The following is a 72,089-nucleotide window of genomic DNA, read 5'->3' on the forward strand; positions in this document are numbered from 1 at the left end:
ACTCAATTCCCTTTGTTCATACCAACTTGTGAGACAAATAACTTCACATGAGTGTCACCATATTGACAAATTCTGTTTCTAGTTGTTCTTTATAATTCTACACGTTCTCTGTGTCTACTCATTTGAACAAATAGATCGATATGCTCATATGCATATGATTAAATATTACCTTACAAGGAAGTAGACAAACATGAGAAAAATGAAAAGTATATACTGATCTCATGTAGCTATTTTGAAGTACTATAAAGAACATCATGAAATCTTAATAGATCATACGTACATATATATATATATCTAGACGTTGCTGCAGTGTGTGTGGAGAGAGAGAGAGAGAGAGAGAGAGAGAGAGAGAACGGTGGGTGACAGATAAAGAGTAAGCACGCTGATTAGCTTCATGTGTGCAGGTCCATGCACGAAAAATAACTTGTGTGCTCACTCTCTTCTAGGTCTGTGCAGAAAACTATGCGATCTAATCCGTCCGTGAGATCCAACCCGACCCGAACCGTAAAAGCAGTTTGAATCAACTTGCGGGTCGAATCCACTGAAACCGACTACTCTCAAACCCTAGCTACCATCCCTCCTCATTTCTCTCTGTCATCAAAACCACTTGCAGTAGATTGAAGAAGAAAAGCAGAGCATGCTTGCATCAACCGTGAGGAGCGGAGCTCTAAATGAGTAATCAATTGATGACAATGAAAGCCCCATTGCCTTGGCCATCTAGTACTACTTCCACCATCATATGATCCCATCCATCTAGAACTCTCCATCTGAACTGAACCAAAGAGTGCAGCAGCTAAACTGGTTGTGGAGGCTGTTGTGGGAGAGACAGTACTAGTCATGGAATCGTGACTAAATCCAAACAGCCCACGAGGGAAACCCTCGGTACCAACCATGATGGCCTCGTACTGGAGTTGTGTTGGCACCACATTCTTCTGGAGAAAGAATGGCTCGCCGATTGGTTGTGTAACGTCGAGAAAACAAGTTCTTCCGGCCATGAAATGTTGGAAATCAAGCAGGCCATGATACTCGGCACCCATTTATAATTTTCTCTAGGTTTGTGTGTGTGTGTGTGTGTGAGAGAGAGAGAGAGAGAGAGAGAGAGAGAGAGATTTCTATGTCTTGTCTAGTCCAGTCCTACGTTGCACAAAGGCTAGCTTCTCTAAATGAGTAATCAACTACGAAAGCCCCATTGCTCGTGCCAAAACGATCCGACACCTGCAGTTCAGCATTCTCTTTCTCCACGGCTAAATCGACACCCACATCTCATTCTCGCTTTCTTGAGAATAAAAGTTGTTATTTCTTTCACTTATCAAACTCGGGTCTGGCCAGGCCTGGCCGGGCTAGGCCAGTTTAATTTTGTATACCGGGTTGGGTCGGGCCTAAACATAAGTCGGTTTGGTCGGGTTGCAGGCCTACTTTCTTCTGTCACCTTCTCATACAAACCCCTACAATAATCTTAACGTACACGCGTACAAGCAACTAGCCTTCTTCCTAGTTTCCACCTTGCCCGGATCCTTGAGCATGCAGTAGCCTAGGATATATCATTATCACATATATAGAAAGAAAGAAACCTTCGTTTAGTTAATTTAGAGAGTGGGGGAGGAAAGGGAAAATGGAGATTAAATTCACGGTGGAATATTTGTAGTTTAAACCAATATCTCAAGTAGGCCTGTGCAAAAAGCCCGATGGCCCACTCAACCTACGCTACCCGACTGGGCCCACCCGACAAAAGTCGGGTTCATCGGATTAAAACTTAAAAACGGGTTTATAAAATCAGATTCGTCGAATCCGTCGAAATCAATTTTGGACAGTCTCTTCTCCCACTGCGAAACCCTAGCCTCCGTCGCGTTCTCCCCTCTGCTGCTACTTTCCTGGCCCAGGTTACTAGTCTCTCTTACTTTCTCTCTTTTGCTCGACTGTTGGAAGGGGTTCTATTCTTCCATGGGCTGGGAACTGGGTGTGTGTGGTCAGGCATGGACTAGGAAGGAGACTTCACTATTCCTCGTCTAGATCTCCTCAGTATCCTACTATCCTCAGTCCCAACCTGCCCGACGTTTAGATTCCGAGCACGAACACCCACCTTCCTCAATCTATTGTTTCGTTATTTATATTTACTCTTTGTTTTGTTTCTCAAAAGCACTGAAATGTTTCTTACCTCTTCCTTCCGCTCTCTGTTTCACTTTCCACGATTCCAGCTGTCTCTTCTTCTAAAACCACTCTTTTTTGGTTCGATTTCTCGTCATCCATTCCTTCTTTTTGTTTTTTCTCATTCTTTTTATTCTTTGAAGAAAAGAATATGTTTTTTTTTCCTACTTTCAGAAAGTTGATTTCCTTTTCTTTTCCGCTCGAGGACCTCTTCAATGTTGATTTCCTGGTTCTGGAAATGGCTTTTTTTGGTGGGTTTATGTTTTTTGGCAAGCGTGGAGTATACATGATGCTAAAATAGCACCAATGGTCGGAGATGGCTGATTATGCAGTAATCCAAGTCTAGTGTCTTCTTTTTTCTTGACTAATTTCATGGATTTGTATTGATAAGAAAGAAAACTTTTTTTCTCTCTCTGGAGAATGGCTTTGGCCTTTTGACTACTGTATTTGCTAAAATGTTGTTGTATATCAATATGTAGGCCCCTCCTTTATTGTTGTCTCTCATATCATAGAGCAATAATGTTGGGTCTACTGGCATGAAATCCTATAAAGCACTCGCACTCCTTGGAGCAGGTCTTTCAGGGCTTTTGAGTTTTGGAATGATAGCATCTACTAATGAGGTTGAACATGGATTATTGCCTCCTCACTATCTCTGGCCTCACAAGGGCATTCTCAGTTCATATGATCATTAGCTCCCAACCTTTTAGAATTTCTTCAATATTTTTTTGTTAAAAACCTTCCTTTTAATGTACTACAATCTATTTGTAATGTAAATGGTGAAGGAGAAAGTAAACAAAATGCTGGAAGCCAAAAAAAAATAGATGCACAACCGGTGTTTGATAAAAGTCCTCAAATGGTATTGTAAAGGTTCTAGTCGAGGTTTTATATTCAGATTAAAAAAAAAAAAAAAAAAGAAGGGGAGAGAGAGAGAGAGACCCGACCCGTACATCACTGGTTGGGTCGGACTGGTTTGGCGCCAAATAGTGTTGGGTCAGGTCAGACCGGGTCCAAACCCGGTTGGATGGTATCGAGTTGCAGCCCTAATCTCAAGCATATATAAGCTTAGTAATGCTAGACACAATCATGGGATGCGCAAGTGTTGCTTAATCGTTTTGAAAAAGAGTAAGGTTCACTATTAAAAAATTAATATTTTTTATATGACCTCTCGTAATTACTTACTTTTTTTAAAGGGATTGCGCGGCATTTACACGTACACTCTACTATTGCAAATATCATTTTTCTTACTAAATGAGAAATATTTTAGTAATAAAAAGATTATACAAAAATAAACTTATAAACTAATATGGTTTCATGCAATATATCAAATTGTAAAGTTATTTTTACTGTAAAGTGGATCTAATGGATCACATAAAGTGACGTCAGTTTCTGAGTTTATTTTTATGTATTCTTTTTGTGTCTGTAATACTTCTCTTTTATTTATTTTTATTTTTTTTAATATTTAAAAAATATACCATAATAAATTTGTGTATTTAAAAAAATGTTTAAATAATGTCTAAAAGTATTTTAAAAAAATAAAAAATAAAAAACTTGGACGCCCAGCGATATGTTATGGGCGGCAGAGTAGCATGCATGGTCCTACAATTTGTTCGTTGATTGATTATTAACATTAATTGGCGCCCTAGCTAGCTGTAGCTTGGACTCTTAGGCCTCTTTTATTCTAATTGCATTACAACCTTTTTAAATTTTATATAAAATAAAATAAATAATTTAATTTTTTCAAATCATAAAATAATAATAATATTAAAAAAATATTCTAATAATATTTAATTTAATTTTTAACTTTCATATTAATTTATCTAATTTCATCTCATTTATAAAAATAAATAAAATACTTATAATAATATACAAATAAATAAGTTGAAGATAATGACCCTTGAAAATAGTTGTAAAAAATCAGACATACATACACGACACTTATAATGTATTTGTTTCTGATTTTTGTGTGCAAGTGATGTCTAACTTTTTCTTTCTATTTTATTCATTTACCTTTTTTTTGGGGGGGTTGGTTCAGTGACCTTTGTCCTATATTGATGGCAAATGAGTAGCAAATCATGACACTGGAGAGAATCATGTAGGAACGATGTTGATCATGAGGACTAATTCAACCAATGGGTGAACTTGACAATGATGGTACTTCGACTATGATGTGGTTTGACCCACAAAATAAATTTTCAGGTTAAATTATACCTTAATTTAAAGTTAAAAAGCACCAACTAGAATTATTGACGATAATATATGATAAGATAGAGGACCGAAAAGATTATCTTGGGAGGCCCTATCGATGTGCCTAAAGAATATATATTTATATATATATAGGCATTCCCAAGGATAAGGCAAATAAAGTTATCTATATATATATATATGCCATATAGAAGTCAAAGATATCTATTTTATTTATACCTTTGAGTTCTAGTAGTGCCATCTCTATATATATTTCTTGATAAATAAAGTTAATAAATTTAGGCAAGATTTCTTTAAGAAGTGTTGGCGTGAGTTGGTATTGTAAATGATCAAGAGATTTTGTAAGGCATTTGAAATCTATAACAATCCCGTAAATATGGGTGGTTAGCGTGAGTCTAGGAAACTGATTTGTATAGAAAAGATTTGTTTAGGTTTTATTGTTTAAAATTATGTATATAACCTACGGGACAACACAAATAGAAATATATGGAATAAAAGAGATTTTTGACATGGTATCAGCAGCCAAACACGATCTGGCTTTCTGTATTGCAACCTAACCCTCCTCTCATGGCAGACTCTGATGATCCGAATACTTCTGGCGACACGTCCAACCTCTCTGACTCTCTCCTTGAATTGACTACAAGGATGACTGAGGTTTTGAATAATGCTCGGACCCCGACCGTCACCACTGAAACCTCCGCTGCTCCGATTGGCATCAAGTTAGACGGCTCTAACTATGCACTTTGGTCCCAGGTTGTCGAGATGTATATCTCTGGCAAGGACAAACTGGGGTACATTAATGGTGACTTTCCTCAACCGTCATCTACTGATCCTTCCTTTCGCAAGTGGCGTACGGATAATGCCATTGTTAAAGGTTGGTTAATTACTTCCATGGATCCATCTTTAATTGGCAATTTTATTCGCTTTCTTACGACACAAGAGGTTTGGGATTCCATTGCAACTACCTTTTTCGATAGTAGTGATACATCACAGGTGTATGATCTTAAACGCCGTGTGACTAGACTTAAACAAGATGCGGGATCGCTGGAAAAATATTACACTGCATTGCAAGGTTTGTGGCGTGAAATTGATTTTCGCCGACCGAATCCTATGGAATGTTCTATTAACATTCAGCACTATAACCGGATTGTCCAGGAAGATCGTGTTTATATTTTTTTGGATGGTCTTGATGATCGGCTAGACAAAATACGTGCTGATGTTTAACAAATAAAACCATTTCCTACGGTTGAACAAGCCTATGCGCATGTGAGACGGGAGGCTATTCGACAACAGGTCATGAATATTCATGACACCGATGGGCTCCAGGGGGCTGTCTTGGCTTCGAAGGCTCTCACGCTAAGCACCTTTGCCCATGGTAAAACTGCCAAGAACCGAAATTCCATTTATGGGAAAAAATGCTCTCATTGTGGAAATCAGAAACACACACGTGAAACCTGCTTTAAGTTGCATGGGTACCCTGATTGGTGGCATGATCTTCAATCCCGTAAACGTCCTGATGGCACCGGCACGAGTGGAAGTTCAGGCACAGCTGTTGTTGCTAGTGCAGAGCCGCATCTCTCCCTTATACCATCGGATGCAATGTCCATGGATAATCCTCATAACTTCAACTCAGGTATCTCTGGCCTTGCTCTTTTTACATCCCATAGAGACACGGATTGTACTGCATGGCTTCTTGACTCGGGGGCAACGGACCATATGACTTTCGCTGCCTCAGACTTCTCTCAAACGTCTCTTCCACGACGTACTAGCATAGCTAATGCAAATGGTGTCCTCTCACCAGTCACTGGAGCTGGCTCTGTGACTTTATCCCCATCCCTTCACTTATCTAATACTTTACTTGTTCCATCTTTATCTCATAAATTGTTATCTGTAAGTCAGCTTACTGCAAACCGTGGATGTGTTGTACTGATTTATCCAAACTTTTGTCTTATCTAGGACATTCTCACCAAGGAGATAATTGGACGTGGTACTAAGAGGGGGGGATTATACTATGTGGATGACATGAGCACCAGCCAAGCCAATAACATGAATAATCTGCATACCAATAAAGCGACACTACTGTGGTTATGGCATCGACGTTTGGGACACCCATCTTTTCCTTATTTGAAGCATGTTTTACTTGATTTGTTTAAGAATTTACAGTCTTCTGATTTGAAATGTGACACTTGTATTTTGGCTAAGAGCCATCGCGCTACTTATCCATTGAACTTGAATAAAAGTGCCACTCCATTTGCCTTAATTCACTCGGATGTATGGGGGCCCTCACCTGTTACTAATATGTCTGGTTTTCGTTGGTTTGTTATTTTTGTGGATGATTGTACCGGTATGACATGGCTCTACTTGCTGAAACACAAAGATGAAGTTCTTGGTGCTTTTGAAACGTTTCATGCTATGGTTGGGACTCAGTACGGTGCCACCATGAAGGTTCTTCGCTCTGATAATGGTGGTGAATATGTCAATAAGCATCTTCAAACTTATTTTTCCCAACACGGTTTAATTCATGAAACTTCATGCTCACAAACACCCCAACAGAATGGTGTCGCCGAGAGAAAGAATAGACACCTTCTAGAGACTGCCCGTGCTCTACTTCTTGGTGCTAATATGCCCAAACGATTTTGGACAGATGCCGTCTCAACCGCTGTCCATCTTCTCAACCAAATGCCATCCAAGGTTTTATCTTTTAAAACACCCCTCCAAACTCTTTCAAGTCATGTGTCCATCCCTACAGCGCTCATGCTTCCTCCTCGTATCTTTGGGTGTGTCACCTATGTCTATCTCCACAAAAACCAGCTCAGTAAACTTGATCCTTGTGCACGTCGGTGTGTTTTTCTGGGCTATGGTATCCATCAAAAAGGGTACCGTTGTTATGATACTACTACACAGAAACTTTATGTCACTATGGACGTTCAGTTCTTGGAGACTGATATGTTTTTTCTATCTTCGGCACCTCGTTCTCCTCTTCAGAGGGAGACACATAATGAAGAGTTCAATTGGTCCAGACATGAGGGACCGTGTGTTCATGAGGAGCAGAATCAGCATGAGAAGCAGCAGGATTATGATGGGCCAAGTGCAGAGCATGTTCCGAATGCAGACCACGTTCCGAATACAAAGATATTTCCGAGTACAGAGCAAGTTCTGAATGCAGAGTATATTCCGAACGCAGAGCATGTTCCGAATGAGCATGCAACATCTGGAACCGAGCCTATACATGAGATATTTCTGAACGAAGAGCATGTTCCGAATGAGCATGCAACATCTGGAACCGAGCCTATACATGAGATATTTCCGAACGAAGAGCATGTTCCGAATGAGCATGCAACATCTGAAACCGAGCCTATACATGTTCCGAATGCAGAGCATGCAACGTCTGAAACTGAGTTTATATCCCCTCCCTCTGAAGTGCCAGCCGAATCATCTCCTGAGAATAATCCTGAGGTAAGTACTGTTAGTACATCCTTACGTATTGATGATATAGATGCTTCTGTGGGATATGTTTTACCTCCCAGGTACAATCGAGGAAAACCACCTAATAGATATTCTCCAGAGATTGAAGACCGAAGGTCGAGGTACCCAATTGCTAATTATGTGTCCACCAAGGAACTATCTGAACCTCTTAAGAAATTTGCACAGGAACTCTCCACTTGTCAGATTCCTACAAGTGTTCATGAGGCATTGGCAAATCCAAGATGGACCCGAGCTATAGAGGAAGAAATGGAGGCACTTCTAAAAAATGATACATGGACTCTTGTTCCATTACCTGAAGGAAAACATACTATGGGATGCAAATGGGTGTTCTCCATTAAACACAAAGCAGATGGATCTATTGAGCGGTACAAAGCAAGACTGGTAGCAAAGGGATATACGCAGACATATGGGGTTGATTATCAAGAGACCTTCTCACCAGTAGCCAAGTTAAATACAGTTAGAGTATTATTATCTCTTGCAGCAAATCTTGATTGGCCTTTGCATCAATTTGATGTGAAAAATGCTTTCCTCAATAGTGACCTCCAAGAAGAGGTGTATATGGATATTCCTCCAAGTTATACAGCATCTATAGATAATGGAGTGGTGTGTAAATTGCAGCGAGCATTGTACGGATTGAAGCAATCACCACGAGCATGGTTTGGAAGGTTTAGTGTGGCAATGAAGAAATATGGCTTTCAACAAAGTAACTCTGATCATACTTTGTTCTTAAAGCGTAAGTTGGGTAAAGTAACTACTTTGATTGTCTATGTAGATGACATGATTATTACAGGAGATGATGAAGAAGAGATCTCTCTACTTCAAAAGCAATTAGCAACTGAATTTGAGATGAAAAATCTGGGAGGACTCAAGTATTTCTTGGGAATCGAAGTTGCTAGGTCTAAGCAAGGTATATTTCTCTCTCAACGGAAATACATATTAGATTTGCTAACTGAAGTAGGGATGTTGGAGTGTAGGCCTGCAGACACCCCCATAGTTCAGAATCACAAACTTGGAGAATACCCAGACCAAGTACCGACAGATAAAGGTAGATACCAAAGGTTAGTTGGTAAACTCATTTATCTCTCCCATACTCGTCCGGATATTGCATATGCTGTAAGTGTTGTAAGTCAGTTTATGCATAATCCAAGTAAAAGCCACATGGAAGCAGTGATTCGAATACTTCGATATTTAAAGTCATCTCCAGGCAAAAGGCTTATGTTCTCAAAACATAACAGTTAGTTGATGGTTTATGGATATACGGCTGCAGATTGGGCAGGTAATATCACTGATAGAAAGTCGACCTCGGGATATTTTACATTTGTGGGGGGGAATCTTGTAACTTGGAGAAGCAAGAAGCAAAAAGTGGAATGGCTAAAGGTCTTTGTGAACTCCTTTGGCTAAGAAGACTACTTACTGAAATCGGTTTTGCCCCTAACTCTGAGATGGATCTCTTGTGTGACAATAAAGCTGCAATTGCAATTTCCCACAATCCCATTCAACATGATCGTACTAAACATGTAGAGGTAGATCGACACTTCATCAAAGAGAATCTCGAAGCAAAAACAATTAGATTTCCATTTGTGAAGTCCGAAGATCAATTGGCGGATGTTCTTACAAAAGCTGTATCGAGTAAGGATCTGTACAACTCACTTGACAAGTTGGGCATGCGAGACCTCTATGCATCAACTTGAGGGGGAGTGTTGGCGTGAGTTGGTATTGTAAATGATCAAGAGATTTTGTAAGGCATTTGAAATCTGTAACAATCCCGTAAATATGGGTGGTTAGCGTGAGTTTAGGAAACTGATTTGTATAGAAAAGATTTGTTTAGGTTTTATTGTTTAAAATGATGTATATAACCTACGGGACAACACAAATAGAAATATATGGAATAAAAGAGATTTTTGACGAGAAGCAGTAGCATGCAGCTTGTTTTTAGACCATTAATCTAATTAATTCACTAGATTGTTGATGTTAGTACCATGTTTTGATTGTTGATTCGTAAGTGTTGATTGTTGATGTTAGTGGTATGTTTTTGTTTTAATTTCAGGTTTATTGCTTGTTTTGGAGAATGTCTTCCTCTACTCCCTCATATTTTAGTCATAGTTGTCCTACTCCTACCGAGCCTACTCCAACCCTTAACCCTACGGACCCTAGTCCTAACCCCACGAAACTTTTTCCTACTCCCAACTCCACACAAAACAATAAATTTGTTTCCATAGTTTGGTCTCAATTTACCAAACTTGTAACGCTCCGGTCTAGCGTGGGGTTAGAGAATTACTTCTTATCACTTAAACTCACATTCTAACAATATATCTATAGACTCCAAATTCTAAATGACATAAAATTATTGATTCAAACCAGCTACCTTAACATAATCAACCTTCCAAAATACCAAATCATCAGAACACGACAAAATTACTTAATAGAATTCACCACTACTCATAGAAACCTTATATACTTAATCCATTATACTTAAATCATCTCACACATGCTCCATAATCTTGATCCTTAGCTGAAATATTCAAATTATCTAAAAAATATTGTGGAGATAATGGATGAGTTATCAATAACTCAGTAAGTAGAGAACATATACTAGTATGAAAACATGAGTATTTACAGAGTTTAGAATGCAAAACAAAGCACTTCTTATTTTCATAATGCAAAGTCAAAACATGTTATCAAAAATATCAGAGCGAAAGTTTAAAAATACTCATATTCAAAAATATCTTTTGACATAACATAATTGAACATTATCATCTTATCATATCATATCATATCAAAACAGAGATCATGTTTAATCTCCATGGTAAAGTTGTGCATTCTGCGGAAAGTTAAGCAGAACATAAATCACCATGATACCAAAGCGATTGCACTCAGAATAAAGACCACTATTATATCCCGTGGTAGAGTCAGAGGTCACTATTATATCTTGTGACAAGGCCAAATGTCACTATTATATTCCGTGACAGGGCCAGATATCAAAGCAAAACATAATCAGAATCAAAAAGTCATGCCAAAAGTTTTTCAGATGCCACATCATATCAAAACAGAGTACTGAAATTCAGATTATTTCACATTTTCCAAAACAAATTCAGACCATCTTCACGTCACATGTGAAAATTATCAAATTTTCATATTTGCTCATTTTTCTCAATTCAATAACAGAATGCCAAAAATAAGCTCATGGCTATACCAGTCATGCCAGAAAATATTTTATTCTTATATAGAATTTCATGAGCAATGCAAAACAAATAACTAAGGTCGTTTCAAATTTATTTTCATAACAAAACGTGCATATTTTCCAAAAATCAACCTGAGCCCATTTTATTTTTAAGCAAAGTCTAACATAGTTACCCTGCTTACTTGGACTTCTTAACTTTTTTTGAAATTTTTCACAATAGTACCGAATGAATATCAATCGCCACCTATACAATAAACATGTAACTTAAATCTCTAAGTAAACACATAATTTGATATTCAAGCCTAAAATACTAAAATAATATATTTTTCTAAAAATATCTAAAAACTCCCGTAACCCTAAAATATCATCACTTCCCAATTTAACCTATTTTCACTTAATTCTCTTACTATTAAACTCTAAATTATTTTGGTGAACTAAAGTGTATGGCTAACGTAAGTACTCAATTACAAGTAAGCTTATGTAAAATACATCTTCAACTTAATATTCTCTTAACGTAATTATAACAAAATATATTATAGTTAACGGCAAAATGTCATTTAAAAAAACCATATACTTAATCAATTTGTTAACGAGTTAAAAACATTAAAATTTGATACTTACTAATTACTTCTAAAATTCGTTAGTAAAAATATTAATACTAAATAATATAATTTATTTTCTTTATAAGTTCTTAAAACAAGCCCTCACCAAGTATAAAATCAATATTAGGCCTAATATTCAACCCGCCTATTGAAAGGGTGTTTTAGTAAAAGAATATAAAATGCATGGGCTAAGTCTGAAATTTATAAACAAAATTATGGAACTACATATTCATGACTACCCCAAACCCAACTAGTGCTACGAAAAACCATACTCACTGAGGGAGATAGAGAGGCTCGACGGGGCAGTGTGCTGGGCGGAGTCCGGCAGTGGTGAGCTCGACGACTGGGCACTAGGAGAGAGAGAGAGAGAGAGAGAGAGAGAGAGAGAGAGAGAGAGACGGTGAAAGAAGCAGTGGGGAGGATAGGGTGGTGGCTTACCGGGAGCAAAGCGGCAGCTTGGGGTGGCATGTAGTGTCCGACGACACTTCCTGCGGAGGTGACAACGGTGTCTTGCTTCCTTTGGTAGTGCTCAAGGTGAAGAGCTGCGATGGGTTGGTGGATGCGGGGGTTGCTCTGCTTTTGTTGCTAAAAACAGGGTTCTTGGATTCTTGATTTTTGTTTGACGTTTGCATGGTGGCTGAGTAGAGGAAAGAGGGTTGCGACTGGTGGCTAAAGAAGGCGACGTGGGCGGCTGGACAACGCGTGGGGTAGCTGCTAGTTGTTACCCTACAGGTTATTCCTAGACGTGGAATTTGGTTGCGGTGTGGGGTTGGGTTGACCTTTGCGTGGGAAAGTGATGGCTGCTAAGGGGTGGGAAAACAGTTGTGGAGGATTTTCATTGAAGGACTCAAGGCTACAGCAACCCTAGGTTGGAAAAGAAAAAGCAAGGTTTGCATGAAGTGCAGAACATGGGTACTCATACATGCTCTGACACCATGAACCCTAGAGATGACAAATGTGCAAGTGGAGGAAGCGGGCACAATGGAGTCGTGCATGCAGTGAAGTCTAGCATTTTTCATGATGATGTGTATATTCTAGGTGGAAGGAAACGTGCATGGGGAACTAGGCATGATCTGTGAAGTGAAAACTTATAAGTATGTAGTGTTTACCGATAACCCTAACGGGACAAACGTGTATGCAGTGTAATCGGACATGCCTGAGGGGCTGTGCATGAAGTGTATATATGTGTATATATAGAGAAAGGAAACCCTAGAAAGGATGAGAGGGAGGAACTGCATGAGAGGCGTCCATGCTATGGCTCTACATGATCTCAGGGCATGGGCTTTTGGCCCATTTGAAAAATTCGGCCCGCGTCTAGTAGTACATAAAAATTAATAAGTGGGTTTTTTTCTGTGTTTTGGGCCTAAGGCCTATAAACAAAATACTCGTTAAAAATATCTCAAGTGGGCTCCTTACACATCTCAACCTTTGGAAAATAAAAAATTATAGAACGCAAATTTGTTTAGGTTTGGTGCTAGACCCGGGTGTTACAAAACTAAAAGGTGATAACCCAATAACCCTCAAGCAAAGTATAACCACTGTGGTAAACTATATGGATGTCAATATAGGAAATATGGTACATCACAATTAAAGTTGCACTTAGAAGAATAATGCAAAAAGAGTCCAATATTGAGATCCTTACAAGAGAATAGTCAATCTAGACTAGAGATTAGACTAAAAAAAATGGCTGATGAGAGTAGTGGGGGTTCTACGTTGAATGGGTATCTTAAGTATGACCCTAATGAGTGTAGAAGAAACTTAGCTCGTATGGTTATCATGGACAAGCTACCTTTTCAATTTGTGGAAGGGAGAGGGTTCCAAAAATATTCCAGTTGGAACCTAGGTTTAATATTTATTCTCACCACACTGTGACAAAGGATATTAAAAAAATTACCAAAAGGAGAATGATTTGTTGAGGGGCTAATTGGCAGGTTAAGTTGTTTGCCTCACTACAGATACTTGGACATATGTCCAAAATTTTAATTACATGTCTTTGTGCATTTCATTGATTGTGATTAGACACTACATAAGAAAATTGTGAAGTTTTGTCAATTTTTTTATCACAAGGATGAGACGATTGAGAAAGTCTTGGAGGTTGTAATAAAGGAATGGAGGTTGGCACGAGTTTTAACGGTTACAGTTGATAATACCTCGTCTAGCGATCTCGCACTGAGATATCTTAAAACCTATCTTAGAGAGGCGAATAAGACAATCTTGAGTGGTGATTGTTTGCATGATAGATGTGCTATACATATTTTGAATTTAATTGTGTCTGATGGCTTGAAAAATGTTGATGACTCGGTTGCATTAGTCAGAATGGCTGTGAGATTTGTGGGCATAATATTCAAGAATGGCCTTTATACTAATATTCCTACAAGATGGAACTCAACCTTCTTGATGTTGAAGGCGGCCTAAGAATATAAGGCAACTTTTGAATTAATGGGTGATGAAAACATCTAATATGTCATATATTTTGATAAGCACGGGGATTAAGAAAGCTTATTGATGAAGATTGGGAGGTAGTTGCTATTTTTGTAGATTTTTTAAGGCTTTTCTATGATGTGACATTAAAAATTTCTGGTTCTTTGTACCATACATCCAATGAGTTCACTTAATAAATATGTAGGGTGAAAGAAGAATTGGATGAGATGTATATGAGTGAATATACTAGGACACGAGAGATGGCATTGATAATGAAGGTCAAATATGATAAGTATTGGGGAATTTAAGTAGGTAAAATCTTTTGTTATATTTAGCTGTTGTTCTTGAACCCCAGCTCAAGATTGATGGCATGATATATAGTTTGAGACTTGTGCACAGGGGTGCATGGGTTGAGCTTATTAGGGGCATGGTTAGAGACACTCTCAAGAAGTCGGAGTGGGGAAAAAACATAGATTGGTATGGGCCCAAAGCCTCTCACAGAACCCTCAACTAGTCCGTCAACCTACAGAAGCGAAGTCGGAGGTAGATCGATATTTAGCAAGGGATCTTCTCCCATATACGAAATGGTTTGATATATTAACTTTGTGGAAGACCAATATCATGAAGTATCTCATTCTTGAAGAGATAGCCCGCAGTATTTGGGTTATCTCTATTAACACCGGATATTAGGCCGACGAGAAGAAGTGTTGTGATCAGCCCTGATATGGTAATCGTTAATTTCATTTTATTATTTTGATTTATTTTATTTATATTCATTTCATCGGTAATAATTTTAAATTTAATTGTTGTATTCATACATGATACGACGTCTACCTCCGCTATAGTATAACTTCACCGTATTGGACCCGACCCACCATTGTCATTTGCCATAGGTTTGTACAATTTTTATTGTCCCTTAATTTTTTTTCGTATTTATATAATTTTTTGTATCTAATTGTTTTTATAATCTTACTGTCATATGTACACCTCAAGCCTAAATCCTAATTCCAAGCTGAAATCCAAATGATATATTCTCAATGCCGCATCTTGATCCTCATCTCATCTTGGTTAGTGAGATTTTAATTTGTAATTTTTTCATTTCTAATGGTTGTTTGTAATTTTAACTTTTGTTTCTTGTTTATAATTCTAATTTATCTTCTTATTTAATTATCAATATTTCAGATTTTATGATCTCACGACTCACAGCAGACAACACTAAATTATATTTCCACCCTTCGCCACCTGTCCCAAATGTCAAAGTCAAAGTTCAAATAACTCACTTTTATCATTTATATTTAATTGTATTTAGATTTTACATATTTAGTTCTTTATAATGTTGATACAATGTCTCTTTTATGTTTGTAATTTTGTAATTATTTTCTCTTAATTTGTATTATTGTAATAGTTTAGTTAGTATAGTTTTATTATAAATTGTATTATTGTAAATTGTAATAGATTAGGAGTTAGGACTTAGGGATATTAGTAGTACTTCATTTTTTCTTAATTTGTATTTTTTTATTATAAATTCAATGCATTTTTTATTGCTATTTAATTATTAAGCATTTTTTTTTTGTTTATTAATGAGCCATTTTGGGCCAGTAACAGCTTTTGGGCTAATGGCCCATTTGAGAATGTGAGGGGGTGAACGAATAGGGTATTAGCTCCCACAACACGGGGGCGGGTGCCGGAGGTGAAAACTCCACCCCTGTCCCATGCGGCGGCTGGGGGGGCAACCCTGCACCATAGGGCGAGGGTAACACTCCTACCATTGGAGGCCCTTTTTGAATAAATATTTTCATATTTTATAAATATATGTTTTACATCATTCATTGAGGATTCTCTTTGAATGAGATCTGTTCTCTAAACTTCATAACAAATTGAAGCTTGCGAAAGATTTTTTATTAAGACGATAACTTGAGTTATAAACTCGGCATAGTTCGCCGTTGTTTAAAGTCAACGTGGCCTTTTTCTGGAAAACGGCACCGTTTACAAGTTCGTATTCTTTTGAAAAAGTCTATTCTGCTGTCTTAAATGTATCCCTCAGTTTGATTGCTCGGCATTTTTTTTTTATTTAACGATGAAAAAAAAGTAATTTTAAGTGTATTAATATATATATATATATTTTTTAAATATTTAAATATATTAAAAAAAATAAAAATCTAAAAAGTGAAGTGCAGTAAACCGAGTGGACTCGTCAGAGTATCCCGATTCTATTTTTTTTTTCCATTCTACGACCTAGGTGGTACAGAGGTCAGAGGGAGTGTACCGGAGCTTAGAAAGAGAAACGTCAAGGGCTCGAGAGTTTCGGAGAGTTGAAACAAAACGAACCAGTACAAGAGCACAATGTGTGGAGACGCGACGAACTGGGACGAAGATGCGTACAGGGAAAGCATATTGAAGGAGAGGGAGATCCGAACCCGAACCGTTTTCCGGACTGTTTGGGCACCCTCCCAAAACCCTAATCCTGACGCCATTGTCGTGGCCTCAAGTGACGGTTCGCTCGCCTCCTACTCCATCTCTTCCTGCATTTCCAAACTCGTGAGTCTTTGTTTTTTTTGCTGTGTTTCACTTCGACCAAATAATATTGAATTAATTCAAGAGATATACTTCTTTATATATATTTTTTATTTTTTTTGGAGGTTGCAGCAATATGGTTTTAACAATACGAGGTCGCAACAGTAAGTATGCATGGGCACACTTACTTAAATGGTTAAAATTTTCAATCTCGGCTTACATGTGATTGGAATTTCTGTAGCTTCTTAGTGGCTGAGCCTCAGTCCTTTCTGCAAGGACATGATGGACCTGCATATGATATCAAATTCTATGGCCGTGGTGAAGATACCTTGTTGCTAAGGTATTTGTGTGATCATTTTATTTGATACTTGCTCTGACCAAAATACAATGGTAATAATGTGGCGTTTCCGCAAGCTGCTTTGCACTATCACGTTATTTAGATAATGGCTGATGTGCATCAAAGTGGCATAGTGAACTCGTTTGATAAGTATCTATACAGGGTCCTAGAGCGCTGCTTTTTGGTAGAATATTAATTATTACTAGAAATCTTTTAGCATTTCTGTTCTTACAGTTGCCTTAAAATTTTGCGACTTTCCTTAATGCTTGTGTATTATATTTCGTTTTTTTTTAAATAATTATGTTTGAGCTTGTATTAAGTTTGAACATCATTCAGGTCTCTTGTTCGTTTTTTATTTGGAAGGCCTTGGTGGCCTTGAGCTCAAACACTATCTCCATTGGGTTTGCTTGATAGCTTAGCTCAACATGCATATAAGACATAATGCATATAAGACATAAGTCTTAAATGTCCAATCCTATTATTGCCCATAGGTTTCTGAAAGTTTATTTATCTTCTCATCGACCTCATTACCCGATTTCCCTTTCTGCTGTTTGTTTCTTTACATGTGTATTGCAAAGAAAATCTATGGTTCAGCAGCAAGACGCCTACACGTGTAACTTGCAAGTAGAGAGCATAATACACAAATACAAACTTACACACAGAGACATGTTAGTTGTTGCATGAAGTTGATCTAAATGAAAACGAAGTATTGAAATGGTGTAAAAATTTCTGACTACGTTCATGGTTCCTTGTAGCTGTGGTGATGATGGTCGGATTCGAGGGTGGAGGTGGAAGGAGTTTACAAACTCAGATGTGCCCATTCCTTTGCAAGGTACTAAACATGAAAGTCTGTTTCTGGTCTTCAAAAGGGCATACCATGTATAGCATCAGATTGGTATTGTACCCGTTTTAACATGTGTAAATACCATTGTCATTTTTATGGTCTTACTTGGTCCACCAGAAAAATGGACTGATGATAGTTTCTTGTCAGCGATTGAGATTCGTTTATTTTATGTGTTGTATTTTGGAAAGACTTTTATACAGTTTGTCTTAGCTGAGGGTACCAATGAACTTGGTCTAAATTGGTAGTAAGTTCAAATTCAGATGTTCAATGACGGAAAAGGTCATAAACTTCAGCCCCTTTAGAAGTATCATAAGCATTTATAGGTTATTCAGAGTATTTGACCCTTGCATTTTTTTCAGACAGGAATGTGATTAGGGGACATACATAGTTGGTGATCTCGGTAGGCTTTAACTTTCATACCAAATGGAACTTAATTATGCTTTCACCATATCTATGTGAAGGGATTGTGAAAAGTATAATCTGTTAGGTTGCTTCAAGTTGGCATCTTCTTCTTAGAAGATACCGTAGAATTGAAAAGAATATGCCAATATTGTAAGCATTTTGCTGACCACTGGATTAGAATATGATTTATGTTAACTACCTTAAACTTTTGTATTGTCTTCCAATATTAGCATTATATTATATGTGATACCTGCTTTTTGCTGAAATTAATTTACTGCTTCCTTTTAAATACCATGCCTGTTGTTTTTTGCTTCAAATTCTATGATTTCATAGTTTTTAAGTGTTGTTTCTTTTGCTTATCAAAATGCATAGAGTTTATGGATATATTTTATTCTCTCTCTCTCTCTCTCAGCAGGGAATCATGTGAAGCCAGTCCTTGACCTGGCAAATCCTCAACATAAGTAAGATATTTATACATGTGTCTATTTCAATTCCCTTCATTCTACCATGCAACTTCTTTCATTTGTTTTTCAACCCCTTAATGTCTCTGGTCTTATTTTTGTCTCCTAGAGGTCCTTGGGGTGCTCTTTCTCCAATCCCTGAAAATAATTCCATTGATGTTAATATGCAGGTCTGTTATCTCCTCGTTCTTTTGTTATATATAACCTTCCCCTTAATGATTTTCTTGGCAATATATTCTATCTATTTAGAAGGAGTTTCTTCTACTGTAGGGGGGGTCTATTTTTTCGGCTTCCGGTGATTCTTGTGCATATTGCTGGGATGTGGTACGTATTTGTTCAAGGTGAATATATTACTTGTCTTAGGGACTTTCCTCACAGAAACATAGAAGGAGTTTATACCCTTGTAGATGATTTAGAGTTCTCTTGATTTTTTTTCCTAGCTACTCTTGATTTCTGCATGATTGTAATCGGTATTTTTCAGGAAACTGGTAAAATCAAAACAGTTTTTAAAGGGCATTCAGATTACTTGCATTGTATAGTAGCCCGAAACACTGCCAATCAGGTGAAGTCCTTTCTTTTTCTTCATGATGATCATTTAACTTGTCCTCAATTATCGATATTGGTATGAAGGCTCTTTTGGTAATGTTTTAATACTTGTATTTGTTGGTTAACATCATACTTCTTAGGAAAACAGACAACACCTGTAAGAAACAGAAAAGGGAGAAAACTAGTCCATTTGGAAGAACTTAAAAGGACAAGAAAGAGAGGGGGCAGGACTCTGGGATCTTTCTTTAAAGAAGAGAAAGTTGATGGAGCATCTAAGAATTTTTTGGAATTATATCTGGCCTAAATCTATAATGCATATTTTCATAAGCCACTTATCACAAGATGGTCTAGGAATTATATTCTTAGTGTCTTACTAGATAGTTTGACATAATACTAGGCTTGATACAAAGAAAGTGTGCTCTAATTTTGATTGAAAATATTTGTATGAATGTTTGGTTTTTTGGATCCTGGCCTAAGTTGGCAGATAGTTGTGACCAATTGTTCATAATTTTTCTTGCTAATCATATTTTTCAGTCTATTAAAAGTGAATTCCTGCAAATAATTCTTTTATTTCTATCTGACCATTTCCCTGGTTTTTAACCTATACAAATTAGTGATTGTTTACTAAGTTCCCTTTTTAACTTATTTATTAGACTGTACTACTTTATATAGTTTGTAAGTAATTGTTGGCGCAACCAACACTAATACATCACAATGCAGTTGAAGTAATATATGCACTGCTGGATTTCTTTTACTATTTGTTCTTATCATGATTTTCTTAACATTTTGCAGGCTATAACTGGTTCAGAGGATGGGACTGCACGAATCTGGGGTAAAACCAAATATATTAATATTCACTATTTTAAAACTTAGCAGAATTTACTCAGAACAAGATTGTTGTTTTAAATTTCTAGTAGGTTCAGTAATATTTTGCTCAGCAAACACTTATCGAAAACAATTCTTTTGCTCGGCAATTCTTTTTATGAATAATAATTAGTATTATGTGGGTAGAAGTGATTATGCTAGTTACTTCTGTATGTGGTGTTTCCTAGATTGCAAAAGTGGAAAGTGTATTCAAGTAATTGATCCGGCAGAAAATTCAAAGTTGAAAGGTTTCGTCTCATGCGTTAGTTGCATTGCTCTTGATGGAAGTGAGAGCTGGTTGGTAAGATTTTATGTGATAAGGATGTAATTACGTTCTGCTTTTGTTTTCTTTTGTTCTTTGTATGTCCACATCATTGTGATTACTGTGATTTTTGAATTTTGTTCAAGACTCATATTTTAGGATGACTCAATATTTCTCATAAAGTATCATCGATTGATGATTCTTCCTTAAAGCTTACATTCAGGTCTAAGGAAGCCCATCATGAGTTTATAATAAATTATGGTGATCTATGTAACTTTATGATACTCGATATCTGGTTTTGAGAAACTCTGTGATTTTATGGCCTATATTGTTTCTCCTACTCAAATTGCAATTTAATTTTCATGAAAGAAAGTAAAATGTTGTGAAATTTTCATTTTAACTGCATAATGTGTGATATGTTGATAATGCTCATATTATAAGGTTGTGCATGAATTATTGGAAAAATTGATGAAACAAAGATGAATTTGGTATAAACAGTTATCATTTAGAATCAAGAATAATCCCTCCCCTGGGGAAAAAAAATAATAATTGTCTCACTATGGTTTGCTAATGCTATGACCAAACTAAGCCACCTTTACCTTCATAGGCTTGTGGCAGTGGTCGGAGTTTATCCATTTGGAATCTTCCTGCTTCTGAGTGTGTTTCAAGGATTTCAACTCGCGCTTCTGTTCAGGATGTATTATTTGAAGACAATCAAGTAAGTGGATCTTTTTTGTGATACAAAAGTAGTTGTAAACCCTAGGAGTTGACTCAAGTGGTAAGGGCCATGGTCTTGGAGGTATGCCCTGCCAACAATTTCTAGTCGATGAATTACGTGATCCGGGGTTTAACTGGGTAAAAGACATGTTGCATTCGCACGGTCTTGCGGTTTCTCATCATAAAAAAAATGATGGTGTTCCCTGCTAAAAGTGATAAATGACTAAAATTGAACACTCTTGTTATGCCATTTTAAGGTCCCATGATAAATAAGATGTCTTCTTATTTATCTTATCAAAGCAGCTTTTGATTAGTATTTTTCTATAATTGATTGGTCTTAGAACATAGAGTTGCTTAAGTAAAGGTGTTTAGGATTTCTATTTCATAAGGGAATCAATTTATTCTAAACAGCTGCAAAGCCAGGAACTTTCCCTTCTCTTTTTGGGGTGGGTATTAATCTGTTGTTGTGGTTTCCACAAACTTCTTGATGAATTTTCCCCACCCAAATAGGTAAGGTGAATTGCCAAAATTTGGCAAATGCAAGAAATTTTCTGTTATGCATTATTGATTGTGTGATAATGTATCATAATGTATGAGTGCTTGTCAAAATAATAATGAGTGGCAATTGCTTTTTCTTAGTTGATCTGTTGATTTCCGGTTCTCTTGTTTGATTGAGGTGTTACTAGGGCTGTAAATGAACAAAGCTATTCATGAGCCACTCGAACTCAACTCGTTTAAACTCAATTTGAGTTCAGTTCGTACTTATAAAAAAAAATTTGAGTTCAGTTCGCTTAATAAATGAATCAAACTTGAACAAATATCCAGACTCATTTATTAAATGAGCCAAACTCATGAAATCGGCCTGATTGATTTGATTTGTGAATGTGCTGCTGTAGCACTAAACCTTTTAGTTGCCCCTATGTGTTAACGTTCATCACATATGCTGTGAATGAACCGTCACTTAACTTTTCACCTTCTGATATTTTTCTTCCATTTCTCCCATTAGTGATGTGATTGATCTTATTAAGAAGAAATTACACAGATTTTAGCTGTTGGAGCAGAACCTCTCCTCAGTCGTTTTGCCATAAATGGGGCAGTTCTTTCACAAATACAATGTGCTCCTCTGTCGGCATTTTCTGTCTCCATACATCCATCTGGGGTATGTTCTGATTTAATTTCTTCTTTCCTTTATGCTTACAGGTATCTTTTCTTTGAACTTCTTTAATTTCTGTGATTATTAACAAGAGATACAGAATTCGGCCCTCGTCTTCTTTTTATGGGCATTTTGCATTAGAAAGTAGGTACTTCTCATGTATACTTCTACTTCTTGTGTTCTTGGGGCTATGCCTTTTTCTCTCATGAATAAAACTTATTGATTACCTATCAAAAGTTTATCTCTGTAGTAAATGATGCAGCTCATATCCTTGCTCCCGATAAAGATGTGGCTTAATCTAAACCACCAGAGTTTCGTCCTTGCAAAATGATACTTGGTTCGGCCATGCCAAATGTCACTAAAACTATCCCGTTGTCTTTTGACGATGTACTGGGGAATCAGACATGGTCCTAGGCCAACTGGCATTGTAGCCAATCAGATTGGTGGGGAATAGGTTTTAGTTAACTCGAGTCTTTTGACCATGTGACATTGGTGTTGAAAGTTGTTCAGCTGTTTTCAGAATTGAATCTCATGCCTTCCTAATATTTTGCTCTATCACAATAGCAAATTTACGCCTTTGTGGAGTTTTCATACTCGTTACATGAAAATAAACAAACCAAAATGATAATGGTTTTCTGAATTTCTGATTCAGGTCAATCCCTGTTCTCATTTACAAGTGTTTAATGTTTCTTTGCACTTGTTAATGTTTGGTCAACTCAAGAGAAAAACTGTGCTTATATCAGAATATGTACGACTCCTTATACGTTAATGCTCAACCTAATTCTCATGTTGTCAAACCCACTGGCTACAGGTTACAGCAGTTGGAGGTTATGGAGGTCTTGTAGATGCTATCTCAGAGTTTGGAAGCCACCTTTGCACATTTCGCTGCAAATGTGTATAAAAAGAGCTTATTGATTTGACTCAGTTCAAAATGCATGCTTGAAAATTTTAGGATTTATAGGTCAGCCAGCATCCATGTTACACTACTTTGAGTTTTTGTGAGGATATGGATTCAATTCTGCCATAAAAATGTGATACGTTTGGTCTGTCTTACCCGAGTGTCACGTGAATTGGTGAAACTGGTATAAGCTTGTTTTTGAACATTTTTTAAATATGCAATTTTATATCTTTGAAAATTCTAGGTATTCTAGGTCTCGTAGATGTTGTGATGTGTAGTGTAGTGAATGGATGATGAATATAATTTTTCTTTTATAAATGATAGAAGAATTGGCAAGTCAGAGCTGGGCTTCACATCTGACCGTTGTTCAAGCCCAACAAAATTATTGAACAATTTAATCAATACTGAGTACCAATTACTTTGATAAAAATTATTTATAAGTTTGTTTATTAACATACGAAAAACTACTTTTGGTGTAAAAGTTTGCTGCATCAACGAGTATAAAAAATAGAGAAGTGGTATAGTCATAAAGAGATCTTATAAAAGTAAACATATAAATTGTCGTGATTTCTTATGATATATAAGATCTATTTTATTATAAAAATAGTTTTACAATCTATAATACCACATTAAATCATGTCAGTTTATAAGTTTGTTTTTGTGAGATCTCTTTGTGGTTAAAATATTTCTCTAATCAATATGTTTTGAGTTTTTTCATTATATAATTGCTCGTGATCTCATAATAAGCAATATGCTTCTATGTCGGCTACTACGTGGTAAAAGTTATCAATATATGCTTATTGGTATATTAAAAACATTATTAATGTGAAAGTATATCACATCAGTTAGCATGAAAAAAAAAATGTACGTTTTTTATTTTATTTATTTTTATATAATTGTTTTAGAACAATTATAAAAAATATTTAAAACGGACATACCTGTGAGAAGTTTCTTTTTTTTTAGTAGTATATTAATGGCACTGTGTCATTAGGATAGTGTTTGAATTATTATTAAAAGAGAATTCTTTGTTTAGATTTAGAATTCAATTCATCTCAATTCATCTCATCTAATCATTATAATTTTTCTAAATTCATAAATAAAATACAATAAATAATTCAACTTTTTCAAATCTCAATAAAAATATTATTAAAAAATAATATTCTAACAATATTTTATTTAATTTTTAATTTTTATATCAATTCATTTCAACTCATAATCCAAACCTCTCATTAAAAAGAGAAAAAAATCAAGAAAAGAAAAAAGAAACATATTTGATATTTATACTTTTGATGCAATCAGGTCTGGGCTTTGACTTGTTCCAATTTGTAATGGGCCTAATATCCGTACATGTTCTCACTTTAGTTGGGCTTGAGTCCATAAGATCTCCAACCTGCATTCGGTACGAAGTTACAAACCAAACCAGGGGCAAATCCGGAAACAGAAATAACAAATGAGCTTCCAATTCCAGGGATGTTCACTCAAGACTCTTTTATTAATCTTCCCCCACACTCACTTCGCTCTCGCTTTTGCTCTCGCTTTCTAAAGAACTCATTTTTATCGCTGTTGTTCCTCGACTCCGCGGCGTAGATCCGAGGAGTTTGGGAAACCCTAAATCCTTCGCAAAACAATTCTCTCTTCGACTTTCGCTTTTCACAGATCAACAGGTCTCTCTCTCTCTCTCTCTCTCTCTCTCTCCTGTTTTTCTTCTTTATCAGACTGTTTTTTTATCTGAATCTCAAAGTTATGTGACAACCATGTCTTTTCTGGATTTTTTTTGGTAAAATATATTTTTGCTTATTCGATCTGTTACCTATGATATATATTGCGGTTTTGGTTATTCGATCTGTACGTGTTGCTGGAATCTGCATATGGTTTTTTTGGGATTTGATGAATTTTAGAAGCCCCTAATCTGTACCAAGATTTTTTTTTCTTTCTGTAAGAAAATCAATTCATTGAGTTACGGCTAGTCTTTTTAATATGAGGCTCTAGTCGTAATAATTTTGGTTTTGATGTCCTGTTTGGCTGCCGAGAAAGTGGAAGAGAATAAAAAGAAAATTTTGTTTTTTTTATTTGTAAAATTAGAATTTCTTCTTCTGATATGTTACCTAAAAATTTTCGATGAGAATATCTTTTGTTAAACTAAATTGTGTGTTTAGATTATTTTGTTGAAGACCTTTGAATCCAAGGTATCCTAATGTATCCTAATCTGTATATATAAATAATAGGAAATCAAGTATAGTACTTTTTATGTATATTATGCAACTAAACTGAGCAGGAACTTCATTGCACTAACTCTTAGAAAATTAATTTGTTCCACTATGGCTCTTATTTGACTGTTAAATGAGCTAATGCTGTTAATCCTATGCTGTTTTTTACTTTTTATTATGGTGTTAGGACACGTTTTTTATAACTTTAGTCATAAATGACTATTCTAATGTGAAGTGCTGTGCTTTTAAAGGAATATTATCACGAGTCTCTAGGTGGATTGATATCATGCAGATGCCTTTTTCTATTCACAGTTTTGGTTTATCGTGTTTGTGAGAAAGGGCAAAGAAAAAATACAAAGGAAGTATTTGGTGAACACTAGAAACCTGAAATTTTAGGCATTGCTGAATTACTTTGTAAACTGTTTTATGATTGTGATGTATATGATTTAGTATTAAATGCCAGACTTATGAAGTTTCAAGTCACTTGGCTCTTTGTCTGTCTGTCTGTCTGTCTGTCTGTCTCATGTGAGCACACCCAAATCTGCAGATTTAATACCTTTGATTTGAATGCTTACTTATATCTATATGGGTTGGTGGTGATGTTTTTCTTTGGACTATTGTTGTACCTTCTGCAGTCATGGCAGGCTTGGCACCAGAGGGGTCGCAATTTGATGCTCGTCAGTTCGATACCAAAATGAATGAGTTGTAAGAATTTCTCCCATCTCCTATGCTTCTTTAAAATTACATGTTGGTTTATAGTAATACCGATAAAAAGAAAATGTTGGGTTATCGGAGGAAGTTTATATATTTCCCTCCAAAATATTTTTTGTGTATATTTTCCCTTCAACTTTATCATGCAGGATTGCAATTAGATGCTAATTTCTTCTGTTTTACTTGATTTACTGATGGCTGCAGACTTTCAGCTGATGGACAGGATTTCTTTACATCCTATGATGAGGTTTATGAAAGTTTTGACGCTATGGGACTGCAAGAGAATCTTCTGAGGGGCATTTATGCTTATGGTAAATCTCATCATGCTTTCATAGTTTTTTTCTTCTCGTATTTGAGTTATGATAGCTGTTGATAATATTGGTCTTGCCAGTTGAATTTGTCATCTTATATTACTTATCAATTTGAATTCCTCTTCTCAATCTCCACTGCAATGATTCAAGAGCCAATGTGGTTCTGTTGTTGGTCTGTATGAGTACTTGTGAATGGTTGAGAGAATATGAAAGTTTTTTTGAATATGTGCTTCTAAACTTTTGTATGCATCTTTTTTCTTTTGAAAGGTAGTATTGTATGTGTCCTTTTAACCTATCTTGCCTTTTGTTTTTTTCAACTTGCAAGTGCGTGGTTAAATGCTTAAGTTGGATATTTCCTTGTCTAGGTTTTGAAAAACCCTCAGCTATTCAGCAAAGGGGAATTGTTCCCTTCTGCAAGGGTCTAGATGTTATTCAACAGGCTCAATCTGGAACTGGGAAGACTGCAACTTTCTGCTCTGGTATTCTGCAACAACTCGATTATAGCATGATGGAGTGCCAGGCTTTGGTTCTGGCTCCAACTAGAGAACTTGCCCAACAGATTGAGAAGGTTATGCGGGCACTTGGAGATTATCTTGGTGTGAGGGTACATGCTTGTGTTGGTGGAACAAGCGTTCGTGAAGACCAGCGCATTCTGTCCAGTGGGGTTCATGTTGTTGTTGGCACTCCTGGACGTGTGTTTGATATGCTGCGAAGACAGTCACTTCGTCCTGATTACATAAAGATGTTTGTATTGGATGAGGCAGATGAAATGCTTTCCCGGGGTTTCAAGGATCAGGTCCTTTATCACTCAATGCTCTTTATGATCCAAAATATATATATATTTTTTTTTTAATTATGAAATTTTTTTTTGCCTGTCGATTTTATCAACAAAGGCATATAACCCATTTAAATAATCAATTTAATCTCATAAATAAGTATATACTGGACGGTATGGCTATATCTTTTACTAGGGACTTTATCCTTTCGAAAACTTCTGTGATGTTATTTAGTTGTTCTAAAATTGATTGTTCTTGTTATCAGATCTATGATATTTTCCAGCTTCTACCATCAAAGATTCAGGTTGGGGTATTCTCCGCCACAATGCCACCTGAGGCCCTTGAGATTACAAGGAAGTTCATGAACAAACCTGTAAGAATTCTTGTGAAGCGTGATGAGCTTACCCTGGAGGGTATAAAGCAGTTTTATGTCAATGTTGATAAGGAGGAATGGAAACTTGAGACCCTCTGCGACCTTTATGAAACTCTGGCCATCACCCAGAGTGTCATTTTTGTGAACACCAGGCGCAAGGTTGATTGGCTGACTGACAAGATGCGGAGCCGTGACCACACGGTCTCTGCCACCCATGGAGATATGGACCAGAACACGAGAGACATTATCATGCGTGAATTTCGTTCCGGATCGTCTCGCGTCCTTATAACCACTGATCTTTTGGCACGTGGTATTGATGTCCAGCAAGTCTCCCTTGTAATAAATTATGATCTCCCTACACAGCCAGAGAACTATCTCCATCGTATTGGACGAAGTGGACGGTTTGGGAGGAAGGGTGTGGCCATCAACTTCGTAACAAAGGATGACGAAAGGATGCTGTTTGACATCCAGAAGTTTTATAATGTCGTAGTTGAGGAGCTGCCATCAAATGTCGCCGATCTCCTCTAACGAGATTTTGCCTATTTAGTAGAGAATCGGATTCTCTTTGGTTACCAGTATTTATGTGTTTTTCTTTCTTTTCTGTTTCCTTTCCTTTCCAGTGTCATGGCTTATAGGGTATGGTGTTTTTATTTCCAGAGTTTTTGAGTTTTGTGACTGTTCTCTAAGTGGTACCTGCATATGGTAGAATCCATCATTGCTTGATTTGGCATGATGGCTGTATGTGTTTTTATTATAAAGCCAGTTCAATTTTGTCATTAAAGCTTTCTGAGGTTTATATCTTTGTCTTTCAGCTCTACACCCGTCATATTGATGTGGTTCTGGTCCTGGTCTGGCTTGGCGTCTTGACCTAACCACTGCTATCTCTACCCGCAAATTTCCGGTCATTTGCTTTGTTTCTTCTATTATAGTTTTTTTCTTTCCGCTTTCTGAATTGAGAAGTGCTGTATTTATCTTACAAAAATAATTTTATAAATTTAATTACATATATTGTGTCAAGTTTCATTAGTAAAGTGGAATGGGTTTTTCCCATTTTAATTTTCAGATCCAGCCATCATTATATTTGTTGGGCATGTAAGAACATTAGTAGTGGTCTCAACGAAGTTATATTTTGGTCAAATAACTAGATTGTATAAAAATTCACTATAACGGACTCAACAAAATTATAATACTTTTAACTTTGATCATTTTTACTGGTCAAATCTATTGAGTTAAAGTTGTTCATCAAATATTATTTTGTCATAAAAAATTCCCTCTCGCATGTTATTTGTTTCGTGAGAGCTCACAACTCTAGAAGATCTCTTCGTCTCAAAAGTGCCAAGTACCAAAATCTCAAACTCAACCACATAAGGCAACAGTCTCTATCAGCCATCATTTCAATAACGTGGCATTATCTTATTGGAGTGCTTCAAGTTCTAGTTCTGCAATATTATGATTAGGTGATACTAATTTTTTCTTTTAAAATCTAATATGAAAATTAAGAGTACTGCTACATCCACAAATGAATTATACATAAATAATCTTACAAACTGACGTGGTTTCATTTGATCCGTTAAATCTACTTTACAATAAAAGTAACTTTATAATCTGACAAATCACATCAGGCCACGTCAGTTTGTGGAATTATTTGTGTGTAATCCCTTTGTTGCTAAAATATTTTCTTTTATAAAAGTAAATTTTTTATCTAAATTTTAACCAAACTTTATTAAATCTACTACTGATGCTCTAACCAGAGATAGATAGTTGATCGAAAGAAATACCTACCCCTATTTTTGAGCGAAAAATATTAATTTTGTGAAAGTTGAAAATCTAGCCTTCCATTTCTAGAATCATAAAAATTCAAATATTAATTTTTTAATTAATTTTGATATTCTCCACAATTATATATATATATATATATATATGTTACATCATTATATGTGGCCAACCAAGAATAATAAAAAAGAAAAAAAAAACTGTGATCTAGTAGTACTTAGTGTGATGAAAAAAAAAAAATCATGGTTCATAAATTCATTGAATAATGCTGTTTCCTATCTTTAATTAAGTTCGTACCAAATGCCAGCTTCATTAAGTATGCTCAATCTCTGACCACTTTTCTTTCTCCTACTTCTTCTAGAACACCCTTTTGCCTTCGTTATTAATTAAGCCTTGCCTTACCTTACCTTAAAAATCGAATTATCATCATGTGATTTTGTCCCTAAATACGCCGTTATTAATTATATGACTTATCAATCAATTAAAAAAAATATTAATTTTCTATTTATTTTTATAGAACGTTTTGGATGCTCTCTATAATTATAGACAAAAAAAAAAGTTAGCACCAAATATCTTGTATTCTGATTTATTAAATAAATAAATAAATTATTCTGTGTAATAAATAATTAAAGAAAAATTATACACGTATAATCCTTTTCACAATTCTTTACACAATTCTATTTTAAATTATGAGCAGTTGGATAAAATAACTTATAAAAATAGTATCGTTTCATGAAAATATTTTTAATTTAGGAGACGTTTATATTCACAGCTTATCTCAACTCATCTCACTATTATTCATTACTATTTAATAACTTTAACTCATAAATCTCACTATTATTCACAACTCATCTCACTATTATTTACAATCCATCTCAATTCATCTTCAAATCCAAACGTCTCCTAAAATATAATTATATAAAACACATGATTCATTTTTATAATCATATATTAAAAGACTGATGTTTTTATAGAATAAATTATATCGATTTATAAAAATATTTTTAATTAAAAATATAATTATATAAAAATAAATTTATAAATTTATAATCTAACGTATCACATTAAATTATATTAATTTATAAATTTATTTTCATATAACTCCTTTTCTCTGAATTATTTATCTTGTTATTAAAGAGGGGGATGGGATTTGGTATTGATTGAATAATTGATTGGGAATATGATTAGTGAGTACGCCGACCTGAAAGAGGGAAGAGCTTTTGTCACTCAACGCAACCCCACCGCAGTTTCCTGTCTCCTGCATCATCATCGCCCGCCCTCCTTCTGTTTTTATTATTTATTTATTTATTTATTTAATTTACTAACACAGAAAAGAAAGGCCACTCAACTCCCACCGCATATCATTATCACATTCCAATTGGCAATTTCCCACTTCTCTCTCGCAATTCCACTGTATTCGCTTTGTCTTTCATCTCCTCTCTCTGTCTCTGTCTCTGTCTCCTAATGTTCCATCTCTGCAATTGTTAATCGTGATTTCTACGGTGCAACAAATACGCTGTGTTATACGACGCCATACGGCTGTTGCAATGGCGATTTCGGATATGCTTGAAAGCACGAGCACCACAGCCGCTACCACCACCACCACCACTATCCCTCACACCGGCTCTGATCTTCGGAAACGGCCTGCCGCTACCCCCGCCGCTACCAGGGAAGTCTCCGATTGTACTTCCAAGACGAAGGATTTCGAGTCCGATGACTCGGCTAGAGAATCCGTCACATACTCCGGCAGCGAAGATTCGTTGTTAGGGAAGAGCTGCGAGGACGACAGGAATCACACTGGAGCTGCAATTGAGTCGGAAAATGGTACGACTGCTGTAAACGACGGAGGTGAGAAGATTGCAAACGTTCAGGATCGGGGAACGGATTTCACTGCGGCGAAACTCTCGTATCGGCCATCTGCTCCTGCTCATCGGAGAATAAAGGAGAGCCCTCTTAGCTCCGACTTAATCTTCAAACAGGTAAGGTCCAGCTGCTTTATCCGCTTTTTGCTTAGTTTCCGTTTGGCGGTCGAGTTGAGTTGAGTGGTTTATAAATAGTAGTGAGTTGAGATGGTAGAATATTGTTATGGTAAGATGAGTGTAAATGTGTTTAGACGTTAAGATGAATTTAGATGTATTTATAAAAAATTAAAAAATATTATGAATCCCGTGCATAAAAATATGTCGAGTTGAAAAATATTATAAATCTCATATGTAAAGAGGTTTTAAGTTGAGTGATGTTTAGGGTGAGTTTGGATAGAGAGTTCAGGTGAGATGAAATGTTTTGTTGAAAATTGAATAAAATATTATTAAATATAATTTTTTAGTATTATTTTTATTTTAGAATTTGAAAATGTGAAATTATTTATTATATTTTTATATGTGAATTTGAGAAAGTTGTAATGATGAGATAAGATGAGATATGTTTGTGTATCCAAACTCATCCTATGATTGGAGAGTTGGGTATTTAGACGTTAGATTCGTATTAAGAGTAGACTGAAATGATCTCAGTTTATGAGTAGCTGAGTTGATCTCAGCATGTTCCAACGGCCAAACGGAGCCCTAAAAGCATATATTGTTGATCAGAGATTAGACTGCCTGGGTTAAAGTCAGTAATTTTTTCCTTTTCAACTCTGAGGCGAGTAAAGTATAATATAACCAGAGTTGTGTTTGGAATAAACAGCTGAGTTTTTTTTCATCGAATTTCGTCCATGTTTTTTGGTAATTGAACGGCATGAATGTAAATCGCTCTTTTAGTCGGTAATTGATTTATTTTAACTGATACTGCCTATTTAACTTCTATTCTGCGGTGGTTTGATTTTCATGTGATGGAGTTACGCCAGGCAATGTTTAGATTGATACAAAATTAGCTTTAGGATGTAAACTGAGTGAGATGCCGTTTCTCAAGGGGCTGTTAACAAATAAACTATGTTTTGTTTAGATCATGTTGTATTAAAACTTTGCAATGCAATTCTAATTCTATTGTTTTAATTTTCATGCAGAGTCACGCGGGGCTCTTTAATCTCTGTATAGTAGTGCTTGTTGCTGTAAACAGCCGACTAATCATTGAGAATCTTATGAAGGTTTGTGTTTCTCCGAATTTAGGAAACCTTAACTGAATGGTGGTTACATCGTTAACTTGTGCATGAGCACATGAGCATGCCCCTGCATTCACTTTTTAATCATGCCAAGTTTTGTTTTAAAAAAAATATATGAATTATTTTTTTGGGGGGGGAGGGGACCGATGCTGTTTTAGGGTCCATAATCTTGATGGCTACTTATTACTGTCTTTGCAGTATGGTTGGTTAATTAGGACTGGCTTTTGGTTTAGTTCGAGATCATTGAGAGATTGGCCCCTTCTTATGTGTTGGTAATGATTCCTTTACTTTTGTTTCATTCCTACTCTGACATTGGATTAATTATTGCACATTTCGTTTGGGTTTGATCTGGTCCATTGAGCATCTGACCCAGAATGCATCGTTCATTATGCTTCTATTGCAGTCTTACCCTCCCGATATTCCCACTTGCTGCCTTTATAGTGGAAAAGTTAGTGCAACAGAAGTATATCTCTGAACCTGTAAGTTATTCAAGTTTCAGAGCTGAAAATCAACAGCCTTTCTTACTTTACAATGAAAATTAATTGTGGCCTTGAGATCTTTTTACCATTTGGATAGTTGGGGTTGAATCTCATATAGTGCCAGTTGCAGAGTTGGTATTTGAAATCCTTCCAAGAGAATAACAAGTTGAACTACTGGTATCCTCAAAAGTTGACTTTTACTTCATAATTGCAGGTTGCCGTTTTACAGCATCTAATCATTACCACAGCTTCAGTTTTGTACCCAGTTTTTGTTATACTGAGGTGTTTTCTTTTTCCTTTCATGTTTCATGTTATCTAATATTTCATTTAGATTTTGGTATTTACTTATTAGTCTTGTAATACCCTTTTGGAAAGTATGACTATATCCGTTTGAACAATGCTGAAGAATAATACTCGTGTTTTGATATATGGATGCTCAACTTTTTGCTACTTAGAATTAATGTTTAGAAAAAACACACTTTGTACCTCCAAACTGTCACCCCAGTTGTTATGTAGCATCCAGACTACCCCTTCTGACACTGCACCATCAGACATTACCACGGGTGACACTTGGAAGTGCACAGAGTATCTTTTATTTTCTTTATTCAATAAATTGTGCATGTAAAATATTCTCCTTGGTTACTTCATTGACAAGGAGACATGTTGAAGTTTCTTAATTCATTTATGACTTTAAACCATGCAGGTGTGACTCTGCTGTTTTATCCGGCGTTGTGCTGATGCTCTTTGCTTGCATTGTATGGCTAAAATTGGTATCTTATGCACACACAAACTATGATATGAGAGCACTTACCAAATCAATTGAAAAGGTAAATGATATTCCCTTGAAATTCTTATAGATAACTAGTACAGACAAGTTTCCTTCTAGAAAAATATTCGATTGAACAAAGGAGACAAATCATGTTAATCTTTATGCCTAAATGAAATTCTTTAGGTTTCTTTCTGAAACTTGATGTGAAGGAAATTTCATGCTATATATATGTTTTTTATAACTGGGTAATTGAGAAAAATTGGTCAGAAGCTATACAAGTGTCACCACAGCAATCACTGGTTCCTTTATTTTAAAAACAGGTTAATTACATTTTCCTCTCATAAACTACCACTTTTTTCTTGCTTAAATTATTCCATTCGTTAAAAAAATCATTAATATGAACGGAAATATGTATTAAAAAAAACAAAAATAACCTTAACATTAAAACAGTCTTTTAACATTAAATCACCGTTAAAGTTAACAGTGATTTTTAATGGGTAGTTATAGGGTTTGAGTTTTGCCAAGTCAGAGTTTCTAAGTGCATGCGAGAATGGGATGGCAGTTCATGAGGGGAAAATGTGAGTAACAATTTATTAACTCATCATCACACTTTATCAAGACTTAGAAGCACATTATTAGTATTCTTCATTAAAACAAAAAACCATACCACTCCATTCTCAATATATATATTCCATTTGTTAAAAGAACCATCATTGATGTGGATGGAAATGTGTATAAAAGGACTAAAATATAATTTGTAAGAAGACAAATATATTCTTAACATTAAAACTAAACTCTTTTTATAGAAATATTTATAAAATACTTCAATTGAAGTTAATGGTGATTTTTTAGGGATAACTTTAGGATTCAAGTTTTATAAGCGCAAATGAGAATGGGGTGGTAGTTCATGAAGTGAAAATGTGAGCAACCCTTTATAAATACATCATCGCAACTTTGTCAAATGTACATTATGAGTGTTCTTCGTTAGAATAAAAATCAAGTTGTGGATGTAATCTCTGTGAAATCTTTATGATGGGTGATGCATGAATGTCTATTTTCTTTTATTCACTGAAGCCTGTTTTGATGTTAGGAGGATGTCCCGCCCAGTTCTCTGAATCCAGATTATCCTCACAATGTTAGCTTTAAGAGTTTAACTTACTTCATGGTTGCCCCAACCTTATGTTACCAGGTAATTGCACTCAATGATTTCTGTTGCATTCATCATCGTATACCAATGCTCAGCTTGATCCATTTTAGCACATCTCTTTCATGATATATACTTTTCTTCTAACTTTCTGGAGTATGCGCTATCAGTACAAGTCATTTTCTTTTGTTATTCAAATTCTCCTACAAGTTGTATGGGTATGGATGTCTTTGAGCGTCTGGGTATCGTGCATTGTTTGATCTGTTTGACATTCTGCAAATCTTAAGATGCTGCCACACATGGGATTTTTTATTTTTATTTTTAAGCGGGTTGTGGTTTGACACGCTTTTGGTTTTTACTGCATCATTTCATGTTGTCTTCTTGAAATCACACTTTCGCATGTTTGTGAGCTGAGAAGGCTGCATTTGTGTACTGATCTTGACTTCAGTAAATTTATGTGTAGTATTGATGGCACATCTTATTTGATCCCTTTTTTCCCTATAATGTTTAGGATTCTATTTAAGTGATCTTCTATGTGACAGACCCTACAACTCAAGTACTGTATTGTGAAACTTGACCTTTCTGAAATCAGACAGTCAAATGATCAAATCATTAAAAAGAATCCAATTAAATTTGAATTGTTATATGCACATTTTTTAGGGAGGTTATGTAAGTTATCTGGGGTTTGGTTAACGAGACACTTTGACTGAAATACAAACCATTTTGAAATTGGTTATCAAATTTTTGAACCTAGATCAACCAACAATCAAGTTTGTGCGTTGGTTTGGGTCAATTCTCAGGTTTAGCTTAGAGTTCTAGGCTAGCAAATGTTCACAGTATTTCACCTTCTATAATTGGGTATAGTCAAGTGATTTCTCCATAAATTTGTTTCTGTATTTGCAATTGTAAGAAATTCTCTAGTTCTAAAGTATGTCTTTGTTTTCTGAGTGTTTGAAGTTCTCGTGAATTTGAATTGGTGTTCTTTGACCTTCATATTGATGTATTGTCACTGTAGCCATGCTATCCTCGTACGCCAGGCATTCGAAAGGGTTGGGTGGTTCGTCAATTTTTGAAGTTGATAATATTTACAGGAGTCATGGGGTTCATAATAGAACAGGTAAGTTTCTGTTTGTAATTGAAAAACTAGATTTCCTTGTTCGTTAGAACATATGGTGGAGATGATCTGACTTGAATTCATTGGTATAATGCTGCAGTATATCAATCCTATTGTCAAGAATTCACAGCACCCCTTGAAAGGGAACCTTTTATATGCCATAGAGAGGGTTTTGAAGCTGTCAGTGCCAAATTTATACGTGTGGCTTTGCATGTTCTACTGCTTCTTTCACCTCTGGTGTGTCTACTCTCTTTTTTTCCGGAGGCATATATTTCTTATAATCTTTTAAAAACTTTTTCCAGTAATTATGAATATTTTCACTTGACCTTTTGGTTTAGCTATGTGATAAAGACTGAGTTATTGCATAAATTTATAGTATTTTGCGGTAATCACTCTGGATAATTTTTCTCTCCTTTTTATTTTGTTGCAGAAAATTTTCTCATGAACTTAGTGTTAGGCTTCTTTCTGTAGCATTATGTATATAATAGATTGAGTTTCTGTAATTCAGGGGCCGGTCTCCAACTGTTCTAATTAATTGGAGAATTCTGGACTTTCAGCTCTTTTTGCATAGAAATTACTTTTTTTTTTTTTGGAGGAAATATGTCTTCCCTCTTTTATATGCCTTACTTCAAAATCAAGACAAGATTTACACATATAGAAGCTTTTTACTTCTGAGAATCATGTTATTTTGATATAATCAAATGCTTAGGCGTGGGCTGCAATTTTTTAGGTTAAATATACTGGCTGAACTTCTTCGATTTGGTGATCGTGAGTTTTACAAAGATTGGTGGAATGCTAAAACAGTTGAAGAGGTAGGTCTTATATCTTGCAATATGTAGCCCTTGGGGGTCATTTTTTCAACATGCTATGCTGACAACATTGTGTTTGTTGCATAAATCTTGGGATTCTGCGGCTGTCATCAGTATTGGAGAATGTGGAATATGGTAAGTTTCTTTTCTCAAATTTAGATTTTGCGTGATTAGTTTCTTAGGTAGGTTATCACATTTTTCTTTATTGGGCTCTTCTTTCTATTCTACTATGTGCACCCCAATAGGCTTTAGATCTTGAGTTCTATACCAAGTCATGATGCTCTTGTTTTGATTTCATATTTAGGGCAGTATGGTATTTGACTTGAAGGAAAGAAACTGAACTAATACTTGAATTCATGTTACATATTCTATGATAGACAAAAAGATTGTAGCGTTTGGATGATGTAGAAACGGTACATTCATGGGAGGAACTATTTGCAAGTGATTTTGTATTTTCTGTTTCATTATTTTTTGACTGAGGTTATGATACTGGCTTCCGAATGTACAAGCACACTAAAGAAAAGGAACTGTATTACTGATCATGTTTATTTTCATTTCAGCCTGTTCATAAATGGATGGTTCGCCATATCTATTTTCCATGCATACGGAATGGGATATCTAAGGTAATACCAATCTCACCAAAGATTGTAAGCGGTGGTAGATTAATGCATCTTTTTTAGTGTGCTTGTTAATACATTAAACCCCACGTTGGGTTTAATGTATGTCATCCTCATAAATTTTTTTATCACAATATATTGTACAAGAGTTGTTTAAGGAAATATATGATAGTAGCTCTGTTATGTGCCCAAGCTAAGGAGATGCACAGTTTCACTTCTAGTTACCACAATGGCATTCCATCAGATGTGGTTGATCATGTTATCAGTTCCCCCACATTTTCCCAGTTATTTCTTTCAAGGAAGTCTATAGAATAATCCTTTAATGTGAATTAGCCTTCATTGTTGATCTTTTTTCTTTTAACATTAACATCTTCTAATAACCCACAAGGGTTGGCTCAATTGGTAAGGGCTAAGTCCTAGAGGTATTCTCCCTCCAAGTCTAAGATTTGAACCCTTGGGTGCAAACATTTTCTAGGGGCCACGTTTGGTGAAAAGCCGATGATTTACCTAAGCGTGTGATGAGTACTCATTACACGGGTCCAGGGTTTAACTTGGTTAAAGACGTGTTTCCATGGTCTCTGGGATTCCTCATAAAAAAAAAACTTTAGCATGTCCTTTATATTCACATAATTAAATTATAATTATACAGATTTGTTAATGCTTAAAAATAATTAAGAATGTTTATATTCCGACCTCAGTTCTTCTCAACTTCAATAGAGATAGTGACCTTGGAATGAAATTATGAAAATCATTGGCTTCATTGGCAATATTGTTTATGGCCAAGGCTTTAATAACATTCTTCAGATTAATTTAGTTGGCTCGGTCCCACCTTTAATGACTCAATAATCTTGTTCTCATTTGTTTGTAATTCAGGGAGTGGCCAGTCTAATCGCCTTCCTTGTGTCTGCCATATTCCATGAGGTAACGATGCCTTTTGTTTCCATTTGTTCCTAGTTTGTGTTTCCAATGACAATTCTATCTTTCAGCCCCTTGTGGTAGTAGAAGCTGAATGGAACATGTTCTTTATTCTTTATATATTACAATTTACCACAGTTGTCAGCTAGTTTATTCAAGGGATGATTAGGGTTTTGCTCCTGTCTTTGATGTTTATATTTTTTGGGCTGCGTAAGAACAAAACTTTTCCTTAAAGTAGTGCACACCCAAAGGTCAAGTCTTTGGTGTAAATTTATGTTTTCTAGAGTTTTATGTTCATGGAAAAAAGGAAGAGGGAGGGGAAGGTTGGAGCTGTACATGATATTGTGACTCATTGGTTAGGCATAAATTTGAGGTAGGTCATACCATAAACGCATCAAAAACCATAATAGGATATTGCATGCCAAACCAAGAGAGCTGCTTTTATCCAGTAAATCTATAGTCAGAAATTTTGCTGTGTGTCTAATAGCAAGCATCTGGTAGTAATACAGATCCTGACATCGACCACAATCTTCAAGGGAGCACTTATCCTATATTTCTCGTTTGGTTTGTCAGATTTATATTGGTGTATTTATAAAAAAACATGTTTTGAGAAAGGAGTAGATCAACGATAAAAATAGTGGCATTGAATGAGAGAGAAGGATGGAATGATGTTGCATTGTCACAATATGACCGTTCACATCTTACTTATCAAAAAATAAAATATGACCGTTCACATATAGAAATTGCGGTAGCCAAAATGTTGGAGCTAGAATGTACCTCAGGGTGATCTGCCACAAGAACCACAACTTCAAAGTCATTTGAATGTGACTTTCCATGTTGGCTTTGCCCATCTATATACGTTCATGCTCTCTCTCTTCATGGTCAAAGAAGCCTTTTATAGAAAAAGTAATCAAAATTTACCGTTATACTGTTATACCTATAAAAAAAAGAGAAGTTATGCTTATATAGCTGCCTCAATCTAAATCCTTAAATGATTTGTTGTTTCAAAAATGTAGTGCTTCAAGCATGTCTACTTATGTTGGAACTTAATTTTGTTTTATTCCTCTGCAGTTGTGCATTGCTGTTCCTTGCCATATGTTCAAGCTGTGGGCTTTTATTGGCATTATGTTTCAGGTAAAAAAATTTTGACCTTTTTCCAGAATTATCCTACACCCGAAAAAAGAAGAATATTGATTGCAGTTTTCATAGTTAGACATGTGCTATTTATTACAGCAAAGATTATATCTGGACATGAGGTTAATGATAATTGTCGTTCCTTGTCAATAGGTTCCCTTGGTTCTGATCACTAATTACCTGCAAAATAAGTTCAGAAACTCCATGGTACGTATCAGTTTTCACGCATAATAATTTTATTCAACCTTACGCAGCACTGAATTTCTTATGCCATTCAAATTGGTTTACTACATTAATATTTCCCTGGTTTGTGCTAATCTTTTTTACCAGGTGGGAAATATGATCTTCTGGTTCATTTTCTGTATTCTGGGTCAACCCATGTGTGTGCTTCTATACTACCACGACTTGATGAACCGAAAAGGGCAGACTGAATAAACTATCAACTAACCCTTTCACTCTGGAAGTAAAGTTGCTGTAGATATGGTGCTTCCATTGTTTTCCCAAGGGTAACATGATTTTTCATGCAGCATCCCACTGATCCGGGTTTGATTTCATTCATTCATTTCTGCTTCCATGCCGGGGCCATTTCGTCATGTGCCATATACTTGTTCCTCCTGAATGAAGTCCTGATAAATTGAATTGGTCTAGGTGCAATTTTGATGCTCAATGCTCTAGCAATAATTAGTGCCACAATTGTAGTACTGACTTAATTTGTTCACAATATAAATGATTCAGATTGGAAAATTTTGATAGTCTAAGGTTTATGTATGTCTTCTGCCTTCTCTATTTTTAGTACTTTTAGAAATGCCTAAACATGAAACCTAGATAATCGGAAATTCTAGGTTTCACTGCTTGAACATTTAAGATTTGATCATTAGATGGATGAAAAATAGGACCTGCCAATATCATAATGGTTGGATCTTAAAGGAGGGGGCAACTTGTAAGGAAGTGGTAATTTAAGGGGGTTGGAAGGAAAAATATAGAAATGATATTTGTAGTTATAGGTTGTGCAAGTGTCGTTTATTCCTTTTAAAAAAAATTGAATAAATATGAAATTTATATAAAAAAAAATTAATATTTTAATAGATTGATATATTTTTCAAAAAGAGTGCGCAATATTTATACAATTTATAATTATATCTAGTACTATTCTAATACAAGTTCTGTTATAGGCAATCACTTTTGTATATTTTTTACGTATTTCATTGATGTGATTGGTCAATATAGTTATTTTATATTAAATTAAAATGATGCAGCCAATCACATTAATGAATTGCGTAAAAAATATATAAAAATAACTACATAAAATTTTTGTTAATTAATGCTCTCCCCTAGAAATAACTTAACTCCACCACTCTTTTTTCCAACATAGAATGCAAAAATGGACCTTTTGAGATCAAAATATGATGTAAAAAATAAAATAAAATAAAAACACAAACAATCTGTAAATCGAAATCGAAACCAATTTCTTGAGAATTTACTTGTAGCAGGGTAGTCTGTCTGAGTAATTGAGGTAAAAATCAAAAATAAAAATAAAAAAATTGAAGTTTGAATTACAATCTGTTGAGTTGAGTGCTACTTGTTTGATCATTTTGATTTGACTTTTCTTTCCCAATCGTACCTCCATTTTCCATGGCCCTCGAGTGCGTTATTTAGTGACTACTGTTGCTACTTTTTTCAAAGTTGATATCGATGCTTTCGGAAGTAGCCTCAACTTTTGACTCCTACCAGAAAGCTTTTACCTTTTGGGTCACCTTTGTTTTTTAAAAATATATCATCTAATTTTATTATTATAATTTTTTTAATTTTTAATATAAAATAAAATAAATAATTCTAATTTTTTCAAATTTTAAAATAAAAATGATATTAAAAAATATATTCTAACAATTTTTTATTTAATTTTTTATCTTTAATCTCATTTTATCTCATTTTATCTCTAAAAACAAGCGAGCCAAACAAAGAGTTAAGCCATAACCACTGAAAAAGTGTTTCGAATTAGGCTATTGAATAGTATATTTTATTTTATTTTTTATTTATTTTTTTAATCATCATAAATATTTTTAAAAAAATAAAAAAATTTATAATATTATTAAAAAATATTTTTTTAATCATTAAATAAAAAAAAATCATTCGGACATTTTTTAAATCCCGAATTTGAGAGCTAAAATATTTCTCTTAAGTAAATTATATTACATAACTATTTTCTTTTTTAAAATAAAAAAAATTGGTACTTTAATTATTATGACCCTATACAATACTTTTAAATTAGGATATATTCGGAGTAACGTACGCATTTAATTACAAAATTTAGGTCATAGTTCACATGTATATATGATCTGAAATTGATTTTAAAACCATCCCCTCCAATCCAATTTTTTTGTTGCAATTACATGAAAAATGATATCTATGTTTCAGAAGGTGGGTCTTTCAATGTATGGTTAATACATCCCATTCCCACTTAAAATGATCACGTGGCACGTATTACGTGGTTAAATCTCACTGGTCCTTCCAGTTCTACGCGTAGGTGTTCCTGGCAGCAAATAAATATAAATAAAAAAGCCTTTCACTTTCTATCTTTTCTTGTCTTTCTCTTGTTTCATTGCTATCATCACCACCGACGCTGACAGAATTGTAGTCAGCGCCTCCTACCGAATCCATCGCAAGAATAGGCCGATGTTCCGAACTTCCATTCTCTGAAGACAATAGTTTTTTAAAAAGGTTTTCAGAGATACAAAAGAAAAACAGATCCATTGGGGAAACCAAAACCATGGAAGATTTCAGATCCAAATCGGTTGCAAATGGAAGGATGCAGATGGAGAGCTACGGTGGTGGTGGTGGTGGGGTGGGACCCACTACATCTGGGTTCAACAGTATGCAAGATCTCAGGTGCTACAGTGCTTCATACGCAACCTCGGCGCAAACAAACCAAACCCAGGTCGGAAATGATGCCAAGTTCAAGAAGGGAAAGTACACAAATGGGTCGATCTCGAATAGCTGGAGTTTCAATGATCCGGAGTTGCAGAGGAAGAGGAGGGTCGCTAGCTATAAGGTATATACGGTGGAAGGGAAGGTCAAAGGGTCGCTGAGAAAGACCTTTAGGTGGCTTAAGGACAGGTACTCCAGGGTTTTGGGGGGGTGGTAGTAAGAAAGAAGAAATTTCTTTTGCAGGTTTTGGGTGCTTGTCTTGTTTTCTAAGGCTGTTCAATTCGACTTGGTGTACTGTGTATGTCTTTGAATGGAATGTTGGGTATATTTATAGGTATGAGGTTTTATGGATTCCAAATGTTGGGACTTTTGCCTTTTTCGGTTGGGTATGGTTTGTATATTATGCAATTTATTTATGAATACCAATTTGGAAAAGCCTTCTCTGTTAGTGTATGTTTCTATGTGTTGGGATTGATATGCAAAAGTGAATGAATATAAGCAATGTGAAAGTAAAAGCCTGTGTTTAGTCCTTGAATTGGCCATAAGAAATTTGTTGGGAGTCTGAGTAAATTAGATTGTCCAATTTTAAAACGACATGAACATTATATTGATCTAATAATTCGAACTGTCTACTCGCAAGATCTTTGGACAATGTTGTCTTTGCTTTGTATTATTTGGTCAAAACATTAGAGAAAATTTCGATTTTGTTGTCAATACTAACTACTGATTACCACAGATGTAGCATTAGATATGCTTTGCCTCTGTTTATGGAGATGGAGAGGCTTTAGTTATCTTAACTAATAGAGGGGCTTTTGGATTTATTTTGGTCTTAGACAGACATCCTCGTACCCAATTACGTGTGTACACTCTTATCTTCAGTCCTTTTTTTGAAGAGTGATGGGGGTAGTTTTAGCTGGATAGGACAGTGAGATGAGTTGAGAGGGAAATATTATTAGAATATTATTTTTTAATGTTATTATTATTATTTTAAGATTTAAAAAAGTTAAATTATTTTTTATGTAAAAATTTAAAAATATTATAATGATCAAATGAGATGAAACTCTTTCACTATCCAAACAGGCCATAGTCTCATCTCAAAAATGTTGTTCAATTTACTCGTTTTAACTTTTCTTTCGGAGTGTAATGATAAATTCATTGACAACAAAATGGGTACAAATAGGCATACAATAGGAACTCCAAATTATCACCAATAAATTTATCATTTTGAAGCTGATTAAATTGAGATATTTTCTAGGCTTCTTTTAGTTATACAGTTCAAATGAAATGAAATGTTTTATTGAAAATTGAATAAAGTATTATTATAATATTATTTTTTAATATTATTTTTATTTTAAAATTTAAAAAAATTGAATTGTTTATTATATTTTATTTGAAAATTTAAAAAAATTATAATAATTATATAAAATGAGATGAGATAGTTTGAATTTGCATAACCAAACCTTAATTGTTTGGCTGAAATTGCAAGGTTTAATTAGTGCATATAGTAAGCACAAAATGTTCATGTAGAGTCACATTGTTCAAAAATCACACTGACAATAGCCCCTTTGGATAGACAAATCATCTCATTTGGGTTGTATGATTTCAAAGTTTTGCCTAAACATTGTATTTTATCTTTTAAGTTTTGAAAATATCTACTTAAATAAACAGTATAAAACTGATAGTATATAATTCAAAACAGTAAATAAACAGTGCAATCTGCCATGAATAGTATAAAATCTCAAGGATTTAGATACACTATAAATACAGTGGGATCCCACTTTTTTCAAATCTCAAAATTTTAAAATCATCTCATCTCATCTCATCTCACTATCTAAACATATATTTTTTTACAAACTATCTCATCTTATTTTAATTCAAAAAATTTCATATTTTACTTCATCTCATCTGAAATAAAACCCAGATGTGTCTGTTCATAATTGGCTATTTAATTCGGTTAGGCAACCGAAGAAAATCCCTATTTCGACTAATGTCCTATCACCCTTTCGTAATAATAATAATAATAAATAATTAAATAATTAAAAAAAAAACTTAAAATCAATTATAATCAGTTCAATCTAGATTCTAAACTCCAACCCATCAATTTCAGAAACTGAACTTTCATTTATTAGTTGAGGGCCTGAGGCTGATCATTCCTCTACTTGAAAAAAGACGATTTAATTTAGTTTTAGTTTATACAATAAAACAAGTAAACAATACCCCCTCCTTTCAAGTCATATAAACTCATATACTTACTTACCATAAGCATAGCTTTCATACCATATCTCTATATTTATCCATAAAGTCCAAAGCTTCAAATTCATTTAATAGAATAAATTCAAAAAGAAAAACCACTTCTAAAAAAGGTTGAATATTATTTAACATTATATATAACTTTTAACAATTTCGCTACCATGCAGCGTTTGTGACTTGTTGCAATCTAAAGCTAAGAAAATTGACAAAATCACAATCATTAGGACAAAAGATTTTAAGGATTGTCTGGACTATGAGAATTGTCAAAATCCTCAAAATTTCTCATAATTTTATGAAAAATGTTAATTATATTTAAAAAAAACTTACAAAAAAACTTACTTATCCACGCATTAGCTATTATTAATATACTAAAAATTATAAAATTTAAATTTCTAAAGAAAACTGACAAAATGAATATTTATAAATTTTTTGTAAAGTAAAATTGAAATACATGTAACACTACTCTAATTTTATTCACAAACATCACTCAAACACAGCATTTTTCAATTTCAAATTTTTCATATGATCATTATTTAAACACAAAAATTAATACAACTTTTACAAATTTCAAAACAAAATTAATACTAAAAATTATATTCAAACAATTTTTTAACTTTATAATATTTTTATTCAATTTTTTGTTTCTCATTTTCCAAAATTCAATAAAAAATCTTCACTCAAATCATTTTGTTGCTATTCACAAAATTATAAGAAGACATATTTGAATGAATTTTATGGAAATTGGCAGCTATGAAAAAAGAAAGACTATTATTATCTCAATTCCTCTCAACTCATCTCAACTCATTATTACAACTTTTTCAAATTCCAACACAAAATATAATAAACAATTCAACTTTTTCAAATCCCAAAATAATAATAATAATAATAAATAATATTCTAACAATATTTTATTATCTCAACTCAACTCAACTCAACTCACTTCAACATCCAAACGCAACCTTAATGCACAAAGACTATTCATGCTACGAAGACAGAAGACTACAATAATTGCAAGTATGGAGTGTGAGGAATGATAAAAATATAAAAGAATTACAAATGTTGAGCAACTCAAAGGATATATACATATATGTCCATCAAAATAAAATAAAATAAAATAACAAAAAATAGCTATTTGAAAAAGGAATAAAAAAAAAGGTTCAAATTGAATCGGGAAAACACAGGAACGGCTCAAAATTAAAGTAATTGTGCTCAGCATAACGTGTATAAAAAAATTGGAAAAAAAAAATAGAGCAAAGAAAAAGAACCAAGAAGAAGAAAGAACCTAAAGAGGAATATGAAGTATGAACACATCGGCCAATCTCCAACAAGCTGGAGAAACATTGCAAGACATCATTAAATCAAGACTTCATCAGGGATTAAAAGTTGAATAGTTGTTAGCCAGAATAGGGAAGCCATGTGAACATAGCCGTAGCTTTATATAGACAGCCGTGCCTGGCGTAAGTTCAGATGAACCTCTACTTTTCACAACGGATTCAACGTCTGGTTTAAGCTGGCATCCAAACCCAGAATCCCCCGCGATTCAAGTCCCAACAACTCAACTCCAACCTCCATCACAACTCAACTCCCAGCAAACCTATTCCTACTGCAGCATAATAGCATACTAGAATTCGTGCTTTACAAGAGTGCACCAAGATAAGCACTCATCAATTGTCTAACTGCAGGGTCCCGATGCCTCTGAGAGCACCTTCATAGTTCCGTGAGGTATTTCTCCCAGTCGGTGTACGCCTGGGATCTGAAGACCCAACTGGTAAATTCCTTTGCCCACTTGAAATTCTGTGCGCTGCTCCAGGGCTCGCCTCAGTAGTACGAGATTGACTGGGATCTGACTCACTCTCAACAAATGCATCACGGCTGCTAGAAACAGCAGCTCGTCTTGATGATCCACTTGGCAATCCCAAATTATTGGAGTTTGATAACTGCATGGTCCAAGAATAATGTGCATTGGTTTCAAGATAGAACATGACAAAAGGGGCAGGGCAACTTTACAAGGAAAATCATGCTATATCATATTCCATGCCTATATCCGAAGTGGGAAGCGCCAACCAAAAAAAAAATGAAGATGGATAAGATGACTTAATGAAACAATTTGGGAAAATTAAGCAACTGCCACACTGCCACAAGGGACAACTCGGCAGCAACCTATTATGTAATTCAGAGAACCAAAGAGAAAGGAGGGTTGGGGGGTAGAAAGGTTTATGCCATTTTGCTAAGTTTTAAAAGGTTTCACAGAACATAAATAGCAATAGGGAACTATCCAAGTTAGATAAGGATCAGATGAAAATCAAAGAAGGTCATGAAACTTAGAAGAAACAAAAAATAAAAATAAAAATAAAAAACACTCTTGACTTAGACACAACATACATTCTGATCAACTCACCACAACATTGTTCGAAATGGCTGAATCATTAACAAGTGGACTTCTCTGCCTTGTAAAAGCTCCAGAATTCAAAGCAGGTCCTGATATTCTCCTTCGTGAAGAATCCATTGGAGACAAACCAGCTGCTCGCCCGTCCTCCACACCTGTAACAAAATAAGAGAAGTAAGCAGCATAAACCCCAAGCATATGTTCAAGACTTATGCAACTTTTTTTACAGTTTGGGTGAATATGACCAGATGTCAGGAAGTTAGTATTATAAAAAGCGACAGGAGGAAAGTAATAGGAGTTGAAAATGATTAAAAGAAGAAGCTAGATATATCCTTATAGCAAGTAAGCAAATGATAAGTGCGAATCTATCAACACGATCACCACTTAAGAAACTATACAAGAGAATGAGGTTATTAATACCTATGTATTCATCAAAAAAATTAAAATAGTATCAAAGTAAGAAGCAACACTAGGAAAATACCTGTCTGTCTATCAGCATTGGCAATGGCAGTGGGCATTCCAGCACTCGTTCCAGCACCAGCACCCTAACAAAAGCGTGGTATTACAAAATACATTTAATGCTGATGAAGAGACAAGAATACAAATCACTTACAATGGCACGGACTGGGGGAGTGGCCAGCTGTGATTGCTGATACTTCAAAATGGTCCAATCAAATACATAATCGAACTGGAAGCCTGTACAGAATCAAATAGAGTAATGAGAAGCTGAAATACTGATGCTATTCCATACAACTTTCAGACAAGTTATCTGATACCGGCTTTCACCTTGCAAAAATAAATGTGTGAAAGTCAAAGGAAATGTGGTTTAAAGAAAATAAATTTCTAACCTTCACGGATAAAAAGGTCACGAAATATTCTTTTCAGATAAGCATAATCTGGTTTGTCATCAAATCGTAAGGAGCGACAATAGTGGAAGTATGATGCAAATTCTGTTGGATACCCCCGACACAAGGCCTGAAAGAAGCATTAGGTACAACATTTACAACTTGCAGAAGCTGGACATATAGAATAGGCTGCCACTATTTACAAACAACAAACCTCAATTGAGGTAGAAACTTTCTTTTCACTAATTTTGTCATACTTCTGTTTCTTAGTTCCTGCTTTCAGTCCCTGCCAAGGAAGACTAAAGAGAAGAGGAACAGGTAATTAATTGCAGAAACCAATGCAAGAATCAAAGGAACAACAAGGACCAACAATCACCTTCCTCTCAAGAAGTACATAAGGACATATCCAAGGGATTCTAAATCATCCCTCCGGCTTTGTTCTATCGAGTTCAAAACATCAGGAAACAAAGAGCCATTATAAGAAAATCCAGAAGGGACATTTAACTGGAAAGGCCACTCATTAGAAAGAGAACCAAGTACAAAACGATAAGGGAAAGCATACCTATACCAAGGTGAGTGTTCATACTTGCATATCTAGCAGTTCCAGTCAAATTCTTGTTTTCTCTGCAGTATCAATGAAAAGTACAATAAACATTTGGGTTGTCATAATTACCATGTTGACAAGGGATTGACCATGTTCATATGTGTTAGCACAGGTTGCCATGAACCCCTGGAAAAGAAGTTAAATGAAACCTTAGTCTCTGGCAATCTGCCACTCCTATAACCACCTTTTTTTATATATGTAAACCACCTATTTTCTTCAAGCTTTCACCCAAAAACCCAGCAAAGTGACTTATTTAAGGTGCTTCCGAGGCACACCTCCGAGGTAAGAGAACACATGGTCTTTCCATCAAGTCTTCTCTTCAGATATCTCGAAAATAGACCTGTAGACCTTGCTTATATCCTTCAAAACCTATTGCTAAGAAGATGACTTATTGTTCTTTCCTTGCTGCAACGCTTGAAAGTTAAGTTTTAAGATGTTATTCCAAGATAAGTCCAAAGTGCTAGCATTACTTGAGCCATCTTTCCTATTCTCTAGACACACCAAACAGCCAACATCAAACCAGAAAAAAGAGCCCTAGAGGCTGCAAGTTGCTGGGAAACCTCTAAACCAAGCAAAGGTGAGTTTTCAGGCAAAATTGCATCAAAATTGGAAATTTCGTCCTTTTGTAACAGTACCAATTCTTTCTTAATTTTTCTGACTCGGAAACCTAAAACAACCACAAGAAGGTGCAAGAACTCAATCCATACTTTCGAAATTCAAGTGGACATATTGTACCACTTAGCTCTTCCCTTAGTACATAGCTTATTACCTCAGGTTGCTAAGAAAGTGTTGCCATTTTACAACTCAAGGAGGTTAGTAGGCATCCGTTGATGTTGAAGCTAAAATGTTATGTTTTCTATTTCTAAGCTATATGCCATATTGTTAGCCTTCTCTTGTAAACCCCCTTGTTATGCACTATTATATGGTACGTTATGAAAGTTAGTCTGCAAATGGTTTTGTTTTTATCGGTAAACATGAAAGTTAACAGTCTGCAAATGCTTTGATGTGAAATATGTGCTATACATATGTCTATGCTATGAACGCTATGAGAAATCTCGTGATTTGAAAAGTCATGAAAAGACTCCGGCTATGAAAGTTATGAGAAACTAAAGAAATGAAAGAAAGAGTGACGAATAAATGCATTACAAGTTTTAATATTTGGCCATTGAGGATGTGACAGTACCAAAGCTAGAGGGGTGGATGTGCAGGTCATTGAGAAGTAGTCATCTAAAAGATGTTTTGTATCTAATATAAGAAGTAATTTCCCTTGTGCATAACCTAGGCACGCAAGGGTTAATGTGTCGACCAATATATGAGGCTAAAGATAAATGTTGTTTTTTCTAGCATTGTCCATGTGATGTTAAAGGTGATTTACAAAATTCTTAAAAGGAAAACGTCTTTAACAATATTTTAATGTATGATATGCTACTTAAATTACACTCATTTTTGCTTTTATGTTTTATAATCTCCCAGGCAATAATAATGACGAGTCTACAAGCCAAAGTAGAGGAGACGTTGACTAGTGAAGGACTGAAATAAGTTTTACCACCAAGGCTTTTAGGTTTTGTCTGGCATTATCATTTTTGCTTAAGATTAGATATATTTGATTTGTTACATTTTGTTCTTTTGAGGTTTTAATATTGGAGAACTCTTATTACTTGGTGTTGTGGAAAGTAGAGCAGTACTCCTAACCTAATTGAGAAGGGAGTATTACATTCTATGCTCAAGTTTGTTTACACAAGAGGGTACTCTCTTCCGATGGACAGCCTCTAGAGACCTTAACGGACTTAATTTTCATGATTTCCTATTTTTTCCCTCCTTCAAGATGAGTGTATTTATAGTATACTTCCTATGTAATTTGATTGCGATTTTCAAGAAGTCATATTACTTATTGAGAAAGTGAGACATAGATTAACAAGTTGAAAGAGGATGTGTTTATCTAAGGAGTGCACAAAAGTACTCTCTCAAGTTCACCCACTTATTTTATGTCTCTATTTCCCCTCTCCTTGCAAGTGTAAACAACTGTAGGGATTGGAACTAAATCAAGAAACTACACCAAAGGAGCACATAAAAGCTTTGGATGAAGATAACTTATGCATGCTGTTAGAGTTAAAGTCTCCCCCTTAAAGACACAGCAAACCAAACACACAATTATTCCTCTCACCTGTAAGGAATGTGTTGATGGGTTGAACTGTCTCTATATTTCTTTGCCAGACCAAAATCAATGATGTACACCTGCATGATTTGAGTAGAATTACCATTCAAAAGCAATATACTGAAAGAAATATATAGATATAATATGAAATTTAGAACAGAAACCTGATTTGCACGCCTTCCCAAGCCCATTAGAAAGTTGTCAGGCTTGATATCTCGATGCAGAAATGATTTAGAATGAACAAATTCAACACGATTAATCTGAAGTAACCAGAAAAAAAGGAACAGATAGATGAGTTTCGGGGAAGTATATGAACTAATCAAACATTATGCATAAAGTCTCTATGGAATCTACCATTTGATCTGCAAGCATAAGAACTGTCTTCAAAGAAAGCTTCCTACTGCAGAAGTTAACAAGATCTTCAAGACTGGGTCCAAGCAAATCCATCACCAAAACATTATAGTCTCCCTCCACTCCAAACCATCTCACATTTGGAATTCCAGCTGCCAAAACCAAAATTGAGTTACAATGAGAATTTAATATTGGATGAACCAAAAAATGAAAACAAAAACTTGAAAAACAATTCCAATGGCAGAAGAATACAAATGACCAATTGACAGATAAAGTAAGTTTTATTACTTCCTCCCTGTAAGATTCTGTATAACTTTGACTCATATAGCAGCTGAGGATGCTTTGTCTTGACATTTTCCTGGATGTAAGAAACAGATCAGCATCTTGGGAACCAAAGATATGATCCAATGCCATTCAAGTAGCAAACATAAAGATAGACATATTTGAGCATGATGAAGGCATACATTCATGATTTAACTCATGTGATCCAGTTAAAAGTATTGAATCAGATGATATAACAATATCGGTTACCAATTTTCACTCTGTCAAATAAAACATAAAATTAGGTACAATAATTGAGCTCTCCAAGATAAATGATCGCCCAGGTTGCTCAACCTCTCTCACTAGATTTTTTTTTGGGAAGAAATTGACCGTGTAAACTCAATAATAGCACAATGAAAAGATGGAGATATCTGCTTTTTTGGACACTGAATAATGTTAAAAGCCCAAAAATCTGGTGGGTTGGGCATACCGAAGAAATCTGGAGCTGTCGAGTTGAAGGACTTTAGGCCCATTAGCCTCATTAATGGGATATACAAAATCATTGCAAAGGTGCTTGCTAACAGGTTAGGGGTGGCAATTGATAAAGTAATCTCAAAGCCACAAAATGCTTTTATAAGGGGTCATCAGATTCTGGACTCGGTCTTAATTGCAAATGAATGTCTGGATAGTAAATTAAAGTCTGGAACTCCAGGTATTATTTGTAAACTAGATATGGAAAAAGCATATGATCATGTTAACTGGGAATTCCTCTTGTACTTACTGAAGAGATGTAGCTTTGGGGAGATGTGGTGTATGTGGATCAGATGGTGCATTTCAACAGCAAGATTTTCAGTCTTGATCAATGGTAACCTAGAAGGTTTTTTCAATAGCTCTCGTGGCTTAATACAGGGTGATCCCTTGTCCTCTCTGCTTTTCGTTATAGTCATGGAGGCTTTGAGTAGGATGTTATCGGCTGTAGTTAGTCATGGTCTTATGGCTGGATTTTCTGTGGGTGATCCACAAAGGGGCCTTATCTCGGTTTCCCATTTATTATTCGCAGATGAAACTTTAATTTTCTGTGATGCAGAGCAAGATCAACTTAGGGCACTGAAGGCACTTCTTTATTGTTTCGAAGCAGCGTCAGGTTTAAGAGTTAACTTCGATAAATCAGAATTAGTGCCTATTGGAAATGTCAACATTTCTCGACAGTTGGCTAACACTCTTGGGTGCAAGGTTGCTTCTCTTCCTATGACTTATTTGGGCTTACCATTGGGAGCTGCTTCACGGGCTTTGTCTATTTGGAACACAGTTATTGAGAAAATAGAACAAAGATTGGCTGGATGGAAGAGACTGTATTTGTCGAAAGGAGGCCGAGTGACTCTTATCAAAAGTACTCTCTCTAACCTACCAACTTACTTTCTATCTTTATTTCCAATTCCAGGTAGTGTGACGGCACGAATCGAAAAGCTATATCGGAATTTCTTATGGAGTGGGATGGGAGATGAATTCAAGTTTCATCTAGTCAGTTGGGATAAGGTATGCAGACCAATTTCTTCAGGTGGATTGGGGATAAAGAATTTGAGAACTTTTAATCGGGCATTGCTTGGGAAATGGCTTTGAAGATACAATGTGGAACTAGAAGCTCTATGAAAATTAGTGGTTGATTGCAAACATGGTAAGATGGGAGGGGAGTGGTGTACTAGAGAGGGGAATGGGTCCTATGGGATGGGGGTTTGGAAGCACATACGACGTGGTTGGGGGGTGTTTTCTCGTCATACTAAATTTTTGGTGGGGGAGGGCACTCGTATAAAATTTTGGAGAGACATTTGGTGTGGGGAGGAGGCTCTAGCAGATGCATTCCCTTCCGTGTTTCGTGTAGCATGTGATCAAGAGGCTTCTGTGGTAGATCTCATGGTTCATTCAGGGGATCAACTCCATTGGAATGTCATCTTTAGTCAAGCAATACATGACTGGGAACTTAACAGTGTTGAGGCCTTTTTCAGTCGAGTGTACTCTACAAGAATGTCTGGTTTGAGAGAAGATAAGTTGTGGTGGAATCCGACAGGTAAGGGTGTTTTTTCGGTTCGCTCCTTCTATAAGTCCCTTACTAAACTTCCAAACACGCATTTTCCTTGGAAAGGTTTGTGGAGGAATAAGGCACCTCCAAAAGCACTATTTTTCACTTGGACAGCGGCTCTGGGTAAGATTTTGACCACTGATAATCTGCGGAAGCGCCGGGTTATTATTCTAGAATGGTGTTGTATGTGCAAGAAAGCTGGCGAGACAATGGATCATCTTATGCTACATTGCGAGACAGCCAGAGCAATGTGGAGCGATGTGTTCATTCGAATAGGGTTGATTTGGGTCATGCCTGCTACAGTGGTAGAGTTATTGGCTTGTTGGGTAATGCCAGGTGGTGCTCCACAAATCAAAACAGTGTGGAAGATGGTTCCTATTTGTATTATGTGGTGCATATGGCAGGAGCGTAATGAGCGGACATTTGATGATAAGGAGCGGACAATAAAGAATCTTAGAATTTTATTTTACCGTACCTTACTTCTGTGGACAAGTGCTGTAGATTTTAATGGCCTAAATGTACATGATTTTCTTCTTTCTTTTTTAGCAACTAGATAGGTCCTATCTCTTGTATTCCACCTTGTATACCTCGGCTTGGCCTATTCTTATTTATACTACCGTTTACTTATCAAAAAAAAAAATCGACCAAGTAATACTAAGAATTTAAACCCTCCACATCTCAAAAGCAGGATGTTCAATGTTCACGTTTTTTCCTATAATGCCCTTACTCATAATAACAACCACTTTCCATGGTGTTCTACAGAGGAATATGGGTCCTATGGGGTGAGGTTGTGGAAAAATATCAAGAGTGGGTTTTTTTCCAGTCATGCTAGATTGGAGGTGGGTGATGGCACAATGTAACGCCCCAATGGAAGGCCCAAACCACATGGCCTATACTCCAAAAGGACTAGTCAATGATACAATTGGAGCTCTATTAGAACCTTATAAAGAGCAAGAACTTCTCCTTCCCAAATAATGTGGGATCTCATGCACCACCTACCCTTATCCTTATCATATGGGGTATCACAATCTCCCCCCTTAAATTCCCGACATCCTCATCGGGCCTGTTTTTCGTAGGTGGCATGGCTCAAGTCCCACATTTCTGGTTGGGATATGCTCTGATACCATTTGTAACGCCCAAATGGAAGGCCCAAACCACATGGCCTATACTCCAAAAGGACTAGTCAATGATACAATTGGAGCTCTATTAGAACCTTATAAAGAGCAAGAACTTCTCCTTTCCAAGTAATGTGGGATCTCATGCACCACCTACCCTTATCCTTATCATATGGGGTATCACACACAATGATTAGATTCTATCATGACTCATGGTGTGAAAACAAGGCCCTCAAAGAAGCCTCTTTAGAGGTTTATAGTATTGTGCGTGCTTGGGAGGCAACAGTAGCTGATCTATTGGAGTTCTCAAATGGCTCAACTCGGTGAAATCTAGCTTTCTCAAAGTGGGTCAAGACAAAGAGGATGCCTTCGCAGTGTCTTTCAATCTTTTGTACTCCACTAGATTACATCGTGGGGGAGCCGATAAGACTCTGTGGGCCCCATCCGATACGACTCTTTCAATCTAGAAGGTTCTAGTATCTCAAGATAGTAGCTCCTAGGCAGGGTATTTGGCGAGTTGAAATGCCTCCAAGAGTAGAATTGTTTTTGCTTTGACAGCCTCCTTAAGGAAGATCCTAACCATGGGTAACCTAAGGAAACATCATATCACTGTGATAAATTGTTGAACATACAAATAGAGTGGGAAATCCATAAACCACCTTTTACTCAATTATGAGACTTCTAGTGCCTTGTGGAATGACTTTTTTGCGTATAGTTGGATTGGCGAATTATACCCAAAAGGAAAGCATACATTTGTTCCAATTGGAAGATATGTGGAAGCCCAAAAATAACAGCAGTGTACAAAATGATCCCTATCAATCTTGTGTGGTGCATTTGGAGGGAACTGAATGATAGAAATTTTGAGGATCACGAACCAACAATTGAAGAGCACTAATTTGTTCCTTTGGGCAGCCTTTATAGGTTTTATTGGGCAAGTTTTCATGATTTCAATCTCTTTCTGTTTCTATTCAGTTGTTCCTCTTGTATATGTTGTGTACTTGGACTAATAAAATCTTCAGTTAGCTATAAAAAAAAATAACAAACCCTTTCTGTGGAGATTATTTATAGGATTATGACCCCTTGAGAGTTGCATTTTATGCCTGGACATTCTCATTAGACAAGATTCTCACCTTGGATAACCTCCAAAAAGGACACATTGTACTATTGGAAAAAGAAAAAGAAAAAGATACATTGTAATGGTTGATTGGTGCTACATGTGCAAGAATAATAGGGAGTCTATGAATCATCTTTTATTCCATTGAGAGATTGCTAGTGCTCTGTGAGGTGACTTTTTCAGATGAGTTGATTTGGGTTGTCTCATACCCAAAAAAATAATGGACATTTTTCATTCTTGAAGAAGGCTTGGTGGCAGCCACCATATCATAGCGGTATAGAAAAGGCTCGTATGGTTTATTTCGAGGAAAATGAATGATAAAGCTTTGAGGACCGTGAACAGGTGCTGGAGGAGCCAAAAAACTTCTCACTCATTTCTTTAGGACAGCTTCTATACACTTCAGGCATAACTTCAATAATTTTCTTGTATTCTTTGCACCTTCTAGATGTGTACTGCTTGTATAATTCACGTTGCATCTTTTAAAAAAAGTGTAATCCCAACATCCATTTCTTCCTCAAAAACAAAAAAAAAGAGTGACAGCCGTGGTTATGATTTCGAAAGAAATGGAGACCTAAAGAATCTATCCCATAACACTCTCCGAAGGTAGCGGAAATAAAAAAGAAAAAATTGTATACAGCAGAAATTAACTTCTGCATCCCCATGATAGAAACAAAAAGGAAAAATTGTATCAAAATGAAATATGATAAAAGCATCAAATTGCACAATTCATGAATTTCTATAGGCGTATCAGGTGAGCAATACTCACAAGCTTAATCGCAACGTCTTCGTTAGTCTGAATATTAGTACCTGCACCACAAATTCATAACCGATTACACACTGAAACACCAAACTATCCCCCAATAAACCAAAAAATAAAAACGTAGACAACAAACAGACCGAGATAGATCTCCCCGAACGAGCCGCTACCGATCTTTCGGCCCAGCCGAAACCTGTTCCCAACCCGATGCTCCATTTACACAAGGAAAAATTTCGAAACCCTAGCTAAAACTTCAAAAAACCAAATTTTAATATGGAAAAATGATAACGCCGAGAAAGCACAAGACTCTGCACCAAAAGGATAACAAAAATTCAATTGAAAACGCCGATAAGAGCTCAAAAACTAAGCGAGGGGAAATTGATTCTAGGGGGTTAGGTTAAAGGAAGTTTCGGTAACAGAAATGGCAGGAAAAAGGTGAGAGACAAATGTGTTGAACGATTTTCTTTCTCTGACATCGTGGTGGTAATATTAGGACTTGATCCAATCCGAAGCAAAAGACTTTGAACAACCACAATCTCTCCCTCTCTCTCTCTCTCTCTCTCCCAGAGATGCTTCGTTTCTTACTAATTTTTTTTATTCTTTTTTCCTGTTTTGGAAAAATGCTTGTCCACGCGTGTTCCATACGCGTGTTTTAACTTCTACCTGATGAATGTAGGGACAGCGAGAGTTTTTGCGCCGAGGTCGGGTCCGGTGTCACGTGACTCTATCCACCCAACAAAAGTCACTGTCACGTGATATAAAATAAAGGACAATGCTTCCATCAAAAAATAAAAAATAAAGGATAATGCTAGGGTTGCCGGGAGCTCCATCTTTTGTTTTTTCTTTTAACATCATTTTTGTAATATTTTTAAATATTTTAAAAAAATTACAATATTATAAAATAACATTTTCTTCATCCTTAAGAAAAGAAAACTAAAAATAAATTGAAGAGGGAGCTCCCAACGGGATCCCTATCATTTTCTTAAAATGAAAACTTTAGGAAAATTCTAAACGCAAGCGAGTTTGTGAACCCGTTGCGCACCCGCAGTCTATCTGGCATGCCACACACAAAAAGAAACAGTGCGTTTTGAATACTCATGATGTGAAAATCCTAAATTTCATGACCAATCCGGGAACTCTAAATTTCATAAATCAAAACTCATTTAAATTAAAGCATTCTCAGAGAGAATTACCAATTTGAAGTTGAAAATTAGGATTTTGTTATTTAGGGGGCTAGACGCTTTGAGCTAGTTAAACCCTAATTGCGACGCAATGTGACTCAAACTTGTGCTTTGGGATGAGCTGGAGAGAATATTTGGAGCAAAGTTGTTGTAAGATAGGATATAAAGCAGTGAATTTGAGAAACTTGAAATCCTATCAATACATCGGAACAACAAATTTGAAGCAAAATCCAAAATGCAAACCCATGAGATTTTCCCAAGTTGGAAAGAGAGTGAGAAGTAAAGAGATGAAATAGATGTAGCTTGCAGAGGAGATTAGTTAATATGTCAAGTTAAAGATTGAATACTCATGATGTGAAAATCTGGGTATAATTTCTTTTTCTGGAATATTTACTGTGCGAAAATGTGATTTGGAGAAGATGAACAGGTTCATCAAAATCTGGTACAATTTTTTTTCTTTCCATCCTCTGTCTTTTACTTCTTTTTTTTTTTTTAATATAATATAACTATTGATGTCAGAGGGTGCGCAAGGGGTGCGCCAATTCGTTTGTACGTAGAAGCACTGTTCCTAAAATAAAAGCACCCAATGGACCAATACACCCGAAAAGCATGAAAATTATGGTTAGGCCTATTCATCCGGGTCGGATTTTTTTCCAGCCCGGTCTAGAATTTGGATATTATTCAGGTTTTGGTTACGGGTTCTAGCTCGAAAAAAATCTAGGTACACCACCCAGTTCAGGTATCGGATTTTAAACCCAGAACCCCTTTTTTTTGTTTGAATGATTTTATCTTTCTTTTTTTTTTCCCTTTCTAGCAATTATAAATGGACAGAAACTCAAAAGGAAAATGCATATTATTCTAATGAATCATCCATTTTATGATTTCTTTTACTCTCTTCTACACGTGATTTTTTATTGTTGGTCAAGAAACATGTAGGTTTTGATTTAAAAAATTAAATAAATAGAGTTTGAATGATGCATCAACATTTTTATCATGAAAAAAAATTCATAATGTGTGGGCTTTGATTAAAAAAAAAAAGAAAAAAAAAACTGGTAAAACCGGTTTCAATCCGGGTTTCGGCCCTAGTTTGATCCAGGCTAACCCGATCCAAGTTCCGAATTGATTTTGAAACCCAGGTTCCGGTCTAGATATACTCAGGTTCCCATGCCAGAACCCGAATGAACAGTACGAATTATGGTTGAATTTAGGGTTGTTGGGCGGGTTCCACATTTGGCTTGCCCGGCACCCTTGCCCAGGTTCTGCATCAAAAAAGTGGGTAGACTGGCTTTTTTTAAGCAAAATTAAATGGGTAATGCTATAGCCACCGTTCTCCCTTCTCCTTTTTACTTCCCGCTTGACATGGGTATGCCGTCATGGCATGCTTTTTTTTTTTTTTCCTTTCATTTTTGCTTCCTTTATTTTCTACCCACTTCGTCTTCCCCATTTCATTTCGTCTTTACCATTCCATTTCGTCTTTCTGAATCCCCATTCCATTTCGACTCTCTGATTTTTTTTTCTTTCGTTTTTTCTTCCCCTTTTTTACCCTTCCCATTTTGTCTTCCCCTCCAACCCAGTACAGATTCACTCCCCTCTAATTTCATCTCTCTACATTTTTTTCCAGTATAAGGCCTACTCGATTGAAGCATAATGATTTCTTGATAACATAACACATATTTGAATAATTTGAAATTAAAAACCTCTTTTCTGTTATGCTCCAGCATTTTGTTAGCAATTATGTAAGAATCAAGAAAATCTTACTTACTACATACAAATCAAAGGTATGCTACAGTTGGTGTCTGTTGTTTTGAAGAATCCATCAAAGGGATCAAAGTCATGAAATAGAAGCAGGAGATACTACCAAAAAATGTTCAAATAGTTCCTTCTTAAGAAGTATTCAAGTACACCACCACCTTCAACTGGGTTTTCAAATTGGTCCAAAACCCATAAACCCAAAAGAAAATTTTCAAGCTTTCTGACACAATCTCAAACAAGTCATTGAAGCGGGTTGAGATTTATGAAGGGTTTGGCGTGTAGGGTTTTGCTGCAAACTCAGTATTGGAATTAATGCTCTTGTTTTAAAGGACTTCTCCATGGCTGCGTCAGTGACAAACAAGGTTGTTTTGGTATTTTTTATTTGTTTTTCCTTTGCAGATTCATAGGAATATAGAATTTCTTAAATATAGAGGCAACAGAACCCCCTGAATCTTGCAAATATGTGTCAGTGTCAGGGTTTTGGATGGGAGACAAAATGCAGAGGGGCTCCAAAGTGCCAGTCAGAGATGAGGTGAGGTCGACGGCGTCAGAAATGTGCCAGCCGAAGATGAGGTCCGGTGAGGGGAGCGAATCTGTCGGGGGTTGGAGAGGGAAGACAAAATGGGAAGATGAAGGAGTTTCAAAAAAGAAAGAAAAAAAAAATAGACAGTACTACAGTTACCATTCAAACATACCATTTTCTCTTCCTGCTATACGTGGCATGCCACATGTTTTAGAATTTTTTTATTAAAAAAAAATTATGGCAAGTCGTGTCTCCCGCCCAACATCCCCCCTTCCCTCCCCTGCTCCTCATTTCCTTTTCAGAAGTCGAAAATCCCAAACCTCTGACGAAAGCCTGTCTTCATTTCCTCCCACTCGTCTGTCAGACGTCCATCATCATCCAGTCTACGCGGCAAGAGATACATTTCAGGCATCGTCTTCCAGCTCCCCTTTCTTCGACCTCCCATCCGAGAGGTACATTTCCCTAATTTTTTCTGTCTTTTGGGATTTGTGATTGACTGAGCGGGCATTCAGCCATGGCCACAGCCTTTAGTACTCTTAGCTAATTAGTGTTAATGTTATGTGATATTGGGATAAACTCTGGTTTATTTTGAATGAAAACCCTATGATGCATGTGATAACAGAGCACAGTGGAGTTCGTTTATTCATGTTTAATCCATCAAGTAGCGAAAAGTCCAAGAAATATGTTCTTGTTTTAACATGTAAAAAGACACTGATCCCACAAAGAAATCTGTTCTATCTCCCTCTGTGGTAAAACAAAGGGAATTTTTTGTTGATCCCACACTGGAACTAGAACTTCTTTTTTTTTTTTGCCGTAAAACTAGAAATTCTAGATCCAAAAATATCCGAAAATAGATTTATCCAATAACTAAAAGGAGATATGAAAGAGGGAAAAAAATTAGGGAAATGATTCCAGTATATTTGTGAGGCACCTTGTTATTAAAATTCCTTATGATCATTTGGTTAACATTCTTTAATTCAACATTTCGTACCTGATAATCGACTACAACCATCCTATCATATTATATTAAATAATAGTGTATCTCTACTTGTAATCTTTGAAAACAAATGGTATAAAGTCGATAAGAATGATTCTAGCTAGTTACCTTAATTGCAAAAATTGTGTTTTTGCATTTTTCTGAAACCTTGAGTTTATTATTATCTGCAATTATCTACAACTAAAAGGGTGGGTTTCTCAAATCGGGATGGAAGCTTGAAGGGGCAGCAACAGGAAGGGTGGGTTTCTCGAAATGGGTCTCTTTGGCCATGGGAGGGATGGACAAACTGGTTTTCTCTTTGGTGGGATGAGTTTCTCTGGCTTGAAGACGAATTTGTTTCTGGATGGGTTTCTCTTGGTGGGATGGGTTTCTCTTGGTGATGAGTTTAGTTTACTTGAAGACGAAGAAGGTTGAAAACGAAGTGGAGATGGAGGCAGCTTTATTTTTTAATTTTTGCGTTTCTCTTGGTGCTTGGTGGATGGATATCTCTTCGTAATGGGTTTAATTTACTTGAAGACGAAGAAGGTTGAAGACGAAATGGAGATGGAGGCGGCTTTATTTTGTAATTTCTGGATTTCTCTTGGTGCTTGGTGGGATGGGTTTCTCTTGTTGATGGGTTTAATTTACTTGAAGACGAAGAAGGTTGAAAACGAAATGGAGATGGTGGTGGCTTTATTTTTTAATTTCTAAACGCTTATAACGAGGCATTCCACGTCAAGCGGGAAGTGGGAGCGGGACATCCGAGCAGGGCGCATAGCATTTTCCAACAAAAATACATATGCTACGGTGGCATACCCACGTCAAGCGAGATGTAAAAAGGGAAACCAATAACGGTGGCTGTAGCATTTTCCAAATTAAATATGTAGGTGAAGATTGGGTGTCCCACTCACACACCCTTGAATTTATTATATCTATATAGATTTTAAATATATAGATATATGTATACAAGAAGATGTTGTTTAGGATGTTAAAAAACTCTCTAAAATTGTTTTGCCATCATATAACCTAACACCTCCCTCTCGTCTATTTCACTTCCCTCTCCCAAGTCTCCCTCATTCTCTCTACGTTGTGCTTGAGCCTCTACCTCGTCTACGTTGCTCTCTCATGTTGCCGTCATCGTAGGTTGCTCTCTCAAGTGTAGTCTGTTACTCTCCACTCCCATTTATAAGTATCTCAAAACCTTCTAATGTTGGAAATGAGTGGTTTGCACTTTCTAACTTCAATAGAGGTTGGAATTGCTTTGAATTGAGGATGAGAATAGTTAGTATTGTGATCCTGTTAAGTTGGATTTGTGTGATGGAATGAAGTTAGAGTTTTGAAAATCTCATTTGGGGATGAAATCCGAAACACTATTTCGAGAGGTAGTGGACTTTGAGGAGAGTTAGGAGGAGGAGGTTTATGTTAATCAAACTTAGAAGCGGTAATTCTCTTAATTCATTCATTGTTCTAGATTGTTTTATATTTATTAGTAATATTTAATTTTAATTTCAATTATTGTAGGGACGAATTTGAAAAAAAAAACTTTGTCTCAATCGACTTCGGCCACACATCGATAGTTTGATACTCCATTGGTTTGTTAATTTATTCTTCGTAATTTGAACTTATATTATTATTATTTTTCTTAATTGATACATCGAATTCTCATTTTCATCCCTTTTTTTTCCTTTTTTTTTTCAAGTTTTATTGAACACTTAGGCCCAGTTTATATAGTGAGATGATATGAGATGAGATGGTTTTAGATAAAAAATGAAAGTTGAATAAAATATTGTTATCATATTATTATTTTTAATATTATTATTGTTTTAGAATTTGAACAAGTTAAATTTTTTTTTGTATTTTGTGTGAAAATTTGAAAAAACTGTAATGATAAGATAATATGAGATGAAACCGTTTCTGTATCCAAATGAGGCTTTAAAGTTGGAGGGACTCAATTGGAACTTGGGTTTGTTATTTTGTTACTTTTATTTTCTTTATTATTATTGTTTTATTTTTGTGATGTAGATTTGTTAATCTTAAGCTATTCAAACTATTTGTAATAGTTTAAGACTAATTTGTAATATTTAAGAATTATTAGTTAACAACTTTATTAATTTGTAAGACTACTTTTAGATTCATTTATATTTAAAGATAAAGTTAATTTTATATATTTTAGATTTTCAAAATTTGTATTTGTTTTGCTATATTTGGACAAAAAAATGTTTTGGGCCCAAAAATTGCCAAAAAGGTCTTTGAAAACAGTTATGGGCCACAAAATAGCCAAATAGGCCTCCAAAATAAAATTTGGGCTCAATAGGCCTATTGGCACATTGAAGTCCATGGGTTGGTGGATGGCCTGTAGGCCAATTTGCCCTCCCGACACGCAAACAAGATTACTCGCCCATGTGAGACGAGGGCAACTCTATGGGTCCATAATCAGTCCTGCCTATGTAAGCGGATATGAGGACGGGGTGGTCGGCTGTCCGCCAGCTAGGAGTAGAAAGCTGGAGCAAGTCTAGCCGGGTTCCCTTAAAATACAAATTTTTTGGAATCCTTGTATGAGCAGACGCCGCTTAATAATTGTTTGAAAGTTGAGTTTATATAGAGTAATTTTACATATTTTAAATCATCTCAACTCAAAACATTTTTATACATGAGATCTACGATCTTTTTCAACTTCTTATAAATATATTTAAATTCATCTTAACATCCAAACACATCTAAACTCATATTAGGTGGGCCCCACTAAACTTACTAAACACACTCAACAATCTCAACTTACTACTATTCATAAAAAATTTAACTCATCTCAACTCCACTCAATATCCAAATGGAGCCTTGATTAGTTTCTTTAAAGTTATATAGTCAAGAATTTTTGTCAACCATTGCTTGATAAGGTATATAGTAAAAAATTTTGAAAAGTTGCATGTTACCATCAACAATAAGGAAGGGTAGATGTACACGTTATCTCATGGAGTTACGAATTTTCTATTGAGTGGTCTTTACTTTTCGTTAATAATAATAATATTATTATTAATATTATTATTATTAGGAAAAATGGCACAGCCCCCTGATTACCCAACATCTTACCTTCTCGTAGAGAGTCAATAGGCGAGTCCGACCTCAGGCTACCCGATCCCCCTTATGGCGAAATGCGGGTCTAGCCCTTTAGCTGCCCAACTTCTCGTCTCCCCGTCAAGTTCAAAAGGGTGAGTTTAGTCTTTAGGTTGCTTGACCTCTCTTACAGATGAGTGCGGGTTCAGCCCTTGGCTACCCGACTACTTACCTTCCTATGGACAATAAACAGGCGAGTCCAGTCTCAAACTACCCGACCTCCCTCACGGTGAAACGTGAATCTAGCCCCTTTCTGCCCAACATCTTACCCTTTTGTAGAGAGTCAACAGGCGAGTCTAGCCTCAGGATACCCGACCTCCCTCACGACAAAGCGCGGGTCCAGTCCCCTGGCTGTCCGACATCTTACTTCTCTGTGAGGCCCAAAATTACATTCTAAATGTATTTTATGCCCAAGTATATAGAAAAAAACTCAAAATTTTTTCAATTTTGAACAACGATTTAAATTTATTTGCACATTTTGTTCTTTGAATATAACATAAAAAAAAAAAGTTGAAAAAATTATCAAAATTTTCCATATCCATCCATGAAAATTAGCAATCATCATAATATAATTAAAAACAAAAAATAGAGAAAGAGAAATTGAAAAATGCAATATCACCAAAACTCCAAATAACATAAAAGATAGAAAAGGAAATGAAAAAATATTACGTATCATTGCATATAATATTTTGATTTATCATATAACATATTAGTTAATTGACAGTAAATTAGTTAATAGTATATTTAATATTTTATATTGTCAATGGTGATAAGTTAGATGAAAATTACATAATGAATTTATACAACTACTATATAAATATAATTTATAAAAAATATTTTAAAAACTCTATATACACTTCAATCGGTCCGGTCTGGTAAAAAAAAACCACAACTCGAGACTGGACCGAAAATCAAAATTATAAGGTTATATGAACCGAAACCGAGCAATATTCCTATTGGTCCAGTTCAGTCGAATTTTCCAGTCTGGACAAGTAAACCTACACCCCTACTAGGTATCGTGATTATTAAGTTTACAAGCATATTTACTTAATGGTCTTGTTGTACCTTATTCAGTGCACTTTAAATCCCTATTTGGATCCAGTGCACATTCAAGTTTTTTTATCCCTAGAAAATATCACAAAACTGGTAGGAAAATTTTTTCCCGATGATTTTTAATTGCTATGCAATGGTCGTAAATGTCTCGTATACAATACTATTTTGCAACAAAAATATAAAATTATTGCTAATAATGCATTATTTCCAGTGAAATAATTCTTGCAAATAATCAATATTTTAAACGAAAATGATGTATTCACATTAGATGAAAGTCGCTGAAAACAGTACTCTTTTTCTGGCGATTTTATATCATCGAAAGTAGCTTTTAATTTACCAACAACCTATAATTGTCGAAAATAAGTTTTTCGTCTTAAAAAAGATAGTTATGACGAATTTATAATAAGACAATAGCGCAAAAGAAAGTTACTAAAACATTTAAATTCCATGAGGAAGATTTCATGCCAACTTTTTTATTTTTTTTGCACAAAAGGCTCTCCTGCATTTATCTCAAGCTTGCTTCGATAAGACAATGGCACAAAAGAAAGTTGTCAAAGCATTTAGTACGTTCTATCAGGTAGATTTCCATGCCAACCTTTTTTCTTTTCGCTCAGCAGGATGACTTGAATTTATGAAAAATTCTACTCAACCTCCAATTTACAAGAACACGCACCACAAACCTGAGCTGGCAAACTGGACTAGTCGACCACATCATGGTTCAACGAGCCCCCTCCCTCACTTGACATCACTTTCTCTCCCTCCCTCAAATCTCTTTCTCCCCCTTCTGAACCCCTCAGCTACTCCTCCCAGTAAATAGCCCCTCACATCGTCACCCCTCGGCATAGCCACCACGTTCAACAAACCCCCTCCCTCACTCGACAACATCCCTTTCTCCCCCTCCCTCAGATCCCTTTCTCTCCGTAGAGAAATGACATGCAATACTCTTGAACTTATGTTTTCTATTGCTTTTCCTTTAAGGACTTTTATTTTCGAATTAGAACTTTGTTTTGATGCTTTTGTTGTTGGGTTGTGTTTTAGGCTTTTGGGTTTGTGATGACCTTTTTTTTTTTTTTTTGTATTATGGGTTTTGGTTTTTCTTTCAAATGGTGTTTTAGATTTTTCTTGAGTTTGTAATGGAATTACTTAGAATGTAGGAGAACGTACCAATTGAAGAGGTTTTTCAGACGTTGAGGTGCAATAAAGATGGTCTCACAACACAGGCTGCTCAGGAGAGGTTGGCCATTTTCAACTACAAGAAGCTTGAGGAAAAAAAGGTACACCTCTTCTATCATTTATTCTCTATTTGTTTCAAAGGAAAAATATTTGAGAAACTTTTTCGTTTCAGTTTTAAGCAAAAATGATATTCTTCTGGTGTGAGATATTCACTTTGAAAGTTTCCAACAATTTGGTTGAGGCTTCGTTTGGAAGTCAAAAGCAACTCAGCTCAGTTCAAATTTGAACTGAGCTTGCCATCCAAACGATCAAACGAGTTTCAACCTTAACCCAATTTAAACTGTAGATGGACTTAACATGTCCTTCTTTGCAGAGATTCCTGACTCTGCAAACAACTTTTAATTTTTTTTTTTTTTTTTTTTTGCTTTCCGTAGGCGTCTAAGCTACAGTGCCAAAGCATTTGACATTTTTCCTGCATTTCCTACTTGCATGTCTCGTTGGCGTCTAAGCTACAGTGCCAAAGCATTTGACATTTTTCCTGCTGCATTTGGCGCCAGATCCCTACTTCATTTACGTTTTTATTGTAATGTGAACAGTATAAAATAATAGTGGGACCCATTTCTTTTACAACTTCCCATAAATATATCTAAATTCATCTTAACATCCAAACACATTTTAAACTTATTTTAAGTGGACCCCACCAAACTCATTCAACAATCTCAACTCACTACTATTCATAAAAAATTCAACTCATCTCAACATCCAAATGCAACCTGAAAGGAAAATAAGAGGTCTTTCCTTATCTTTACTCTGAGTTTTGCACCAGACTAGAAAGGAAATTCTTCAAAGTATTTATGAATGGAACAAACAGATACCAATTTCTTCTTATATTGTTCTCACTTTGGATTTTGATTGCTTTGGCCTTATTGGTTGTTTTCATATTTTGAGTTCACAGGAAAGTAAGACATTGAAGTTCTTGGGCTTTATGTGGAATCCTCTCTCATTGGCCTTTCGTTAGCCGTGTTGGTGAAGCCACACGGCATGCCGAAAGTAGACAACTACCTGTAAAAAGGATGGGTGATGTGGAGTTCAAGAATGGAGGTGGAGAGGTCAGGCCGTGTGGAAGGACAACGGGCTGGGGGAGAGAATGCAGAGGGGGAACGGGGGGAAATGAATTTGGATCTCAACAAACAAAACACATCGTTTTATATTAAAAATAAAATAAATAAATGTTACGCAGGTTGGTGTGTGGAGGTTGACCAAGAATGAGAAGTTGTTGGAATATTATTATTATTTTGAGATTTTAAAAAATTGAACTGTTTATTACATTTTGTGTGAAAATTTAAAAAAGTTGTAATGATTATATGAGATGAGTTAAGGGGACTTTTGTATCCAAACCAGACCTTACTAGCTTCTTCTTCTTCTTTTTTTAAAAAATTTATGAGTAATACTATATACAATTTTAGATTTTATTTACCTTTTTCAAATAGAGTGCGTAGGATTTACATAATCTAAAATTGTAAATATCATTTTTAATTAAGAAATTATATTTAAATAATTTTTTAATTTTTTAATATTTTATTCAATTTTTTCTCTCATTTTTTAAAATCTAATCAAACGTCTTAACTCAAATAATTTTACTACTATTAATAGAATTATGATATACTCCAAGTGTACAAACATCCCTAAGACTTCAAGAGTTTTCTAATGGGCTGTCTAGAGGTCAACTAATTGTTAGTAGGGACTTAATAGCTTAGAAGAAGTTATTTTAATGTTGAAGAATTGTCAAGATGAGTCATTTTATTTTTATGATCGGTTTGTAGAGCACATCATCTATATAATTTAAATAGTATAATTTAATTTGTAAAATTTAAATTTTGAGATTAACATTTCAAATCAAATTTTACTATATATACATTTTACTAAATATATTATCTCCGCGGATTTATAAATAAAATTTTTCTATATCTACATCATTCACATCTTAACATACGTGAACACTCCAAGAGTTGGACCGAGGTTTCAACCCAATTACCATCAACGGTGCTGGCACTTTGGCATCATTATACAGTGGATGCATGCTAATCTTTTATCATGAGAAGGTATCTTCAAATATCACCCATAATAATATATTAAATAAATGTTTTATTACGTGTGATGAAATTATCTCGTGTCTTACAATATTTCCTTAATTTTTCTTTAGAAAAATGTTTTAGATCCCAAATTCGGATTTAAAAAGTACCTCAAATGAGACTTTTTTTTTTTATTATTATTATCGAATGATTAAATTTTTTTTTTTTAATAATGTCATGAATTTTTTATTTTTTTTAAAAAATATTTATGATAATTAAAAAAATATATAAAAAAAAATCTCTATTCGGACACTTTTGAATCCCGAATTCGGGATCCATAACAGTGCTCTATTCTTCATGAACAAACTTTTAGACCTGATAAGTTCAAGCTCGTGAGTCTGTGACTTGTGATTCTGTGACCAAACCAATGATCCACAGACAGACAGAGTCAGACCAGCTAAAAGCAGCGAGCCCACTCAGAGATTGCACCTGGTTTCAGATCTAGGATCTATCTCTCTCTCTCTCTCTCTTTTTAAGTTGGTTTATTGAATACCAGATTGGGTTGAGAACCAACTGCTGCCAACCCCTTCTTCTTCTTCAGCAATTTTCTTTTTCTCTTTTCCCCCCCCCAAAAAAAAAAAAAAAAAAAAAAGAAAGAACAGGTCACTAGGCTATAGCCGAGCATAGAATTGGCCACAGTATTTGAAAGTTGCGTATGTTCTGAGCTCTACCAAACAGCTCAACCCTCCATTAATGCTGATCTTTGGCAGCTCGGAATTCTCAACGAACAAAGTAAAAGCGAAAGCCAATTTTTATTTTTGATGTTTTGTACGTACAAGCTAGTGCTTTTGAGCTTAAGTAATTAAAAGGATGCATATAATATTATTAAGGATTGAAGATGGAACTGCGGCACTTGCATTTCCATCCTTCTGGTTCATAATTGGCATAATGAAGTCCTACATGATCAGTGGTTGCGGGTATCTGTATGGGATAACAAGGAATGCAGCCTTCACATTTATGCAGACAGCTTGGTGGTCTTGACCCCAGCCTACTCAGCAACCTCATGTATTTCTCTTCTTCTCCATTAACTTCTTCTTCATTACCACTTTCCAGTCCCTTGAGAGAGAGAGAGAAACCCAGATCAAGCAAGGAGACATACCAACAGAATCCCCACTTAGAACACTTTATATTGAGAGAGAGAGAGAGAGAGAGAGAGAGAGAGACCTGTTTTGAGCCATAGGCAGGTTGAGGGAAGTGTGGAGATTGGCCTGTTAGATCAAGCATAGGAAATAAGCATTATAGCACGAAAGGTAAAAGAGTTAACATTTGTACAAGGAAATAGTAAAAAAGTTGCAGCAGTCTTGAAAAGGAAAGGAAAAAGGGTTTTTGGTAGAAATAAGGTGGAAATCAGAGCAATGGGTTGTGGAGATGATGAGAGTTATAAAGACAAGTGTGGATAGCTAACCGTGTTGAAGAAGAGCATGAGCATGAGCATGATATGATTTCAAAGGCCTGATTGTTGTCACCAAAATACTGGTCATTATGATGATCTGCAGAGTACCACACATTAGGAAACAGCACATTGTTTTCTTCATCTCTTTCTTATAATCCCAACTGATGATGACTGCGATCTTCTCTTCTGTGTATGTGAGTGAGAGAGAGAGAGGGTCCCTTCAAGACACTGATCACATTGAATTGGCCAAACAAGGGTCTTGAAATAGAAGAGTGGTGGAAGAGAGGACAAGAAACAAGCTTCCCAAGGCAAGGCAAATGGCAGAGACTAGAATTTTAGCCAGAAGCAATACCTCACATCCAGCGCTTCACTCTCACTGTCTCTACCTGTCTGAGAGAGAGATTTGCCTGATCTCAATCAAACTGATTCTCCCTTCTCGTCAACTTTTTGTCTTTTTTGTCTTTTTCGTCTTTTTTTTTTTTTTTTTTTTCGCCCAATCGTCAAACTAAGTAAATAAACAAGCAGTTTAACATAATATTAGTTTGTCTGAGGAGGATTTGGAATTTTTAATTTGAAATTTTAATAAATATTAGGCATAGTTTATTTTTATAATTTTTCTCAATTAAAAATATATATTTTAATAATAATTTATTTTATTTTTATTTTAATATTAACTCATCTCATCTATAAAAATAAAAAAAATAAAAGAGGTCTAAATTAGTCATTGCCGTTAGAAACATCACGTTACTATTAATCAACATTTGATAAAAAAAAATTAAAAATAAGAACTTTAAAAAAAAAAAAAACCACTTTTCATGTAAAGATTAATTTTTAAGATAGATATACGATCCTTTTTATATTTACTAAAATCAAAAGTATAAAATTTAATTAAATAGGCAATTTTCATTTCATATTCTTTTTTGCTCTCTTAATTTCCCTGTTGGCCGTAGAGAAACATTGCTTTGAATCCGGTGAAATTGGCTTAGTAAACAAATATATAATTTTTTTTTTTAAAAATAGATGGGTGATAAATTAAAATCAGTTGTTTTGAGAAAGATAATTGCGACGGATACAAAAAATTTATATAAAATAAATTTATAAATTGATGTGTTTTTATAAAATTTATTAAATCTACTTTATAATAAAAATAATTTTACAATCTGACGTACAACATTAAAATATTAATTTATAAATTTATTTTTATGTAATTACTTTTTGACCAAAATATTTTCTTTTGAAAAATCATATTGGATGGTTTATGAGGAAGGATAGTTCTCTACTCTAATGAATAAGTTCATTTTATTTTATTTCATCTCATTTATTTTTTAAATATAATTTAAATACAAATATTTTTTAATTTCACACATTTAATCTTTTTCATCTAATTATGACTTAATAATTACAATTTTTCCAATCTTCTAAACGAGACACAAAAAATAATTCATTTTTTTCTAATATCAAAACAAAAATTATATTAAAAATTATATTATAATAATATTTTAACTTTATAATATTTTTATTAAATTTATTCTCTATTATTTCTCAAATTTTCATAAAATAACATAACTCAAATATTTTTATTACTATTTATAAATTTTTCATCTCAACTAAAATTTGGACTATCCATCAAGACAATGGATGTTTGACGATAGAATACACAAAATTGAAAATAGTAATGCCTGACTATAAGAATTTATCACAAGAGATTGATGCAATCAACTTTAGAGCACTAATATTGGTCTCATCAAATGAATCCAATCTTCAAAATTTGATGATTTTAACTTTAAAATCTTAGTATTGGATTCACCATATGCTTAAATGTCAAGCTTTTAGCTACAATACATTCCCCTTCATCTTCAAATTTGAAGACTCAATATTCACTCTATAAACATTATTTTATTTATTTAAATTATTGTTTTTCAATTTTGAACCATAATATATTTAAGTTAAAAAATAATAATTTAAGTATCAAATTAAATTATTAATTAACATATAGTTAGTATAATTGTAAAATATGAAAAAAATAAATTAAAAATATTATTATTAACAGAATAATATTATATATTATTTTGTTGAATCCAATAGCTAATCCAATGTGGGATTATGGATAGAGAGGTTTTGGATTTATGAAAAATATGTAATTTTCATAAAAAAAATATGTATTTTTTATTAAATTTTAAAAATGAAAATGATGAATTCAATATTAATGCTCTTAGAGTATTGGCATTGGACTAGTCCAAATGTATTTTCATATTTAAATTTAGCAAATATCATTTATATTTGCTTCACATTGAATTAGCTAAATTGTTTTCATCCAAACTATAAGTTACAGTAAATTTATTCTTCTTTTCAAATATGAAAAGAATTATAGCAAGTTTAAAAGTATTTTTTTGAGATTATTATATTATATATATAAGATTTTTATTCATTACCATTTATAAATATAGGAAATTATTATATTATTAATTGTTAGATTGTGAAAATAAAAATGAATATAATTTGTTAGAAGTTATCGAACATTATAAAAATAAAATAAAAATTAATTAAAAAATATAAATAATAAAATTTTATTATTATAAAAAATGTGATGATTAATTTAATATTTCGAATCATTCGGAGAAAGTAATTAAATAGTTTATATTCAATATACAAAAATAATAATTTATAAATAATAATAATAATAAATACTAG

The 72,089-nt window shown here is 35.1% G+C and overlaps 4 protein-coding genes across 4 annotated transcripts; 3 read left to right on the forward strand and 1 right to left on the reverse strand.

The window, feature by feature from the left end:
• The first annotated feature begins 16,260 nt into the window (after positions 1 to 16,260).
• LOC109009115 (eukaryotic initiation factor 4A-15-like) lies at positions 16,261 to 28,209 on the forward strand. Its single transcript, XM_035691080.1, has 18 exons — positions 16,261 to 16,575; positions 16,684 to 16,715; positions 16,793 to 16,891; positions 17,644 to 17,720; positions 18,550 to 18,595; positions 18,705 to 18,765; positions 18,866 to 18,919; positions 19,077 to 19,157; positions 19,934 to 19,973; positions 20,194 to 20,306; positions 20,875 to 20,985; positions 22,027 to 22,143; positions 22,949 to 23,032; positions 24,648 to 24,699; positions 25,878 to 25,947; positions 26,158 to 26,264; positions 26,630 to 27,060; positions 27,306 to 28,209. The coding sequence occupies exons 1-18, from the start codon at positions 16,381 to 16,383 to the stop codon at positions 27,939 to 27,941; spliced, it is 2,406 nt and encodes an 801-aa protein (XP_035546973.1). The 5' UTR covers positions 16,261 to 16,380; the 3' UTR covers positions 27,942 to 28,209.
• Positions 28,210 to 30,524: 2,315 nt separating this feature from the next.
• Positions 30,525 to 40,032, forward strand: LOC109009388 (diacylglycerol O-acyltransferase 1-like). Its single transcript, XM_018989851.2, has 16 exons — positions 30,525 to 31,165; positions 32,188 to 32,268; positions 32,482 to 32,555; positions 32,687 to 32,762; positions 32,977 to 33,044; positions 33,466 to 33,589; positions 34,622 to 34,720; positions 35,691 to 35,792; positions 35,890 to 36,026; positions 36,520 to 36,601; positions 36,713 to 36,733; positions 37,159 to 37,221; positions 38,089 to 38,136; positions 39,202 to 39,264; positions 39,418 to 39,471; positions 39,595 to 40,032. Exons 1-16 carry the CDS (start codon positions 30,734 to 30,736, stop codon positions 39,697 to 39,699), a joined length of 1,629 nt encoding a protein of 542 aa, XP_018845396.1. The 5' UTR covers positions 30,525 to 30,733; the 3' UTR covers positions 39,700 to 40,032.
• A 1,999-nt stretch (positions 40,033 to 42,031) lies between these two features.
• Positions 42,032 to 42,931, forward strand: LOC109009124. Its single transcript, XM_018989498.1, has 3 exons — positions 42,032 to 42,378; positions 42,524 to 42,575; positions 42,926 to 42,931. The coding sequence occupies exons 1-3, from the start codon at positions 42,032 to 42,034 to the stop codon at positions 42,929 to 42,931; spliced, it is 405 nt and encodes a 134-aa protein (XP_018845043.1).
• Positions 42,932 to 45,601: 2,670 nt separating this feature from the next.
• Positions 45,602 to 56,703, reverse strand: LOC109009397 (casein kinase 1-like protein 1). Its single transcript, XM_018989860.2, has 14 exons — positions 56,245 to 56,703; positions 56,114 to 56,154; positions 51,069 to 51,138; positions 50,784 to 50,932; positions 50,594 to 50,689; positions 50,439 to 50,509; positions 48,233 to 48,294; positions 48,047 to 48,110; positions 47,885 to 47,969; positions 47,674 to 47,800; positions 47,439 to 47,521; positions 47,307 to 47,370; positions 46,838 to 46,980; positions 45,602 to 46,376 (listed from the first exon to the last, which is right to left on the reverse strand). The coding sequence occupies exons 1-14, from the start codon at positions 56,318 to 56,320 to the stop codon at positions 46,104 to 46,106; spliced, it is 1,404 nt and encodes a 467-aa protein (XP_018845405.1). The 5' UTR covers positions 56,321 to 56,703; the 3' UTR covers positions 45,602 to 46,103.
• Between the last annotated feature and the right edge of the window lie 15,386 nt (positions 56,704 to 72,089).

The sequence above is a fragment of the Juglans regia genome, chromosome 1, assembly GCF_001411555.2.
Source record: "Juglans regia cultivar Chandler chromosome 1, Walnut 2.0, whole genome shotgun sequence".
NCBI lineage: Eukaryota > Viridiplantae > Streptophyta > Magnoliopsida > Fagales > Juglandaceae > Juglans > Juglans regia.

Excerpts from the sequence above, each read along its gene's own strand:
- LOC109009115 (XM_035691080.1), top strand. The coding sequence starts at position 16,381 with ATGTGTGGAGACGCGACGAACTGGGACGAAGATGCGTACAGGGAAAGC. Across the intron at positions 19,158-19,933 it reads CCCGAAACACTGCCAATCAG|GCTATAACTGGTTCAGAGGA; the intron begins GTGAAGTCCTTT and ends AACATTTTGCAG. Across the intron at positions 26,265-26,629 it reads GAGGGGCATTTATGCTTATG|GTTTTGAAAAACCCTCAGCT; the intron begins GTAAATCTCATC and ends TTCCTTGTCTAG.
- LOC109009388 (XM_018989851.2), top strand. The coding sequence starts at position 30,734 with ATGGCGATTTCGGATATGCTTGAAAGCACGAGCACCACAGCCGCTACC. Across the intron at positions 32,269-32,481 it reads TCATTGAGAATCTTATGAAG|TATGGTTGGTTAATTAGGAC; the intron begins GTTTGTGTTTCT and ends CTGTCTTTGCAG. Across the intron at positions 35,793-35,889 it reads TGGGGTTCATAATAGAACAG|TATATCAATCCTATTGTCAA; the intron begins GTAAGTTTCTGT and ends ATAATGCTGCAG.
- LOC109009124 (XM_018989498.1), top strand. The coding sequence starts at position 42,032 with ATGGAAGATTTCAGATCCAAATCGGTTGCAAATGGAAGGATGCAGATG. Across the intron at positions 42,379-42,523 it reads TTTAGGTGGCTTAAGGACAG|GTATGAGGTTTTATGGATTC; the intron begins GTACTCCAGGGT and ends GTATATTTATAG.
- LOC109009397 (XM_018989860.2), bottom strand. The coding sequence starts at position 56,320 with ATGGAGCATCGGGTTGGGAACAGGTTTCGGCTGGGCCGAAAGATCGGT. Across the intron at positions 47,522-47,673 it reads TGACCTTTTTATCCGTGAAG|GCTTCCAGTTCGATTATGTA; the intron begins GTTAGAAATTTA and ends GATTCTGTACAG. Across the intron at positions 47,371-47,438 it reads CTCCCCCAGTCCGTGCCATT|GGTGCTGGTGCTGGAACGAG; the intron begins GTAAGTGATTTG and ends CGCTTTTGTTAG.